Raw genomic sequence first — 72089 nt, 5'->3', positions numbered from 1 at the left:
TTTTTTTATTTTTTGGCCTTTTTTATTACTGCACCTTTTTTTTGCGTGCGCCCTGCGGCTACTGAGTGCTGAGTCTAATAATCAGCCTCAGTGGTAATTTGTTTACGCAGGTTTTTTTTTGGCCTTTTTTTCTTCATTTTATAAAACTGTAAAAAAAAAAGACTAGCATTAGAGTAGCGGACGTTTACTGACGTCCGTTTTGTAAAAAAAGATATATAGCAGAAGTTCTAGCTATATATTTTTTTATACAGTTTGAATAAATTGACTTCTTATAGTTAGCGTCCATTTAGTGACGGACATTTAGTTCGTTCACTAAATTTTTGATAGCGTAGCGACAGTTAGTATAAATTTATAGCGTTATAGTCAGCGTCCGTTTAGTGACGGACATTCAGTTTTTTTTAACTGAAGTTCGTTCACTAAATTTTTGATAGCGTAGCGACAGTTAGTATAAATTTACATCTTATAGTCAGCATCCGTTTAGTGACGGACATTCAGTTTTTTTTTAACTGAAGTTCGTTCACTAAATTTTTGATAGCGTAGCGACAGTTAGTATAAATTTATAGCGTTATAGTCAGTGTCCGTTTAGTGACGAACATTCAGTTTTTTTTAACTGAAGTTCGTTCACTAAATTTTTGATAGCGTAGCGACAGTTAGTATAAATTTATAGCGTTATAGTCAGTGTCCGTTTAGTGACGAACATTCAGTTTTTTTTAACTGAAGTTCGTTCACTAAATTTTTGATAGCGTAGCGACAGTTAGTATAAATTTATAGCGTTATAGTCAGCGTCCGTTTAGTGACGGACATTCAGTTTTTTTAACTGAAGTTTGTTCACTAAATTTTTGATAGCGTAGCGACAGTTTTAGTATAAATTTACATCTTATAGTCAGCGTCCATTTAGTGACGGACATTCAGTTTTTTTTTAACTGAAGTTCGTTCACTAAATTTTTGATAGCGTAGCGACAGTTAGTATAAATTTATAGCGTTATAGTCAGCGTCCGTTTAGTGACGAACATTCAGTTTTTTTTAACTGAAGTTTGTTCACTAAATTTTTGATAGCGTAGCGACAGTTTTAGTATAAATTTACATCTTATAGTCAGCGTCCATTTAGTGACATACATTCAGTTTTTTTTAACTGAAATTTGTTCACTAAATTTCTGATAGCGTAGCGACACAGTTGTAGCTCAGTTTTTTTTACAGTTCTATATTGAACGTTCAATAAATTTCTTTCTCCTAAATTTTTCTTATTCTTCTCTTCTTTTTCTTTTTTTTTTCCTATAAATTTCATATTACACGTGTAAAAGCACAACATACAAAACCACCTCTATAAAGAGTATTACACGTGTTGAAGCACTACATACCCCCCTAATAAAAATGGCCCAATCATCTCAAAGGCTCTACTCCGCTGAGGAGGCATACGCCATCCTGGCCTCTGACACTGAATCGGCCAGCGAGGGAGAAGAGGAAATTGCCCCATTCATCTTGACCTCATCATCCTCATCCAGTGATGAGGAACCCCCGCAAAGACGCCCCAGGACATCAGCTGAGGCAACCCCCCAAATGAGCGATACCCTGTGGAACCCACCCCCTGATAATTATGAGCCTCACATTCCAGATTTCACAGGGAGCTCTGGAATTCTATTTGAGACTGTAGGCCTCGCAGAAATTCACTATTTCAATCTGTTTTTCACTGAGGATTTTGTTAATGTAATGGCGGCCCAAACAAATTTATATGCCCAACAATTTTTAGCCCAAAACCCCACGTCATCATTTGCTAGGTGGACCCCCATAGAGGCAGCGGAGATGATGAAATTTTGGGGCCTTGTCCTACATATGGGCCTAGTAAAAAAACCAGAGATTAGGCAATACTGGAGTGCGGACATTTTATACAGCACCCCATTATACCACATGGCAATGACCCGGGCACGATTTGAAATTATTCTGAAATTTTTGCATTATAATGATAATGCACAGTGCCCGCCCCGTGATGACCCCACATACGACCGCCTATTCAAAATCAGGCCAATGATTGATTATTTCTGCACCAAATTTCAGGAAGTGTACACCCCCGAAAAGAACATAGCAATAGACGAGTCCCTTGTACATTTTAAGGGGAGACTAAAATTCCGCCAATACCTGCCAAGCAAGAGGGCGAGGTATGGAATTAAAATGTACAAGCTGTGCGAGAGCAGCTCAGGGTACACCTACAGGTTTCGGGTTTATGAAGGGAAGGACACCAGGATAGAACCTCCAGAATGCCCCCCTGTCCTGGGAGTTAGTGGAAAAATAGTGTGGGACTTGATGCACCCACTGCTGGACCAGGGTTATCACCTTTACGTGGATAACTTCTATACCAGCATCCCACTATTTAAATGCCTCTCCACCAGAAGTACTGTAGCATGCGGCACCGTGCGCAAAAATCAGAGAGGCCTCTCTAAAAATCTGATTGGGCAACCCCTAAGAAAAGGAGAAAGCAGGGCACTACACAGCGATAACTTGTTGCTGGTCAAGTATAAGGACAAGAGGGACGTCCTTATGTTGACCACAATACACGGTAGTGGCATCACCCCTGTCCCTGTCCGAGGTAGCACCACAATGACCCCCAAGCCAGACTGCATCCTCGGCTACAATAAGTACATGGGAGGTGTTGATCTCTCTGATCAAGTACTGAAGCCGTACAGTGCCATGCGTAAAACAAAGACGTGGTACAAAAAGCTGGCCGTGCACGTGGTACAGATGGCATTGTATAACGCTTACGTGCTATACCGATGTGCAGGCCGGACAGGGACATTCCTTCAGTTTCAAGAAGCGGTTATCAAGGCCCTTGTATTTGGGGACAAGGAAGGGGAGAGCCCCAGTACTTCTAGAAGCGATGGTCCACGTATTGTACCAGGGCAACACTTTCCTGGCGAAATCCCCCCCACTGGTAAAAAGGGAAGGAGCCAAAAAAGGTGTAAAGTGTGTTACAACAGAGGGAGAAGACGAGACACAACTTATCATTGTGAAACCTGTCCCGACAAACCTGGCCTGTGCATAAAAGAGTGCTTCAAAGTTTATCACACATCCATGGATTTTAATTGAAACATTTTTTTAAATGCTCACTATACCCCTAGATAATTTACTCAAGGGGTGTAGTTTCCAAAATGGGGTCACTTGTGGGGGGTTTCCACTGTTTTGACCCCTCAGGGGCTTTGCAAATGCGACATGGCCACCGCAAACCATTCCAGTTACATTTGAACTCCAAATGGTGTTCTTTCCCTTCTGAGCCCTGCCGTGTGTCCAAACAGCCGTTTATGACCACATGTGGGGTACTGTTTTACTCAGGATAAACTGCTCTACAAATGTTGTGGTGCTTTTTCTCCTTTAGTCCTTGTGGGAATGAAAAAAAATTTTGCTAAACCTACGTTTTATTGGTTAAAATTTACATTTTCATTTTCACGGCCTACTTCCAATAAATTCTGCAAAAAGCCTGTGGGGTCAAAATGCTCACTATACCCCTAGATAATTTACTCAAGGGGTGTAGTTTCCAAAATGGGGTCACTTGTGGGGGGGTTCTACTGTTTTGACCCCTCAGGGGCTTTGCAAATGCGACATGGCCACCGCAAACCATTCCAGTTACATTTGAACTCCAAATGGTGTTCTTTCCCTTCTGAGCCCTGCCGTGTGTCCAAACAGCCGTTTATGACCACATGTGGGGTACTGTTTTACTCAGGATAAACTGCTCTACAAATGTTGTGGTGCTTTTTCTCCTTTAGTCCTTGTGGGAATGAAAAAAAATTTTGCTAAACCTACGTTTTATTGGTTAAAATTTACATTTTCATTTTCACGGCCTACTTCCAATAAATTCTGCAAAAAGCCTGTGGGGTCAAAATGCTCACTATACCCCTAGATAATTTACTCAAGGGGTGTAGTTTCCAAAATGGGGTCACTTGTGGGGGGGTTCTACTGTTTTGACCCCTCAGGGGCTTTGCAAATGCGACATGGCCACCGCAAACCATTCCAGTTACATTTGAACTCCAAATGGTGTTCTTTCCCTTCTGAGCCCTGCCGTGTGTCCAAACAGCCGTTTATGACCACATGTGGGGTACTGTTTTACTCAGGATAAACTGCTCTACAAATGTTGTGGTGCTTTTTCTCCTTTAGTCCTTGTGGGAATGAAAAAAAATTTTGCTAAACCTACGTTTTATTGGTTAAAATTTACATTTTCATTTTCACGGCCTACTTCCAATAAATTCTGCAAAAAGCCTGTGGGGTCAAAATGCTCACTATACCCCTAGATAATTTACTCAAGGGGTGTAGTTTCCAAAATGGGGTCACTTGTGGGGGGGTTCCACTGTTTTGACCCCTCAGGGGCTTTGCAAATGCGACATGGCCACCGCAAACCATTCCAGTTACATTTGAACTCCAAATGGTGTTCTTTCCCTTCTGAGCCCTGCCGTGTGTCCAAACAGCCGTTTATGACCACATGTGGGGTACTGTTTTACTCAGGATAAACTGCTCTACAAATGTTGTGGTGCTTTTTCTCCTTTAGTCCTTGTGGGAATGAAAAAAAATTTTGCTAAACCTACGTTTTATTGGTTAAAATTTACATTTTCATTTTCACGGCCTACTTCCAATAAATTCTGCAAAAAGCCTGTGGGGTCAAAATGCTCACTATACCCCTAGATAATTTCCTCAAGGGGTGTAGTTTCCAAAATGGGGTCACTTGTGGGGGGTTTCCACTGTTTTGTGCCCTCAGGGGCTTTGCAAATGCGACATGGCCTCCGCAAACCATTCCTGCTAAATTTGAGCTCCAAAAGCCAAATGGGGTTCCTTCCCTTCTAAGCCCTGCCGTGTGTCCAAACAGCAGTCTATGATCAAATGTGGGGTACTGTTTTACTCGGGACAAACTGCTCTACAAATGTTGTGGTGCTTTTTCTCTTTTAGTCCTTGTGGAAATGAAAAAAAATGAGCTAAACCTACGTTTTATTGGGAAAAATGTAGATTTTCATTTTCACATCCTACTTCCAATAATTTCTGCAAAAAATTTGTGGGGTCAAAATGCTCACTATACCCCTAGATAATTTCCTCAAGGGGTGTAGTTTCCAAAATGGGGTCACTTGTGGGGGGTTTCCACTGTTTTGTGCCCTCAGGGGCTTTGCAAATGCGACATGGCATCCGCAAACCATTCCTGCTAAATTTGAGCTCCAAAAGCCAAATGGGGTTCCTTCCCTTCTAAGCCCTGCCGTGTGTCCAAACAGCAGTCTATGATCAAATGTGGGGTACTGTTTTACTCGGGACAAACTGCTCTACAAATGTTGTGGTGCTTTTTCTCTTTTAGTCCTTGTGGAAATGAAAAAAAATGAGCTAAACCTACGTTTTATTGGGAAAAATGTAGATTTTCATTTTCACATCCTACTTCCAATAATTTCTGCAAAAAATTTGTGGGGTCAAAATGCTCACTATACCCCTAGATAATTTCCTCAAGGGGTGTAGTTTCCAAAATGGGGTCACTTGTGGGGGTTTCCACTGTTTTGTGCCCTCAGGGGCTTTGCAAATGCGACATGGCATCCGCAAACCATTCCTGCTAAATTTGAGCTCCAAAAGCCAAATGGGGTTCCTTCCCTTCTAAGCCCTGCCGTGTGTCCAAACAGCAGTCTATGATCAAATGTGGGGTACTGTTTTACTCGGGACAAACTGCTCTACAAATGTTGTGGTGCTTTTTCTCTTTTAGTCCTTGTGGAAATGAAAAAAAATGAGCTAAACCTACGTTTTATTGGGAAAAATGTAGATTTTCATTTTCATATCCTACTTCCAATAATTTCTGCAAAAAATTTGTGGGGTCAAAATGCTCACTATACCCCTAGATAATTTCCTCAAGGGGTGTAGTTTCCAAAATGGGGTCACTTGTGGGGGGTTTCCACTGTTTTGTGCCCTCAGGGGCTTTGCAAATGCGACATGGCATCCGCAAACCATTCCTGCTAAATTTGAGCTCCAAAAGCCAAATGGGGTTCCTTCACTTCTAAGCCCTGCCGTGTGTCCAAACAGCAGTCTATGATCAAATGTGGGGTACTGTTTTACTCGGGACAAACTGCTCTACAAATGTTGTGGTGCTTTTTCTCTTTTAGACCTTGTGAAAATGAAAAAAAATTAGCTAAACCTACGTTTTATTGGGAAAAATGTAGATTTTCATTTTTCACATCCTACTTCCAATAATTTCTGCAAAAAATCTGTGGGGTCAAAATGCTCACTATACCCCTAGATAATTTCCTCAAGGGGTGTAGTTTCCAAAATGGGGTCACTTGTGGGGGGTTTCCACTGTTTTGTGCCCTCAGGGGCTTTGCAAATGTGACATGGCCTCCGCAAACCATTCCTGCTAAATTTGAGCTCCAAAAGCCAAATGGGGTTCCTTCCCTTCTAAGCCCTGCCATGTGTCCAAACAGCAGTCTATGATCAAATGTGGGGTACTGTTTTACTCGGGACAAACTGCTCTACAAATGTTGTGGTGCTTTTTCTCTTTTAGTCCTTGTGGAAATGAAAAAAAAATGAGCTAAACCTACGTTTTATTGTGAAAAATGTAGATTTTCATTTTCACATCCTACTTCCAATAATTTCTGCAAAAAACCTGTGGGGTCAAAATGCTCACTATACCCCTAGATAATTTCCTCAAGGGGTGTAGTTTCCAAAATGGGGTCACTTGTGGGCGGTTTCCACTGTTTTGGCACCGCAAGAGTCCTTCAAACCGGATATGGTGCCTAAAATATATTGTAATAAAAACAAGGCCCCAAAATCCTCAAGGTGCTCCTTTGCTTCGGAGGCCTGTGTTTCAGTCCATAAGCACGCTAGGGCGACATGTGGGATATTTCTAAAAACTGCAGAATCTGGGCAATAAATATTGAGTTGCATTTTTCTGGTGAAACTTTCTGTGTTACACAAAAAATGGATTCAAAATGAATTTCTGCAAAAAAAAACGAAATTTATAAATTTCCCCTCTATATTGCTTTCATTCCTGTGAAACGTCTAAAGGGTTAAAACACTTTCTGAATGCTGTTTTGAATACTTTGAGGGGTGCAGTTTTTAAAATGGGGTGACTTTTTGGGGGTTTCTAATATATAAGGCCCTCAAAGCCACTTCAGAACTGAACTGGCCCCTGTAAAAATAGCCTTTTGAAATTTTCTTGAAAATGTGAGAAATTGCTGCTAAAGTTCTAAGCCTTGTAACGTCCTAGAAAAATAAAAGGATGTTCAAAAAACGATGCCAAACTAAAGTAGACACATGGGGGATGTTAATTAGCAACAATTTTGTGTGTTATAACTGCCTGTCTTACAAGCAGATACATTTAAATTGATAAAAATGCTATTTTTTGCAATTTTTCACTATATTTTGGTGTTTTTCACAATTAAATACTGAATGTATCGGGCAAATTTTGCCAGTAACATAAAGTCCAATGTGTCACGAGAAAACAATCTCAGAATCGCTTGGATAGGTACAAGCATTCCGACGTTATTACCACATAAAGTGAAACATGTCAGATTTGAAAAATGAGGCTTGGTCAGGAAGGTCAAAAGTGGCTAAAGAGGGAAGGGGTTAAACCTTTCCATCCTTTCTTAACCCCTTGCAGTCCCTGACACTCTCCCTAGGCGCTTCAGTGTCTGCAAGACTGCAAGGACCCATTATCCACTTTACCTGCCCAGGACCTTAACCATCCTTCTTTGAATTAACACACCAACACCTTCTTTATGGAAATGTGGAAGTGGCCACAGCTTTATTCTTATTTACAAACATCGGCATGAAGACATATATATATATTTATTTTCCTCTCCTTCTCCTGAAATGCCGATGCTCCCTGTCTCCATCAGGCATGTAGGGTGCTACCTCCGTCTTCATCTGCCGTACTTTCCGCCAAGAAGGGGAACTGAGAAACCTACTCAGTCCCCCGACCACCCCCACCAAGCAACGCCAACCCTCTCTCGGCACCATCCAAGAGGTCCAATAAAAAGATATCGAGCCCGATATCATTCAGATGCACTCCATCCGGCGCCAGCAAATCTGCATTATCCCCCTCCAGGGATTGGTGTCGCAACCCGATCCCCCCTATAGAGCAAATGAACCGCGACACCCGCACATTAATTAGCTTGCGCACTCTCTCCAACGCTGCCATGTTCCTCGCTCCTCGCCACACCGTGCGCGCCACTATCTCAGACCAAACTACCACGCAACGGGCGAACAGGTCCTGAAAACGCGCCAAATCAGTCCGTATAAATGACAATAACTCGGCCATTTTTACTTGGCCGATATAATTTCCACCAGCATGTATTATCAGGACAACAGGTCCGTACGTGTGCCTTGTAACTGCCACTACTTCTGGCAGTAACTGCACCCACCGTAATCCCCGGACACCTCTCCAATGGACGTCGGCCTGTGAGAGGCCCAAATTCGGACCTAACGGCCTCTGTCCCGCTCGAACCGCTGCCCAATGCACATACGAATGCCCCAAGATCCACACTTGGGGGCGCCGCGACCCTAACAAAGAAAATCAAGCTACATTCCGGTCAAATGAAGATACAGGCAGGATTAACATAACACTCCATATAAAACAAGGAAGGAAAAACAGGGGTGGGGGCGACATTTTTACTATGAAAAACTCCCAGCTTACACACTCTTTAAAACCAAATCAGGTCGCACATATGACTTATAGCTATTAGAACGCCATCTACCCAGACTCATGATAGCCGCTGAATCCAAGCCCAAGGCATCCGCCTCAGTTGCCGCCCCTATCCTAAACGAATGTGTACCAAACTCGCCTGGTGGCAAACCCAGGTACTTCAAACCGGCCTTAAAAATCGCCTCAAATTGAAAACGCGACATTGCGGATCCATCCTGATGGATCAAGAATTGAGCCCCGGGCACTCGGACCAACACGAATTCCTGGACCCATTTTACCGGGCAATACTGCCCCCCAATCCTCCCAATCGACAGCCAAGCCCCCTCCCTACCATGTCAGTCTTTGACCTCCGCACACAGACCCTGAGAGAATGTCCCAACGTCACTACATCCGATCCGAGAAGACCACCGCTTGCACCCACGCTGTGCGGAACCAGCTCACTAACCCGTAATGCGGCAAAGAAAGCCAAAGAAAACGCCGCGCCGAACAAGGACACTTCATATTCATCCCGACACACAAAACATAAAACGGCTAGAAGCCGACCCAGAAGCGAAAAAAGATACTGGCCGCCTCGTGTCCCTGGAACACGCCTCTTTTTTCCACCCTTTTAAAGACTGCCGAACTACAAAATCTTTTGTAACATCTCTGCATCCCCACAATTTTAACATAAAGGCCACCCCTGCTAAAAACTTGCTCGCCGTGGCCGCACTACCCCCTTCCTGACGTAATTGTACCAAACTTGCTAACGTGACGTCCAGGTGACACCCATCCTGTGATGGGAAGTTATTCCCCGCAATCTCCAACCACCGATCCCACGCTCTGCAATGACTCTTCCAAGTCGCCAGTACCACCGAACCCCTCAACAGCCTTATAAGTTGTCCTCGACCAGGGCCCATAAGTGAAGGGGGGGGGGACTCCCCTTCTGCCATAGCTGCCGGGTGCAATTCCCGAAACCGGGACATCTGTGAACGAGACAAAGCATCAGCCATCACATTACGGACTCCCGGAACATGTTTTGCACGAAACCACACATTCAAACGCAAACACTTCAAAACCAACCGTCTTAATAAAGCTAATACCGGCAATGAACTAGACGACAACCCGTTCACCGCATGCACCACCGCCATGTTGTCTGTCCAAAATACAATCCTCTTATTCACCATCACGCTACCCCACAACTCTATTGCAACTATAATAGGAAACAATTCCAATAGCGTCAAATTACGTAAAACTCCCAAATCACTCCAATGCAAGGGCCAAGGGGACCTACACCAACTTCGGCCCAAAATTGCTCCAAAACCATCACTTCCGGCTGCATCCGTAAACAATTCCAAGTCTACATTAGACAACTCCGCGTCCTGACACACCGACCTCCCATTAAACGAACTCAAAAACGAATGCCAGACAAACAAATCCTTCTTCATCCAAGAGGTTACCCGGATAAAATGATTTGGCTTCGAGATACCTCTAGTGGCTAAGGACAAACGCCTAGAGAAAACACGACCCATTGGAATTATACGACAAGCAAGCACCAGCAATCCCATTAACGACTGTAACTGTTTTAACGTCACTTTTTTCGACCCCATGACCTGGTCAACTTGCGTCACTAGCCTTGCCAATTTTTCATCGGGCAAGCGAAAAATCATCCGCTCGCTATCTATTTCGATACCCAAAAATGACAAAACAGTTAACGGACCTTCCGTCTTATCCTCGGAAATAGGTACACCAAAACGCGACATCACCTGTCGAAACACTCTCAGCAACGTGCTGTACAACCCAGAGCCCCCCGGGCCTACAAAAAGAAAATCATCCAGATAATGAATGACCGAGTCACAACCAGACTCCAAACGAACTACCCATTCTAGAAATGACGCAAACATCTCAAAGTAACTGCATGATATTGAACAACCCATGGGAAGGCACATATCCACGTAAAACCCTTTATCTAAACAACAACCCAGCAGGTGAAAACACTCCGGATGAACCGGCAGCAAACGAAAGGCCGCTTCAATATCAGATTTAGCTAACAACGCCCCCTGTCCAGCCGCCTGTACCAGCCTTACTGCAACATCGAAAGACGTATACGAAACCGCCGCCTCCGCCCTAGAAATACCGTCGTTAACAGAACCACCGCGAGGAAAGGAAAGGTGATGAATCAGCCTAAACTTTCCTCGTTCCTTCTTTGGAACTAAACCAAGGGGGGAAACTCGCAGATTCGTATACGGCGGCTCGCTGAATGGACCTGCCATTCTCCCTAATTCCACTTCTTTCGCCAATTTTAGCCGCGCAATGCCCACATTCTCATTGATCGACTTCAAATTGTCAGCCAATGACAATGTCGCAGAATATTCAAAAGGAATCTCAAAACCAAACGAAAACCCGCTAGTGAGCACCTCTGCTTCCCATCTCCTGTGGTACCGCTCTAACCATGGGCCCATCTCGAGAACGTTCACCGGCGTTCTCCGCTGCGCCGGAAGGAGGTGCCTTAACCGGCTGCTTACCTCTCCGGAAACAGCGGAGCGCCGCATGAGCGCCCCCACAGATGGAGCATTCATGTCGGAATTTGCACGTGGCAAAGAAACGACAGTGGCCCTCGTAGAGCCAACAGGCACCCGTGGGCCTAGCGGCTGCAACTCCAGAGGCGGGGCCCGGCGCTGCGGCCGCACTGGGAAAGGGGCGTTGTTGCCTGCTCCCTTGCGCTAAGATAAGCTGCAACCACACGTCCGTTTCCTTCGTCGCCCAACTAATATCAGGCGACAAAGCCAAACGACGCCGAAATTCTTCATCATATCGCCACCAGGCCGCACACCGTGCAGCCTGTGGGCGCTGAAAATTGTGTCAAAATAGACAAACAACTCGGCCCCTTTCCCAGGATAGCGTTGGCAAATAACATGAGCCAGTGTAGCGTAACACTGTACCCAGTTGCCAAATGTTTTCGCGACTTTCGCTTTCCTATCTGAACCTCTCTCAAAACCCTGCTCCTTGTCGACAGTCACCTGCTCCACCGAGACCAAGGACCAAATATCCACAAATTCATTCCTCCAAATCTTGTCCTTGATCTCAGCTGACAAATGAGTCCCGAGAGGAGCGACTCCACAAAACAATGAATCTCTAAACGTCAAACTAGCTAAAGCATTCTCTTTCTCAGACGGGGGCATAGCTCCCTCTGGTGGCACCGAGGGACACGACGTTCCCTCATTCACTTTTAACCCAGCCACCACGGCTTTTAAAACAGAAATCAAATCCGCACCCGATGCATTATATTTATTAAGCCATGCGTCACCGCAGGCCGACTCACCGCTCCCAGAGGTCCCACCGACTCCAGAGGGTCCTTCAGCCACTTGCCGCGGCACTGGAACCACGGCCTGCACCTCCTCCACCGGCCCGGCGGGAGGGACAACCTGGGACAGCTGCTCCTGATCCACCGACAAGCGCTGCAACTCCCGGCGTCGACTGCGTCTCTGCGGCCGTGATGATCTCCGCGACGACCTCCTCCACGATCCTGACAATGCAGACGTCGTCGCCGACGAGGAGGAGAATCCATCGCTGGAAGACGAGGAATACCGCCGACCACGCCTCTTCACGTCACCCGATCTGCGACGTCTATGATGGCCGTGCCGGCGATGTCCTCCAGCCCTGCGTTTCCTCCCTCGCCTGGAACGCTCCCTTCTTGGACCTGCAGGAGAAAAAGATGACAAGGCAGGAGAAGGGCAAATCGAGTCCAAAACACCCTCGACCCTATCTTTCCTAGCACACTCCCCCCCTGGCCTTGACCCATGCTGACAGGGGCCCGGGGGGGGACCAGGGTGGAGAAGCGACAGGCACCGCAGAAGCCCCCGCCCCCTGGCTGGGCTGCTTGCTCACCGCCCGCTTCCCCGAACCCGCCGCCATCTTCTTTTTATGTGAGCCGCCATCTTGTTTCCTGGCCGCACTGCGCCTGCCAGGACGTCCCGCCCCTGTTCTCCCCGCCGCCAATTCTGGCTGCGCAGAGAACAGCACGGGGAAAGATGGCGCCGACCCCGGCTGCACACAGGCACCGGAAGCAAGTCCCAGCTCCTGTGAACATGCCGCATGGTAAGCAACCATGTCGGACCAATCACCTGTGTCCGCCATATTCACCCCACTGTCACGAAAATCGACCGCTGCCTCCGCGCCCGCATCAGCAGCTCGAGGCGGGTTGTACCGAGCCCGTGCCGGTTTAACAGCCGCCCTCTTACCGCCATGGGGAAGGACGCCAGCGCGACGAGTGGGCGGGGGGGAGGGGGGCACTATGTCGACCGACGAAGCACCCGTCGACATAGGCCTAGGGGACCTGCTGGGACCACCGCATGACTGTGCAGCAGTCACAGCACCCCTCATAGCAACGGGGCTAGGGCTCAGTCGAACCGGAGGGCGTGTAACGTGCTGCGGCCTACCTTGAGTAGCTGCTCCCGACTGTTCCGTGCCGCGCTCTGCTCCTCGCTTCTCTCCTTCCTCCAACAGGGATTCCAGCCAGGCAGGTCCCTCCGACGCTACCCGCTGTGCCACCTTCCGCAACAGTTCTTCTGCCATCTTCTTGAAAGAACACGCTCTGAATCTCCACAGCAGCAGCAAAGGTGTTTCTTCCACTGCAGCTTGAAGGTAAGAGGGCTTTCTGCTCCAAACCCCTGCCTTATATCTTCTTAACCACGCCCCTCTTACCCCTTGTTAACCAATCCTGGTCCTGGGCATTATTTTAAACCGTTCCATCCTTTCTTAACTCTCCCTAGGCGCTTCAGTGTCTGCAAAGACTGTAACTACTAAGCTTTGAGCCTGAGGCCCAAGTAACTTTGAAGAGGGCCTGAACTGAGTCTAAGAGGGCCTTCAGAGACTGTCGGAAGAAGGCCCAATTTGTGTGAAAGGAATCTGTGTTTTTGTTCAGTTATTTTAGTTGCTTATTTTTCCTGGTGCCGGGAATGACACCAAATAAGGCAAGGGGGCAATGAAAGGTATTGAAGGGAGTCTCCCCTATTCACGAGAGGAGCCGTATGGAGTAATGTAGAGATAGATTTTTCTGTCTCTTTCAATGCTTTTGTGTTATGCATTTTAACACTGTATTTCCTTTATAGGTCCAGGACTAGAGGAGATGAGCGGTCACTATATGCATATATACTTCCATTGCGATGCTGCCACCTAGTGGCCAGGAAGCATTTTTATGTGTTGTTTTAGTCACAGGACCTGTGCTTACATGTTCTGAGCTGTGCAGATGCTCACGTCAGCAAAGCTCACTGCTATGTAACACTGTTCAGACAATGGTGGCTGACCCTGTTTATTGCAGGCACCGGGAAAACCGGCTCGGGCACTGTCTTTAATATTTACTTTAGTGTGCAAAAACAGTGTAGTATGGGCATGTAATCAGTGTCGGAACATTGAATAACTCACAAAGGGGCTGTTTTTAAATTTGATAAAAGGCGACTGTTCCCACCTAATGGGTTCAGGTGCAAGGGCTGCGACCCATAAATCAGCAACTATTGTGCCAACAGGGCTGAGTAGGCCCTGAAGCCAGAGAGGGCCCATTGCTGTGGCGGTGGAGTGCAGGAACCTCCCCACAGATGATTGCTGTGAAAGAGGCAGCATTGGATGTAACAAGTGGAAGTTGCGTGAAGCCTCCCTGTTATTTAGTTGCTGAGACGATGGGTTACCCCTGTATCAGGGAAGAGTCCGAGCTCTGTCCCAAGGAAACCAAGCTGGTAAAACCCCATTTCCTGCATTGCCTGAAATTGCCGCCATTTTGTGTCATATTTTAAGTGACTGTGCCTCTCTGCTAAGAACAGTTTTTGTATTTCCTTTTGGTCGTTTTGCAAACATTACCGGCCTACTAAAAGAAACCTGCATCAAACCTGGGTTTCTTGTCATCATACTGCCAGTAACAATGCAAGGTCAAATACATTACTCGTCCTCACCAGCCTCCCCTCATGCCAAATTTTATGGCCAAAAGGACCATAACAATTATATTCTATTGGAAATAAAAGGTGGATTTCTGACTTTAGAGAACAGAGGGTAAAATAATAGACATGTGCCTCACCTCTGTACCTGAGATATGGTTGTGTTATACTAGATATTGTCTATAGAAGATATACATGTTAAAAACACATATATTCTGATGTACCAGGAAGATACTATCACACCTCTGCGGGTCTAGAACTCATATCTAGCCTGAGTGTTATCAGTAATTAATATAAATATTAATTACCTGTCGTGTGATTCCTTTCTTGCTGCTGACAGGGTTATATGTCACGTTCCTTCTTCTCACTGGGATCCGTCATCTGTAAAGAATCAAAGGTGTGATAATATGTTCCTGATACATGTTCTAGACACTTATATGTATAACACACTAGGGCCATAATTATTTATCTCAGGTATAATGTACAAATAGAAAATAAAGAAAAAGACGACACTAAGGACCTGTTCACATCACCGCTGCCCTTCCGTTGAGGGATTCCGTCGGAGGTTTCCGTCGGGTTAACTCCTCAAAAATGAAACAAAATAACATGCCCCCCCTTTCCTGTACTGTATGGCAAAACCCCATTTTATGGTCAAAAGTAGCATAACAAGTGTATTCTATTGTAAGGCCCCTTGGGTGCCTAGAATTATGGAGCTTATGGGTATATTGTTTATATAGTTTAACTTAATGGTAATTATCAATGTAATCTTAAATTGTTAACACAATTATTTTTTCTGAGTCGTTATAAAGGGTTACCTGTGAACAGTTTTGGGGACGGATTAAGGATTCCGTTCTCCCCGGGGATGGGTGTTTTGATGGCTAATAATCTGTGTTCGGTGCGGGATCATCCAGAAGTGGTACAAGACAAGTTGTGGAAGGAAGTTTTGTTGGGTAGAATGTTAGGCCCCTTTTCTGATGTTCCTATTTCCAATTTGCGTGTCTCCCAGCTGGGGGTTGTCCCCAAGAAGGAGGCGGGCAAATTTCGGCTTATACATCATTTATCCTATCCGAAGGGTTCTTCGGTAAATGATGATATTGATGAGTTTTTGACGCGGCTTTCCTATACGTCATTTGATGAGGCGGTTAGTTTGGTTAGGACGGAGGGGCAAGGGGCGCTTATGGCTAAGGTGGATGTGGAGTCTGCATTTCGCCTTTTGCCGGTGCACCCAGAATCCATGCACTTGCTGGGGTCCTCGTTTGATGGCCTTTTTTATATTCATAGGTGCCTTCCTATGGGGTGCTCTATTTCTTGTGCCTATTTCGAAGCCTTCAGCACGTTTTTGGAGTGGGTGGTCCGTGAACGAGCCGGCTCTAAAGCAGTTATTCATTATTTGGATGACTTCTTTTGTGTGGGCCCTGCGGCTCGGCCGTCGTGTGCAATATTGTTATGGGCAGTGATAGATGTTTTTGTTGACTTTGGGGTTCCGTTGGCGTTTGAAAAAACAGAAGGACCAACCACAACGATCTGTTTTTAGGGAATTGAAATTGATTCCCAGGCAATGGAATGTAGGTTGCCAGAGGCAAAACTTATTGATCTGCGGGCAACGGTGCAGGAGGCTCTGGTGAGAATAAAAATCACCCTGCGGCTCCTGCAATCATTATTGGGGAAACTCAATTTTGCCTGTAGAATTATGCCCATGGGCCGTGTTTTTTGTAGGCGCTTAGCACAAGCAACTGCTGGGGTTAGATGTCCCCACCATTTTATTCGCCTTGGCAAGGTGCATAAGGCGGATTTGAGGGTTTGGGATTCCTTTTTGGTAGAATATAACGGCAGGTCAGTATGGATTGCAGAGGGAGTTTCGAATGTGGAGATGCAATTGTCTACTGATGCTTCCAGTTATATCGGTTTCGGGACGTATTTTCAGGGAAAATGGTGTGTTGGTACTTGGCCAGTAGAGTGGAGGGATTGTGGTTTGACGGGTAATCTTTGTTTTCTGGAGTTGTTTCCCATTCTTGTTGCGGTGGAAATTTGGGGACAGCTTTAGTCCAATCGGTCAGTGGTTTTTCACTATGATAACATGGCGGTCGTGTGCGCTATTAATAGTTTGTCCGCCAATTCCCCCCCGGTGATCACAGTGCTACGCCAGTTGGTCCTGCTGTGTTTGAGATGGAACATTCTATTTAGGGCTCATCATGTTCCTGGAGTTTCCAATGACATTACAAATGCTTTATCTCGATTGCAGTGGGATCGTTTCCGTTGGCTAGCTCCAGAGGCAGAGAGGGATCCAGTTTCTTGCCCCGAGCACCATTGGAGGGTGGTGTGGCTCGTCTGATATGGTGGGTGAAGCGTTCGCTGGCCCCTGCTACGTGGGATGCTTATACCAAGATCTGGGTGAGATGGTTCCAGCTGGAGGATTCGTGGTGTAGTCAAAGGAGTCATTTTAGTGCCTTAGAGGGGATGTTCTGTTTTTTGTTATCTCTTATGGAGAGTGGATGTTCAGCTTCCTCTGTTGTTAAGTCGGTAGCGGCACTTTCCTTTTTCTTTAAGTTAATTGGTTGTACGGATGTTACTAAGCATTTTTTGATACGGCGGGCTCTGCAGAATTTTCAAAAAGGGCATGTCGGGCAGGATAAGCGTGGGCTGGTGTCTTTTGCAATGTTGGAGGGACATTTTCTCAGTTGCACAGGATATCCCATTCAGATTATGAGAGGTTGTTGTTTCAATTGGCTTTCTCTTGGGCTTTCTATGGGGCTTTTAGGGTTGGCGAATTGGTTAGTCCCTCAAAACGGGTGCAGGGCGGTAATCAAGTAACCGATGTGTTTTTTTCAGGATAGTGTGTTGAGAATAATGTTGTATCATTCAAAAACTGACAGGAAGGGAAAAGGTTTTGAGATTTGTTTGACTAAAATTCATGAGGGGGAATCGTGCCCAGTGTGTTGTTTTCTGCGTTTTATTGCTGTGCGTCCTCAGGGTTCTTCCTCTTTGCTGGTGCATGCGGATGGTTCAGCGTTGTCCAGATATCAATTTATTGCTGTCTTTAAGAAATGCGTACAAGGGTTGGGCCTTTCACATCTGGATTACAGCTCTCATTCTTTTAGTATTGGAGCTGCTTACTGAGGCTTCTCGTTTTGGGCTCGACACTGCTTCATAGAACCAGGGATGGTCGTTTTGCAAACATTACCGGCCTACTAAAAGAAACCTGCATCAAACCTGGGTTTCTTTTCATCATACTGCCAGTAACAATGCAAGGTCAAATACATTACTCGCCCTCACTAGCCTCCCCTCATGCCAAATTTTATGGTCAAAAGGACCATAACAATTATATTCTATTGGAAATAAAAGGTGGATTTCTGACTTTAGAGAACAGAGGGTAAAATAATAGATATGTTCCTCACCTCTGTACCTGAGATATGGTAACATTTGTCCTTTAAAAATTAAGCCCGCATATGGCTGTGTCAACGAAAAAATAAAAGAGTTATGACTTTTGGAAGGCGGGAAGTAAAAAAACAAAAGCATAAAAATTAAACTTAGCCTGGTCCTGAAAGGGTTAATCGAAGACTGAATAGCTATTAAAAATGATATTAAAAATAAAAGGGGAGTCCTGACTACAAAACAGCGGGTAAAGAACAGAGATGTTCCTCCCCTCTGTACCTGAGATATGGTTGTGTTATACTAGATATTGTCTATAGAAGATATACATGTTAACCCTTTCAAGACCGAGCTCATTTTGGCCTTCAGGACCAGCCCCATTTTTTCAAATCTGACATTGATTCTGAGATTGTTTTCTTGTGATATATTGTACTTTATATTAGTGGAAAATTTGGTCAATAAATTCATTGCTTATTTGTGAAAAACATCAAAATTTAGAGAAAATTTGCAAAAATTATGATTTTTCTAATTTTAAATGTATCTGCTTGTAAAACAGATAGTAATACCACACAAAATAGTTACTATTTCACATATTCCATATGTCTACTTTATACTTGCATAGTTTTTTGAACATTATTTTATTTTTCTAGGACGTTACAAGGCTTAGTACTTTACCAGCAATTTCTCACATTTTCAACAAAATTTCAAAAGGCGATTTTTACAGGGACCAGTTCCGTTCTAAAACGGCTTTGAGGGCCTTATGTACTAGATAGACCCCATAACCCATATTAAAAACTACACCCCTCAAAGTATTGAAAACAGCATTCAGAAAGTTTCTTAACCCTTTAGGCATTTCACAGGAATTAAAGCAATGTAGAGGGGAAATTGACAAATTGTTTTTTTTTTGCTGCAAATTATTTGTAATACATTTTTTTCTGTAACACAGAAGGTTTTACCAGAGAAACGCAACACAATATTTATTGCCCAGATTCTGCAGTTTTTAGATATATCCCACATGTGGCCCTAGTGTGAAAAGGGACTGAAATACCGGCCTCAGAAGCAAAGGAGCACCTAGTGTATTTTGGGGCCTCCTTTTTTTAGAATATATTTTAGGCACCATGTCAGGTTTGAAGAGGTCTTGTAGTGCCAAAACAGTGGAAATCCCCCAAAAGTAACACGGTTTTGGAAACTGCACCCCTCAAGGAATTTATCTAGGGGTATAGTTAGCATCTTGACACATGTCTTCTGCTATGTTTATTGGAGTTTGCCTGTGAAAGGGAAAATCTACTTTTTTTCTGAAAAAATATTTAAAAAAAAGATATTTGCAAGGAATAAAGAATAAAAAGCACCCCAAAATTTGTAAAGCTACTTCTCCCGATTACAGCAATACCCCATATGTGGTACTAAACTGCTGTTTGGACCCACGGCAGAGCTCAGAAGGGAGGGAGCGCCATTTGGATTTTGAAGCGCAGATTTTGCTGGATTGGTTTTCAGTGCCATGTCGCGTTTGAGGGAGCAAAACGGTGTAAACCCCCCAAAAGTGACCCCATTTTGTAGACTACACCCCTCAAGGAATGTTTCTAGGGGTATAGTTAGCATTTTGACCCCACAGTTTTTTTGCTGAGTTTAGTCTAATTAGGCCGTGAAAATGAAAATCGACTTTTTTCTGAAAAAACATAGAAATGTTAAATTTTTACAATGAATAAAGGAGAAAAATCACCCCAAAATTTGTAAAGCAATTTGTCCTGATTACAGCAATACGCCATATGTGGTATTAAACTGCTGTTTGGACCCACGGCAAGACTCAGAAGGGAAGGAACAATATTTGGCTTTTGGAGCTCAAATTTAGCTGGAATGGTTTTCGGGTGTCATGTCGCATTTGCAAAGCCCCTGAGGTACCAAAACAGTGGAAACTTCCCAAAAGTCCCTTTAGGGGACTGGAACGAGCGATCATTAGGTCGCTGGTACAATACACTGCAGTACTAATGTATTGCAGTATAATATCATTTTTACAAGCTCCTGTAACAGTGCGATCGCTGTTCCTGTCCATTAGTCCCGGGTGTCAGCTGTAATACACAGCGGACACCTGCAGAATATGGAGCGGGCGCAGCACGTGAGCCCGCTCCATATATAACCCCACGACATGCTATTAACGGGGTATAGAGAAAAGACCACGGCGCCACATAGCGTAACTCAGTAGGGTAAACTGATGGAGGAAAACAATATCATGCTCACCAAATAGCTTTAGGATAAAAGCGGGTAAACCACGAGTGCTGCTGCCAGATCCAAACCGGTTGCCGAGGGAAACCGCTGATTTGATAGTAGGTTGGTAGAGAGAAAAAAGCGGATCTATCACGGCGCTGCTAGGTGGTGCAAGACGATGGAGAAACAAGTAGTCTCTGGTAATATTTGCTGAAGGTTTTATTGCAGTAGCAACGCGTTTCGACACCGGACTGGCGTCTTCATCAGGCATAAAATTGTTTAAAACAGGACAGTATATATACACACCACTGAGTGGTGATTGGCCCAATTCAGATGAGGCAGAGGTTGACATAAAAAAAACCGCCAAAACACATTGGGGGTCAAAGTTCAAAAAAAATAAGAATACAAATAAAATTGAGCAAATAACAAAGAAAACAATATGCACTGAGGTTTAGGTGATAAACATAAAGGATACTGGAAAAACAAATATTTAAAATATATAACAGAGGATAAATCGAAAAGGAAAGCGTGTCACATCTGGATTATGGGACTAATGGGAGATCGGTTTTTTATTAAAAAATAATAAATAAATATGAGAAAGTATCTAAAACAGTGGTAGGACGCCAGGGATGGTTGTTTATTTTTATTTTTTACTTTTTACTTTTTTACTCCTCTCGTGATAGTTTGTCAGTTTCAGTTTTTTATTGTTTAAAACGTTGTCAAGGAGACCATGTAAACTACGGTGGCCGGTGGGGACCAAAGTTGGAACGCATGAGGTGGAACGCATGGGGTGGAACGCACGATGGCCCGCACAATGACCCGCATAATCCGGCTGGTTCGTGTGGACGACATAGGAGAAAAACGAAAGGCTTCTGCTGGGGGTAACTAGGTAAGGAGATTGAATCATACTGTAGTAAGACATTAATATGTATGTACATGGGGGATGTTATTTTGTCCGGGTTTTGTATATCGGGACATGGTTACTAGTAGTATTTCAGGCAAGTAAGCTATAGGAACGTAGGGGCTAGAGGCTATTGGTATGGTTAATCCAAGCTTGATTCCGAAATGTCATTTAAACCCCTTGGATGTAGTGTGTCCATTTTGAAAATCCAATAATTTTCCCGTTGTTTTAATTTATTGAACCTATTTGGGACATCTGGATGGATATGTTCTATAGGAGTGATGCTGATTAAGTTAAATTGGCATTTATGTATCTGGGCAAAATGCCGAGACACACTATGTTTTATGAAACCTGTGTTAACGTTGAACCGGTGGTTATTAACCCGGGTTCTCAGGCATTGGGTGGTTCTACCAATATATTGTAGTTGGCATGGGCATTCGATAAGATAAATCACGTATGAACTCCCACAATTAAGGAATGTTCTGATAGGAAAAGATTCATTGGTTACCGTGGATATATATGTGTGTTTTTTATTACAGATGATGTTGCAACATAGGCAACGGGAATGACCGCATTTATAGGATCCTTTCAGACCGGACAGAAAATGTGTGTTGGATGACAATTGTTTTTTGATTCTACTGGGGGCTAGAATATTTTTTAGGTTTAGAGACCGCCTAAAGGTGATGTTAGGTTTAACTGGGATCAGGTCTTTTAGAAAGGGGTCGCTCCTGATAATGTGCCAATGTTTGCCCAAAATTGCCCTAATAATTCTGTTTCCTTTATTAAACGTGGTAATGAAATTGTTTTTGAAATTATTAACAGGTATTGTTTTTTTGAGGGACGGATTTAGGCAGGAGTATTGTGTTAATTCAGTGGCTTTTGTTCTTGCGCCTTCTATTAATTTTGGGGGAAAGTGTTTGTCGATAAACCGTTTTTCTAGAACATTACATTCCTTTTGATAAATTTTCTCTGTACTGCAGTTTTTCCTGATCCTCCTAAACTGTCCAAAAGGTATGTTTAGGAGCCACGGGCGATAATGGGCGCTTCTGAAATCAATGTAGCTGTTAACATCAACCTGTTTAAAATGGGTTTGTGTGATGAATTGGTTGTTAACTTTATCGTGGCTGAGGGTAAGATCAAGAAAGTCAATGGAAACAGGGGAAAATGTGTATGTGAAGGTTAGTTCGAAAATGTTACTGTTGAGGTTTTCAATGAATTGGGAAGCTTCTTCGTTGCTTCCTTTCCAGACTATGAACAAGTCGTCTATATACCGCCTGTAGAGTAATATGTTATTCTTGAACCGATGTGAGCTATGGATATATGTATTTTCGAAGGCACCCATGTAGAGGTTTGCATAAGCTGGTGCAAACCGGGTGCCCATGGCACATCCTTTTACTTGATTGTAAAATTTATTATTAAAACTGAACGTATTATGGTATAGAATGAATCTAATACAGTTGATAATAAATTGGACTTGTGATTCAGGGATTGTAGTGTTGGATGATAAGAAAGATTCTGTTATTTCAATGCCTTTATTATGTGGTATGTTGCTGTACAGTGAGGTGACGTCGGCTGTCAAAAAAACTGATTTGGGATGTGAGAGGATCAAAGTTGAGGTTATTCAGGTCTCTGATTAATTGCGCTGAGTCTTTGAGGTATGATGGTAGATTGAGTACTAGTGGTTGCAGGTGAAGGTCGACGAAATGGGACAAGTTACTGGTGAGAGAGCCAATTCCGGATATAATCGGGCGTCCTGGGGGGTTAGTAAGTGACTTATGAATTTTGGGTAAGTGATAAATGAAAGGCATGTTCGGAAAAGGGACGGACAGAAAAGCTTTCTCTTTTTTAGTGAGGAGACCATCAGTGTCGGCATTATCTATGAGGTTTTTGTATTCAGATATGTGCGTGGATAATGGATTAGAGGTAAGTGTATGATAGAAGGACGTGTCACTTAGAATTCTTGTAGTTTCGTGGAGATATTTTGTTTTATCTTGGATTACTATGCCTCCTCCCTTATCTGCCGGACGGATGACAATGTCGGCATTTTTTTGGAGAGTTTTCAGTGCTTTCCTTTCATTTGGGGTTAAATTGTCAGGGTGGTGTGTTGGTGTTTCAATTGATCTAAAGTCATTATTGACAAGGGTGGAGAAAGTTTCCAAAAGGGGACCCTGGTGATGAGTTGGATAAAATGTTGACTTAGGGTGAACGTCTACTGGGATAGCGTTGGTAACGGAATTATTTAGGGGTTGTTCAGGAACAACAACAGGAGTGGAAATATGTTTAGCCATAGCAAAATGTCTTGTCAATGTTAATTTACGTATGAATCTGTTGAGGTCCATGAATAGTTCAAAGGAATCGATTGATGATGTTGGGCAAAATGAAAGGCCTTTACTTAGTAAACTGTGTTCATGAGAATTCAAAGTATAAGAAGATATGTTGAATATTTTTGTTATTCCTGGTGGGGGACAAGGTTCCTCTTTTTCCTGAGGGAAGGTTTGTTTATTTCTGTTTCTATTTTTTCCTCCTCTCCGTCCTCTAGGTCTGTAGCCAACTTTCTTTTGGTGGAGATTTTGTGTAGCATGGAGAATAGGTTGGTGATAGTTTGTGCTTTCGGGCTTCTGATGAATGGCATTAGTGATTCCTCGCTCATGATTGTGGGAGTAAGAGGGGGGCCGACTAGCTGTGAGGGAAGACCTAAAAAAGATGTTGCAGTATATGTGTAGTCAAGGGCAGAGGTGGCTAGGTCTGTCTCAGTAAACGTGGTGGTATGCCTATGAGCGGGATCTGAATTACCTGGAGGCTGATGAAACAAGACGGCGGGTGAACCTGGATTAGGGGACTGGGGAGAATTGTGAGTGGATAATTGTAATAGGGATGAATTACTGTCGTCAATTGTACCATTGAGGGAGAATGTAGGGGAGTTGCTGGTGGGGGGCAATTCCATTGGTTCAGTGGTGGAAATGAGTCTGGAGAGATGAAGGTCTAGATCAGAGGATTTAAATGCGTTAATGGGTATCTGCGTTATGACACCTTTTGGACGGGAAATATTAGCTACAGTGTTGGGAATAGTACTCTTGGTCAAATTGTTGGGGACGTCAATCAAAGGATGTTTACATTCCCCACCGGTATCACGAATATTCAATTGGGGGGTTGTCCCAATGTTGGTTGATCTAGTTTTGGAACTATTCCTAAAGGATCTGCTATAGGTGAAACTTTTCTCTCGAGGGGTAATAGAATTGGTCTGAATGAATTTATTCCCTTTCGGAAAATTGTTAGACTCGGGCATGGTGGGGTTTGTCTGAACGCTAGAGAGGGAAGCAGGTCTCCATTCACCGGATGGGTTACGACTGTAGTCGGTACGGTCCCTCAGTAATTTTTTCGCTTTCTTAGAAATGAGTTCTTTCTCAAATGTAGTTAGCCTATTAATAGTGGATTTCTCTAGTTTGTAGAAATCGCAATGGTCTTCAAAGCATAGTAGTTGTTCTTTGATCGACGTAATTTCGGAGCTATATTTAATGCTGAGTGAGGTCCGTTTGTTATGTAGCCTTTCTAAATAGCCTGAATGGCATGAGACAGTGAAATTATTCCAGTCAGTGCTGAAAATAGTGTCGTCAGGATAAGGGTTAGAAGTCAGGATCCTCAGACCTCTAGGTGCAATGTTTTCAGAAATATACAACAATAAAAATCGGCAGTCAATGCTCTGTAGAGCTTCTTTTTTCAAGACATCTTCTAGGGATAGATAGAGGTCAATCATTCTCTGGGTTTCTACCGCAGAAGGGTTCGTACTCACTATGTGAGAAGGTCCAGGAAGAGCATCGTTTCCAATGGATTCCAAAATAAGCCGTTCACGTAGTGAATTCCTGTTGGTGACGAAATCCAGCATAGTTCTTGGAGGAATCAGGTGTTTAGATGAGTAAACGAGTAGTAGTAAAGATGATACTATAGATGAAGTCCTGGTCGCTCTCAAAAGTTTATGCGGCTGCCAGTGCAGGAGGGAAATCCAACAACCAGTGGGAGGGATGGTGATCTCGCCCAGGTAGAGGTGCTCCTGTAATCGGGATGTCAGCTACGGAGGGAGCCGATAGAAACCGATCTAAGTGCGGGGTATAGAGAAAAGACCACGGCGCCACATAGCGTAACTCAGTAGGGTAAACTGATGGAGGAAAACAATATCATGCTCACCAAATAGCTTTAGGATAAAAGCGGGTAAACCACGAGTGCTGCTGCCAGATCCAAACCGGTTGCCGAGGGAAACCGCTGATTTGATAGTAGGTTGGTAGAGAGAAAAAAGCGGATCTATCACGGCGCTGCTAGGTGGTGCAAGACGATGGAGAAACAAGTAGTCTCTGGTAATATTTGCTGAAGGTTTTATTGCAGTAGCAACGCGTTTCGACACCGGACTGGCGTCTTCATCAGGCATAAAATTGTTTAAAACAGGACAGTATATATACACACCACTGAGTGGTGATTGGCCCAATTCAGATGAGGCAGAGGTTGACATAAAAAAAACCGCCAAAACACATTGGGGGTCAAAGTTCAAAAAAAATAAGAATACAAATAAAATTGAGCAAATAACAAAGAAAACAATATGCACTGAGGTTTAGGTGATAAACATAAAGGATACTGGAAAAACAAATATTTAAAATATATAACAGAGGATAAATTGAAAAGGAAAGCGTGTCACATCTGGATTATGGGACTAATGGGAGATCGGTTTTTTATTAAAAAATAATAAATAAATATGAGAAAGTATCTAAAACAGTGGTAGGACGCCAGGGATGGTTGTTTATTTTTATTTTTTACTTTTTACTTTTTTACTCCTCTCGTGATAGTTTGTCAGTTTCAGTTTTTTATTGTTTAAAACGTTGTCAAGGAGACCATGTAAACTACGGTGGCGCAAGAACAAAAGCCACTGAATTAACACAATACTCCTGCCTAAATCCGTCCCTCAAAAAAACAATACCTGTTAATAATTTCAAAAACAATTTCATTACCACGTTTAATAAAGGAAACAGAATTATTAGGGCAATTTTGGGCAAACATTGGCACATTATCAGGAGCGACCCCTTTCTAAAAGACCTGATCCCAGTTAAACCTAACATCACCTTTAGGCGGTCTCTAAACCTAAAAAATATTCTAGCCCCCAGTAGAATCAAAAAACAATTGTCATCCAACACACATTTTCTGTCCGGTCTGAAAGGATCCTATAAATGCGGTCATTCCCGTTGCCTATGTTGCAACATCATCTGTAATAAAAAACACACATATACATCCACGGTAACCAATGAATCTTTTCCTATCAGAACATTCCTTAATTGTGGGAGTTCATACGTGATTTATCTTATCGAATGCCCATGCCAACTACAATATATTGGTAGAACCACCCAATGCCTGAGAACCCGGGTTAATAACCACCGGTTCAACGTTAACACAGGTTTCATAAAACATAGTGTGTCTCGGCATTTTGCCCAGATACATAAATGCCAATTTAACTTAATCAGCATCACTCCTATAGAACATATCCATCCAGATGTCCCAAATAGGTTCAATAAATTAAAACAACGGGAAAATTATTGGATTTTCAAAATGGACACACTACATCCAAGGGGTTTAAATGACATTTCGGAATCAAGCTTGGATTAACCATACCAATAGCCTCTAGCCCCTACGTTCCTATAGCTTACTTGCCTGAAATACTACTAGTAACCATGTCCCGATATACAAAACCCGGACAAAATAACATCCCCCATGTACATACATATTAATGTCTTACTACAGTATGATTCAATCTCCTTACCTAGTTACCCCCAGCAGAAGCCTTTCGTTTTTCTCCTATGTCGTCCACACGAACCAGCCGGATTATGCGGGTCATTGTGCGGGCCATCGTGCGTTCCACCCCATGCGTTCCACCTCATGCGTTCCAACTTTGGTCCCCACCGGCCACCGTAGTTTACATGGTCTCCTTGACAACGTTTTAAACAATAAAAAACTGAAACTGACAAACTATCACGAGAGGAGTAAAAAAGTAAAAAGTAAAAAATAAAAATAAACAACCATCCCTGGCGTCCTACCACTGTTTTAGATACTTTCTCATATTTATTTATTATTTTTTAATAAAAAACCGATCTCCCATTAGTCCCATAATCCAGATGTGACACGCTTTCCTTTTCGATTTATCCTCTGTTATATATTTTAAATATTTGTTTTTCCAGTATCCTTTATGTTTATCACCTAAACCTCAGTGCATATTGTTTTCTTTGTTATTTGCTCAATTTTATTTGTATTCTTATTTTTTTTGAACTTTGACCCCCAATGTGTTTTGGCGGTTTTTTTTATGTCAACCTCTGCCTCATCTGAATTGGGCCAATCACCACTCAGTGGTGTGTATATATACTGTCCTGTTTTAAACAATTTTATGCCTGATGAAGACGCCAGTCCGGTGTCGAAACGCGTTGCTACTGCAATAAAACCTTCAGCAAATATTACCAGAGACTACTTGTTTCTCCATCGTCTTGCACCACCTAGCAGCGCCGTGATAGATCCGCTTTTTTCTCTCTACCAACCTACTAATAGACATGCTATTAAGTCATGGTGCGCGAAGGCGTTAATGCGCAGCGGATGGTGCAAAGTGAAAATTAAAATTTTCCACTGATATGCCATTTTAAGGCACAATATGTTGTGCCCAGTTTGTGCCACTGAAGACAAATACCTCATACAATGTTGAGCGGGTTCTCCCAGATATAAAATATCATATATGTGGACGTAAGCTGGTGCTTGGGCACGCTGTGGGGCTTAGAAGGGAGGGAGCGCCATTTGGCTTTTGGAGCGCAGAGTTTGCTTGGTAACTGTTCTGTTTGGGGTTTTGCTTTTATTTCAGTTTATGATGTGGGGGTATGTGTGAATTGGGCAGAGTACATCAGGACATAATAAGAGGGTATAATAATTCGGTAAATAAATAATAATCCGCAGATATGTGGCCAATGTCGCACTGATAAATGGCGCCTGATCTTATCAGCTTTTGGACACTATATAATTTCTGTCGCTATATTCTGAGAGCCAGAACTTTTTTTCTTTTTTCTTCACCGGAGCCGTGCGAGGACTTATTTGTTGCGGGACAATCTGTAGTTTTCATTGGTACCATTTTAGGGTACATGTGATTTTTTTATCACTTTTTATTAGATTTTTTTTGGCAAGCAAAGTGACAAATAAAACAATTCTGACAATGTTTTTTGTCTTTTTTTTTTTACACTTTTCACCGTGCGCTATAAATGACATTTTACTTTATTCTGCAGGTCGATACGATTACCGCGATACCAGATGTATATAGTTTTTTTATGTTTTGTGGCATTTGCGCAATAAAATCACTCTTCGATTAAATTATTTATTTTTTGTGTCACCATATTCTGAGAGGCATAACTTTTTTATTTTTCAGTCAAAAAAGCTGTGTAAGGGCTGGTTTTTTGCGGGACGGGTTGTCGTTTTTATTGGTACTATTTTAGGGTACATGCGACTTTTTGATCACTTTTTATTCTATATTTTTGGAGGGTTGATGACCAAAAAAAATAGTGATTCTGACATTGTTTTTTAATTATTTTTTTTTGCGCTGTTCACCGTGCAGGAAAAATAATGTTATAGTTTTATAGTTTTGGTCGTTATGAACGCGGTGATAGCAAATATGTGTACTTTTTTTAACATTTTCATTTTTTCCCTATAATAAAAGACTTATTATAGGGAAAAAAAGCATTTTTTGTTTTTGTAACTTTTATAACTTGTTTTTACACTTTTATAAATTTTTTTATTACTTTTACCTTTTACTTGAAGACTGGCAGCACTGATCGCTGCTATAATACTTTACACTACCTATGTAGTGTAACGTATTATAAACTGTCAGTGTGACGCTGAGAGTCACACTGACAGGAAGCTTATGAGGACCGGCCTCCGGCTGGTTCTCATAGGCTGCTGTGCATGGCAGACCCGGGGGCCGTTGTATGGCCTCCGGTTCTGCCTTATAACCGACTGCAGCACCCGCAATCGGTCCCCGGGAAAGTTTGTTGTAGCAACAAACTTTCCAGTTTGTTGTAGTAACAAACTTTCCAGTTCGTTGCTACAACAAGCTTTCCCTGCGATCACATGACCGGGACCTGAACCAATTAGGTCCCGGTCATGACTCCGGGACCAGAGGCAAGGGTTAACAGCGCGATCCGGGTGTCAGCGCTACTCTGAGACACCCGCATCGCGCTTTTAACACCCACCGTGAATTCACGTCGGCACTGCACAGAGCCCAGCAAATGCCGACGTGAATATACAGTGGGCGGTCGGGAAGCGGTTAAAAACACATATATTCTTATGTATCAGGAAGATACTATCACACCTCTGCGGGTCTAGAACTCATGTCTAGCCTGAGTGTTATCAGTAATTAATATAAATATTAATTACCTGTCTTGTGATTCCTTTCTTGCTGCTGACAGGATTATATGTCACGTTCCTTCTTCTCACTGGGATCAGTCATCTGTAAAGAATCAAAGGTGTGATAATATGCTCCTGATACATGTTATAGACACTTATATGTATAACACACTAGGGCCATAATTATTTATCTCAGGTATAATGTACAAATAGAAAATAAAGAAAAAGACGACACTAAGGACCTGTTCACATCACCGCTGCTCTTCCGTTGAAGGATTCCGTCGGAGGTTTCCATCGGGTTAACACCTCAAAAATGAAACAAAATAACTTGCCCCCCCTTTCCTGTGCTGTATGGCAAAACCCCATTTTATGGTCAAAAGTAGCATAGCAAGTGTATTCTATTGTAAGGCCCCTTGGGTGCCTAGAATTATGGAGCTTATGGGTATATTGCTTATATAGTTTAAATTAATTGTTATTATCAATGTAATCTTAAATGGTTAACACAATTCTTTTTTCTGAGTTGTTATAAAGGCTTACCTGTGCCTAGTAGGCAACAGTTCTCCAAAAAAATTCAGGATTGTTACCACACAGGGTCCTCAGTGGTGGAGTGGATGCAACGGCGTGGAAATCCACTTATTAAGGGATGGCTGGAGTCTGGCAGCTGGTGTCCATTTTCCCAAAGCAAAGGAGCTGAAGAGCCCTTTCCAAAAACTTATGGACTGTTATTGTTGTCCCATGCTTTTTAGAGGGATGTGTTATCCTCTAAAAATAGTTCCTCCACAACCCCTTCCCTGCATGTGGCATGGCCGGAAGTTCCCGGCTTGCAGTAAAGTGGTCTGGGGATGTGGGACAGCGCTGGTGTAGAGGAAGGAGGAGTCAGTCCTTACATTGCACCCTCATCTAACTGGTCCATGAGGCAGGGTTCTGCTCTGCCCAAATCGGAAGCAGTAGGGGCATGGATGGCTCGAGGTGTGGTGGGAGGAGCAGTCCTGTGATTATAATGTACAGGCAGACTATGGAGGGCAGTCGGTAGCATCAGTGGTGAGACAGGTGTAGACTCCAAAGAGTGTTTATTGCCCCCTCCTTGTTGCTGGTGGGAGAGACCGTTGTCATAGGATACGGACGAAGACTGCCTCCTATTGCATCATTGGGATCTGCAGCTGACCACGGTCAAGAGACTGGGTGATGCCGGGATTCCTGTGAGTGGTGAGTCACCTTCATGTTTGGCTGCGTAGTCAAGCACAAATGTGTTGACGGATGAGCATTTGCTCTCTGTTTTAAAGGACAACTTGGGCTTGTTTGGATGGCAAAGGGTGGAGTATAAGCTCTGCCAGTAAAGCCAGTAGGTTAATACCCTGCCTGACTAGATGGTTTGTACAGATTAACCTTTTGTGTCTTATTATTCTGTGGTGTGGGTCCTCTGGGAATTTACCTGTCCACCAATATAGGGGACAAGATCCACAGACGAGAATTTGTGATATTGGTTTCAGTGGATCACGTAATGGTGGACAAAGAGCGTATTGTGGACAAGAAACTCCAAAGTGGTAAAGACCTGTACGATGCAACCTGTCATTTAAAACGAGATTACGCTTGCCTTGCTGTAAATATCACAGAGACGCTACATAAGTGTCAGGATTGTGAATAGACATGACGTCCTGGCTGGAGGTAATGTATATTGTTATAAGGTAATGTTATAGTGTGTTTATGTGGCTGCACATAGCGATATAGCTATATCGCTATGTGCTGTGTAAATGAATGGGGAGAAGTGTATAACGCTGATTGGTCACTGATTGGTCAGCGTCATACACTTCTCTCCACAACGCCCACTTGGTCAAAAAGTAAAACACACCAGTTGTCCATTAAGAAACTCATTAGCATGAAGCTAATAAAGGTCATAACTCTGTCAAAAATGATAGTTTTTCTAAATAAAAAACACTGCTGTAATCTACATTACAGCGCCGATCATATTATGTAGAAGATAGGCCACTTATAATGTGAGCCCAGAGCTAAGCAGAGCTGGGCAGAGGGCGGTCATGACGGGTCTGGGCCTGCAAGGGGTCATTTAGAGGGGTATTTTGGTTATAGGTTGGTGGGTGGGTTTGAATCAGGAATTGTGCTAGGGGGTTGTCAGCATTGGGGGTGGAGTTAATGGGATGTATATATTGTGGCATAAGCAGGGAAGCCATGTAATGGCTTGAAAAATGTTGTCAAGAATAGAGGTGTGCAGCCAGTGTCAGGGTAGCTGTTTCCTGGTCAGTTTTAGGGCCTAGAGTTATGGAGGGTTTAGAGCAGTTAATTGCTAGGGTTAGGGAGCAGGCAGCTGATAAGGGGCTGGAGTTGGTCCAGGAGCAGCTAGGGGTTGTAGCAGGCTCCCCGGCGGGGCGTCCCCCCAGGGCCCGGCGTTCACGGCCTCCTGAACGCTTGAGCCCCTCTGCTTCCCCGCCCCCCGGCGCAGACGGAGGAGTGTGACTCCCCCCTTACCTGTTTCCACGGTAGTGGTCCCTGGTGTGACAGATCCGGTGGCTGGCGACGGTGGCGTTGTTCCGGTGTCGGGGACTGGAACCATGGCGTTGTCGGGAGCGGCGGCAGCAGTGGAGACGCCTGGAGTGAGAGGCCGAGGTGCGGTTCGCCGGGTGTCCAGTCGGGGTCAGCACAGCACAGTCCGTGTGCCTGAGGAGCGAAGTGGAGATGGACGTCAAGGGAAGCGGTGGTGCAGCGGCGGGGAGCAGTCTCCCTCCTTTCCAGTGCAGTGGGCTCGTTCAGAGAGCCAGTCAGGAGTTTTTCTGTGGGGCCGGAGGCAAGCCAGGACTCTGCAGCTGTCATGATGAGTGCCTTCTGTGCTGCTAGAGCGCCATCTGCTGGGTCAGGGGCCAGTGTGCATAGTACACCCGTTAGCATGGGTGATTTGGCGCCAACTAGTGGCCGTTCGGAACATTGCAGTGTCGGTGGTAGGCTGGCGCCACCTGCTGTTCAGGAAAATTATTACATCGGTGGTGGCAGGTCTGCGCCACCTCCTGGCCATTTTCGTTATAGTAGCAGTAGTGGTAGGTCTGCACTGACTGCTGAATATGTACAAAATTTGCATCATCCAGCGCCTCCTGAGAGGGTGACGTTGGCCAGGTGGCAGGTGTTTTGTCTGTTTATTTGCCGTTCCAGGTGTCGTCAGGACGGGAGTCCGGTGTAGAAGCGGCCGATGCTTTTCAGCAGGCACTCGGGGTGCCTAGGATGCTCGGTCAGGAGACGGCTTCGGTGCGGCCCCGTTAGTGTCTGGCGACGGGCAGCCTTCTGGTGAGTCACAGCGTTTACACACCATACACGTGGGCAGTAATTTTAGTAATGAGAGTAGTCTAGTAGTCTAGTAGTCTAAAGACTCCACGGACGTATTGAAGCGTCTCGATGGCGTGACCATTGAGCAGGATATGTATTTAGTATCCTGCGATGTGGAATCACTATATACGTGTATCGATCATGAACTAGGGTTACGTGCTATCCAATATTTTTTGGATTCATGTGACCTTGATCATGAACTGGTTCGGTTTCTCATCATTCTAATGCGTTATGTCCTGGAGCACAATTACTTTGTGTTCAGAGACAAACACTATCTACAACTCCGTGGGACAGCAATGGGTGCCACGTGTGCACCTTCTTATGCTAATTTATTCTTAGGCTTCTGGGAACAAGAAACTGTACGAGAGGCCATGGATATGGTGTCTGGATGTGTTGTTGGCTGGATGCGCTTTATCGATGATATCCTTTTTATCTGGCAGGGCACACGAACAGAATTGGACATTTTCATATCCATCTTTAACAACAACACACAGAACATCAAACTAACGAACATAATTAGTCAAACAACCATGGACTTTCTAGACATCAAAATGACAGTACTTGATACAGGTAAGCTCAGCACTACCATTTTTCGGAAAGCAACCTCCGTTAATTCTCTTTTACATGCGTCATCTTTCCATCCCTCACATGTCATACGTGCAATCCCTACGGGCCAATTTTTGAGGGCAAGACGAGTATGTGACTCAGACTTCAATTTTGAGAGTGAATCACAATGTCTGAGGACTCGTTTTACACAACGTGGCTACCGAAAAAAACGATATAGATAAGGGTTATCAAAGGGCCTGCCATACTAACCAAAACAATTTACTCATTCAGCAAAAATGTAAGAATGAGGATAATGTAGTACGATTGATTACTCCATATAATACGCAATGGATGGAGATACGAAAAATTGTGACTCGTTTTTGGCCCATTTTGCTCACTGATCCTGATCTAAAGAAGCATTTACCGTTGAAGCCTCAACTTACAGCTAAAAAATGTAAAACTTTAGGAGATCATCTAGTCCGGAGCCATTACAGTGCCCCTAGTCCGAAGTCTTATTTATTTGGTTCCAAAGGACCAGCTTGGGGATCTTTTTCTTTTGGCCACTGCTCCATCTGCAATTTGATTGTCAAGACTGACACCTTTGCAGATTCAGAAAATAAAAAATGCTTTAAAATCGTACATTTTATAAATTGCAGTACCACTGGTGTGGTCTACATGGCTACATGTCCATGTGGTCTGTCGTATGTAGGCATGACCACAAGAGAATTGAAAATGAGAATTCAGGAACATGTGAGGGACATTAAAAAAACTGGAAGAATCGAGAGCAATAATTGGGATGAAATTGCGAAACTTAAATCTATCCCAAGACATTTCCGGGATTTTCATAACAATAGGTGGCAGGATTTAAGGGTACAGGGCATTGATAAGATTATCATCGGATCACGTGGAGGCGATACTTTCCGTAAATTGGAACGTATCGAATGCAAATGGATCACAAAACTTAAGACTAGTTCACCTTTGGGGCTTAATGAAAAAATGTCCTTTGCTTCCTTTCTATAAATTTCCTTTGGGTCTTATGGCATCATTAGTTTTTAACTTTATGTATAATCATTATGTCTGACGGGTTCGGTTCACCGGGGTTTTGCTGAGTACATTGCAACAATCCTTTAGTCTACGCAATTTTGTGTAATTGTTGTTATAAAAGTCTTTTTTGTAGTTGATGGCTTGTATTGACATAATTGTCTTATTGTGTCTTCTTATCCTCCTTTAGGGGTCTTGTTATATTGGCTTCACTATGCATGGGCTGAATAGAATATCAAGCGTCACACAACATGTGTCTTAGTATTCAAAATAATTTTTGCCAAATTCATTTATTTTTAGAATTATTCCGGTTTTGTCCATCACGGTTTGAGGATTTTTCAAGGGGTATTCACGTTATAAACATGACAAATATGTATGATATGCGTAGTACATATTATAGTAATTGTATTGATAAAGATTTGTCGTTTGACATATTATCTCTATATTTGTCTGGTATAATACATATATTTGCACATACATATTGTATTTATATATATATTTTTTTATCCATTTTAGTATAATATGTATTTATTCATGACAATTCATTTTCACATTCTATGGTATGTACACACTTATTTATATTTAAATATTATTTGACATCACATTTATATTTTTTTATTCAAAGTCTATTAAATTTATATAATTTTTTTTTTTTTTTTAATTTTTTTTTATTATTCACATTTATTTATCTACACTTATGTTTTTTTACATTGTGTTCACTACACTATATTACATTATAATATTTCATAATGATATTAAATTACTGTTGTAATATTGTATGCTTTTTTGATACCAATATAATAAAATGAATCGATTGTTCCCTTGGTGCATCTTATCACGTGTGTTTCACTTTATTTATAGTCCTTTTTCTTTCTTCACATCACTGAGCACGTTTGTTCACTTATTGCACTCATCTTATTTTGGTTTTTAGTATTACTAATGTATTTCCCCTTTTGAAATTGGTTTCATATCTAATATCATTTCATTTTATGTATTTAGATGTGTTCTCGTATTTATATATATATATTCTCTTATGAAATTATATCATGCTAAAATGCTAATCTATATCTATCTAATGACATGTTGTTATATGTGTAATAGCATAGGTATTACTATCGTTCCTAAACATCTGGGTCCATATTCAGTGACTACTTAATATACCAGTTCATTTCTGCTCACATTTCAAACGTTATTTGTATTAGATGGGTTTGTGGGATCGCTTTTGCCCACATCCAAAATGGCCACTTTAGCACGATTTGTCATAACGACATCTATAGCAAACATGACAAACGTCATGTATGACAGATGGGCTTGTGGGATCGTTTTTGCCCACATCCAAAATGGCCACTCTAGGACGATACGTCATAAGAGTGTGACCATACACTCTCTTCCCGGCGCTTATGCATTGATGCGCATGCGCAGTGGCGTCCGTGCGATCCATGGATAGGGAAATGATGGCGGTGAGCGTGACTGAGTGTCCAATGTCCAGGTATTTACATATGTATTTTATTGCTGATACTTTACACCTGGCCCAGCTGCCCACAATTAGGTATCTCCAATATTAGGGACTCCTCCTATTGCTTAGCATAAATAGAACATCAACTACTCTACCCGTTAGTACCCCTTGAAAAAGCTACTTGGATTCTATTTGGGAGGCTTATAGAACATATGGGGGAACTGCTTGGCTTAAATATGACGAGCAGTTTTGTCAGCGTATGGCGGTTCAGTCATCCCTGCGGTGGGATCATAAGGACATAAGCCTTTGGATGCGCCTTATGACTACACCAAAGGGGGCTGGTCAGGGGGGTCATGTTGAAGTCGCGGGTTTGCATAATCCCTTTCAGTCCTCACCCGGCGGGTCTAGATCAGCGGGTTCGTCTGGGAGTTTTTAAAAAAAAAAGGGGTCTGCTGACTCTACAACGAGAGCACCTGTAAATGGGGAACTAATTGTGTCTATAGACACGAATGTGCCGTATTCAAGTGTTTGAAGCGGGCACGAGGAGGCACGACGAAGCCAGGGGATGGTTCTGCTAAAGAGATTGAGTCCAGTGAACCTCGACGCTATGACGCCTTGGCTAAAGAGGTACCCCGACAATGAGAGAGCGCAGCTGTTATTGAACGGTTTTGGGGACGGATTTAGGATTCCGTTCTCCCCGGGGGTGGGTGTTTTGATGGCTAATAATCTGCGTTCGGTGCGGGATCATCCAGAAGTGGTACGAGACAAGTTGCGGAAGGAAGTTTTGTTGGATAGAATGTTAGGCCCCTTTTCTGATGTTCCTATTTCCAATTTGCGTGTCTCCCCGCTGGGGGTTGTCCCCAAGAAGGAGGCGGGCAAATTTCGGCTTATACATAATTTATCTTATCCGAAGGGTTCTTCGGTAAATAATGATATTGATGAGTCTTTGAGGCGGGTTTCCTATACGTCATTTGATGAGGCGGTTTGTTTAGTTAGGACGGCAGGGCAAGTGGCGCTTATGGCTAAGGTGGATGTGGAGTCTGCATTTCGCCTTTTGCCGGTGCACCCAGAATCCATGCACTTGCTGGGGTACTCGTTTGATGGCCTTTTTTATATTGATAGGTGCCTTCCTATGGGGTGCTCTATTTCTTGTGCCTATTTCGAAGTCTTCAGCACGTTTTTGGAGTGGGTGGTCCGTGAACGAGCCGGCTCTAAAGCAGTTATTCATTATTTGGATGACTTATTTTGTGTGGGCCCTGCGGCTCGGCCGTCGTGTGCAATATTGCTATGGGCAGTGATGGATGTTTTTGTTGACTTTGGGGTTCCGTTGGCGTTTAAAAAAACAGAAGGACCAACCACAACGATCTGTTTTTTGGGAATTGAAATTGATTCCCAGGCAATGGAATGTAGGTTGCCAGAGGCAAAACTTATTCATCTGCGGGCAACGGTGCAGGAGGCTCTGGTGAGAACAAAAATCACCCTGCGGCTCCTGCAATCTCTATTGGGGAAACTCAATTTTGCCTGTAGAATTATGCCCATGGGCCATGTTTTTTGTAGGCGCTTAGCACAAGCAACTGCTGGTGTTAGATGTCTCCACCATTTTATTCGCCTTGGCAAGGAGCATAAGGCGGATTTGAGGGTTTTGGATTCCTTTTTGTAGAATATAACGGCAGATCATTATGGATTGCAGAGGGAGTTTCGAATGTGGAGATGCAATTGTGTACTGATGCTTACGGTTCTATCGGTTTCGGGGCGTATTTTCAGGGAAAATGATGTGTTGGTACTTGGCCACTAGAGTGGAGGGAGTGTGGTTTGACGGGTAATCTTTGTTTTCTGGAGTTGTTTCCCATTCTTGTTGCGGTGGAAATTTGGAGACAGCTTTTGTCCAATCGGTCAGTGGTTTTTCACTACGATAACATGGCGGTCGTGTGCGCTATTAATAGTTTGTCCGCCAATTCCCCCCCGGTGATCACAGTGCTACGCCAGTTGGTCCTGCTGTGTTTGAGATGGAACATTCTATTTAGGGCTCATCATGTTCCTGGAGTTTCCAATGACATTGCAGATGCTTTATCTCGAATGCAGTGGGATAGTTTCCGTTGGCTAGCTCCAGAGGCAGAGAGGGATCCGGTTTCTTGCCCCGAGCACCTTTGGAGGGTGGTGTCGCTCGTCTGATATGGTGGGCGAAGCGTTCGCTGACCCCTGCTACGTGGGATGCTTATACCAAGATCTGGGTGAGATGGTTCCAGCTGGAGGATTCGTGGTGTAGTCAAGGGAGTCCTTTTAGTGCCTTAGAGGGGATGTTTTGTTTTTTGTTATCTCTTATGGAGAGTGGATCTTCAGCTTCCTCTGTTGTTAAGTCGGTAGCGGCAGTTTCCTTTTTCTATAAGTTAATTGGTTGTACGGATGTTACTAAGCATTTTTTGATACGGCGGGCTCTGCAGGGTTTTCAAAAAGGCCATGTCGGGTAGGATAAGCGTGGGCCCGTGTCTTTTGCAATGTTGGAGGGACTTTATTCTCAGTTGCACAAGATATCCCATTCAGATTATGAGAGGTTGTTGTTTCAATTGGCTTTCTCTTGGGCTTTCTATGGGGCTTTTAAGGTTGGCAAATTGGTTAGTCCCTCAAAACGGGTGCAGGGCGGTATTCAAGTAACCGATGTGTTTTTTTCGGGATAGTGTGTTGAGAATAATGTTGTATCATTCAAAAACTGACAGGAATGGAAAAGGTTTTGAGATTTGTTTGACTAAAATTCATGAGGGGGAATCGTGCCCAGTGTGGTGTTTTCTGCGTTTCATTGCTGTGTGTCCTCAGGATTTTTCCTCTTTGCTGGTGCATGTGGATGGTTCAGCGTTGTCCAGATATCAATTTATTGCTGTCTTTAAGAAATGCGTACAAGGGTTGGGCCTTTCACATCTGGATTACAGCTCTCATTCTTTTAGGATTGGAGCTGCTTACTGAGGCTTCTCGTTTTGGGCTCGACACTGCTTCAGTTAAGAGGATTGGCCGCTGGGAGTCCAGCCGCTTTCGTTCCTATATTAGGCTGCATTTGCTGGAATGTTGATTTCTTTATCTTGGGTTTATTTTGGGGGGGGGGGATGTCATTCTTGTTCTGTGTGACTAATTTTCTGTTGCTTTCAGGGTCTGCAAAATGTGTGGTTTGGCTTCTTGGCCATTCCTATATTTACTGGGCTGAAAGGCGTGCCCGTGTGCGTCCGAATGGTAGGTATTTGGGTATAGATCCGGATGACGTGGAGGTACACTGGTTCGGAGTTCGAGGCCTGACCAGGGATCAGGTAAGGACTTTGTTTCAGGATGCGGTTAGGTCCTGGGGTCTACCTGATATCTTGATAATTCATGCAGGGGGTAATGACATCGGGAGTTATCCCATGCGGAACAACATTAAGAGTGACTTCTTATGTTTTGTAGACACCCATCCTGGGCTTTTGATTATCTGGTCCAAAATTCTACAGCGGGTAAAATGGCACAATGCACAGTCAGTGTCAGCGCTGAATAGGACCAGAGTTAAGATTAATAAGACAGTGGCCAAGTTTGTTCGCCTAAATGGTGGGTTGGTAGTACGTCACCGACTATTGGAGGATCGGGGCGCGTACATTGGAAAGGATGGGGTTCACTTAACGGATGTGGGCCTGGATGTTTTTAATTTTGGCCTCCATGAAGGCCTGGAGTTGGGTTTTCAAGTGTGGCGGAGCATGAAAATTTAAGGAGTCAAGTTTTCATGCTGTGGCGGGTCCTTGGCAACACTATTTATGTTTTTATATATTGCTGTCTTTGACACAATATATTGGTTTTATTTTAAAGTTATGGATTTGGGCTTCTCTAAGGGGCGGACCCTGGGAAGCGTGGTGCTTTAGCATACCCGTGGTGACGCCACTGTAGCTTATATGGTCACGGCTAGTAGTTTAAGGGTATTGCTTTATTTATGTTTTGGAGGTTGTCAAGGACTTAGCCACATAATGTTAATATGTTAGTTATGTTTATGATATGTTTATACTTGTTTTTTATATATTCTCAGGTTCTGTAAAAGAAATCATCTAATAAAGCTGTGACATGCACCTTCCAATTTTAATTGTGTTGTTGTATATTTATTAGATAGGAGGGTGTTTGTGTGGCCCCTTGTCGCCCTTGTACCGTCATGTGGTGACAGAGCCTCTTTAAGGGTTCACGGTTATGGCTCATTTTTTTTGTCAGCGCTTCCTTGAAAAGGGCTCTGTACTCTTTGCATGCTTAGATAATATAGCATATTTAGTGCACACAAGCTGCATGGAGGTGCAGCTTGGTGGTGCTATGATGAGAAATTCAGGCGTTGTTTGTCATTATGTCCAGAGATTGGCTGGGCATCCAAGGCAATCAGTGTTTGGAATCAGCTCATCCTGTATTAGCGACATCCTCAATCCTCTCTAGAAGGAGTCATTTCCTCTGGATCGTATCCTTGGGCAGTGGCTAGAGTGCCCAAACAGGAGTCTCCACGCAGATGATTGCTGTGATAGAGACAGCATTGAATATAACAGGTGGAAGTTGCCTGGGGCCTCCCTACGATTGAGTTGCTGAGGCGGTGGGTGGAAGTTGCCTGGACCTCCCCATAAAAGCGATAAGGGATGTTGAAGGGTAAGAAAGAGGAAAATCCCCCATTTGACGTGGATCTTAGTACTGTATCAGTGAGGAGCCCAAGCTCCGTCCAAAGGTAGGCAAGCTGGTGAGCCACCATTGCCTGCATTGCCTGAAATTGTGGCCATTTTGTACAGATTTTAGCCTACTAAAAGGATTTGCATCAAATCTGGTATTCTTGTCATCATTTCATGACTAACCCTGCGAGCACTTAACTGATACCCGCTCCTAAACTTTTTGGCATAGTTGGCAGGATAGTCACAGCCCAGGAAAGATGGCATGCCATATGGAGTGCCCAAGGAGTGAGCAGAGGGCTCGGCAGGAAGGTTTACATGATGAATTTCACAGAGAGTATAGTCGTAGTTCCATTGGAGGGTAAGCTAGTGCCGGAGTTGCAGTCATGAGTACGCTCTTGCCAAGTGCACCTTTCCCTCAAGAAAGATGACTAGATCCAGCAAGAGGCTGTGGAGCCAGGAAAGGCTGCATTTCAGTAGCTGTAATGCGCCACAAGGAAGCGTTCAAGCGGGTAGAGAGGAGTCTCCCAGCAAGAGAAAGACAAGAGGCTGTGCATGAGACCAAGAAGGGAGTCCTGGGACCTTGAGTATGAGACTGCAATTGTTAAGTATGTGCCTCACCTGTGAGAGACTGTAACTACTAAGCTTTGAGCCTGAGGCCCAAGAAACTTTGAAGAGGGCCTGAACTGAGTCTAAGAGAGCCTTCAGAGACTGTCGGAGGAAGGCCCAATTTGTGTGAAAGGAATCTGTGTTTTTGTTTAAGTTATTTTAGTTGCTTATTTGTACTGGTGCCGGGAATGGCACCAAATAAGGCAAGGGGGCAATGAAAGGTATGGAAGGGAGTCTCCCCTATTCACGAGAAGAGCCGTATGGAGTAATGTAATGTGCTTACATGTTCTGAGCTGTGCAGATGCTCACGTCAGCAAAGCTCACTGCTATGTAACACTGTTCAGACAATGGTGGCTGACCCTGTTTATTGCAGGCACCGGGAAAACCGGCTCGGGCACTGTCTTTAATATTTACTTTAGTGTGCAAAAACAGTGTAGTAAGGGCAAGTAATCAGTGTCGGAACATTGAATAACTCACAAAGGGGCTGTTTTTAAATTTGATAAAAGGCGACTGTTCTCACCTAATAGGTTCAGGTGCAAGGGCTGCGACCCATAAATCAGCAACTATTGTGCCAGCAGGGCTGAGTAGGCCCTGAAGCCAGAGAGGGCCCATTGCTGTGGCGGTGGAGTGCAGGAACCTCCCCACAGATGATTGTTGTGAAAGAGGCAGTATTGGATGTAACAAGTGGAAGTTGCGTGAAGCCTCCCTGTTATTTAGTTGCTGAGACGATGGGTTACCCCTGTATCAGGGAAGAGTCCGAGCTCTGTCCCAAGGAAACCAAGCTGGTAAAACCCCATTTCTTGCATTGCCTGAAATTGCCGCCATTTTGTGTAATATTTTAAGTGACTGTGCCTCTCTGCTAAGAACAGTTTTTTGTATTTCCTTTTGGTCGTTTTGCAAACATTACCGGCCTACTAAAAGAAACCTGCATCAAACCTGGTTTCTTGTCATCATACTGCCAGTAACAATGCAAGGTCAAATACGTTACTCGCCCTCACTAGCCTCCCCTCATGCCAAATTTTATGGCCAAAAGGACCATAACAATTTTATTCTATTGGAAATAAAAGGTGGATTTCTGACTTTAGGGAACAGAGGATAAAATAATAGACATGTGCCTCACCTCTGTACCTGAGATATGGTACAATTTGTCCCGTAAAAATTAAGCCCTCCTATGGCTTTGTCAAGGAAAAAATAAAAGAGTTATGACTTTTGGAAAGCGGGGAAGAAAAAAACAAAAGCGTAAAAGTGAAACTTAGTCTGGTCCTAAAAGGGTTAATCTAAGACTGAATAGCTATTAAAAATTATATTAAAAATAAAAGGGGAGTCCTGACTACAAAACAGCGGGTAAAGAACAGAGATGTTCCTCACCTCTGTACCTGAGATATGGTTGTGTTATACTAGATATTGTCTATAGAAGATATACATGTTAAAAACACATATATTCTGATGTACCAGGAAGATACTATCACACCTCTGCGGGTGTAGAACTCATATCTAGCCCCAGTGTTATCAGTAATTAATATAAATATTAATTACCTGTCTTGTGATTCCTTTCTTGCTGCTGACAGGGTTATATGTCACGTTCCTTCTTCTCACTGGGATCAGTCATCTGTAAAGAATCAAAGGTGTGATAATATGTTCCTGATACATGTTATAGACACTTATATGTATAACACACTAGGGCCATAATTATTTATCTCAGGTATAATGTACAAATAGAAAATAAAGAAAAAGACGACACTAAGGACCTGTTTACATCACCGCTGCCCTTCCGTTGAGGGATTCCGTCTGAGGTTTCCGTCGGGTTAACCCCTCAAAAATGAAACAAAATAACATGTCCCCCCTTGCCTGTGCTGTATGGCAAAACCCCATTTTATGGTCAAAAGTAGCATAACAAGTGTATTCTATTGTAAGGCCCCTTGGGTGCCTGGAATTATGGAGCTTATGGGTATATTGTTTATATAGTTTAAATTAATGGTTATTATCAATGTAATCTTAAATGGTTAACACAATTATTTTGTCTGAGTCGTAATAAAGGGTTACCAGTGCCTAGTAGGCAACAGTTCTCAAAAAAGATTCAGGATTGTTACCACACAGGGTCCTCAGTGGTGGAGTGGATGCAACGGCGTGGAAATCCACTTTTTAAGGGATGGCTGAAGTCTGGCAGCTGGTGTCCATTTTCCCAAAGCAAAGGAGCTGAAAAGCCCTTTCCAAAAGCTTATGGACTGTTATTGTTGTCCCATGCTTTTTAGAGAGATGTGTTATCCTCTAAAAATAGTTCTTCCACCCCCCCTTCCCTGCATGTGGCATGGCCAGAAGTTCCCAGCTTGCAGTAAAGTGGTCCGGGGATGTGGGACAGCGCTGGTGTAGAGGAAGGAGGAGTCAGTCCTTACATTGCACCCTCATCTAACAGGTCCATGAGGCAGGGTTCTGCTCTGCCCAAATCGGAAGCAGTAGGGGCATGGATGGCTCGAGGTGTGGTGGGAGGAGCAGTCCTGTGATTATAATGTACAGGCAGACTATGGAGGGCAGTCGGTAGCATCAGTGGTGAGACAGGTGTAGACTCCAAAGGGAATTTATTGCCCCCTCCTTGCTGCTGGTGGGAGAGACCGTTGTCATAGAATACGGACGAAGACTGCCTCCTATTGCATCATTGGGATCTGCAGCTGACCACGGTCAAGAGACTCGTCGTCCAGCTGCTGGAACAATCTTGAAGGCACCCTTGGGTGATGCCGGGTTTCCTGTGAGTGGTGAGTCACCTTCATGTTTGGCTGCGTAGTCAAGCACAAATGTGTTGACGGATGAGGATTTGTTCTCTGTTTTAAAGGACAACTTGGGCTTGTTTGGGTGGCAAAGGGTGGAGTATAAGCTCTGACAGTAAAGCCAGTAGGTTAATACCCCGCCTGACTAGATGGTTTGTACAGATTAACCTTTTGTGGCTTATTACTCTGTGGAGTGGCTCCTCTGGGAATTTACCTGTCCACCAATATAGGGGACAAGATCCACAGACGAGAATTTGTGATATTTGGTTTCAGTGGATCACGTAATGGTGGACAAAGAGCGTATTGTGGACAAGAAGCTTAGTTTTGACAGAGGGTCTGAGAAAAATTCCAAAGTGGCACAGACCTGTACGATGTAACCTGTCATTTAAAATGAGATTACGCTTGCCTTGCTGTAAATATCACAGAGACGCTACATAAGTGTCAGGACTGTGAATAGACATGACATCGTGGCTGGAGGTAATGTATATTCACTGTCAGGACACTTGAGTAACGTTATAGTGTGTTTATGTGGCTGCACATCGCTATGTGCTGTGTAAATGAATGGGGAGAAGCGTCATACACTTCTCTCCACAATGCCCACTTGGTCAAAAAGTAAAACACGCCCAGTTGTCCATTAAGAAACTCATTAACATGAAGCTAAAATAGGTCATAACTCTGTCAAAAATGATTGTTTTTCTAAATAAAAAAACACTGCTGTAATCTACATTACAGCACCGATCATATTATGTAGACTATAGGCCACTTATAATGTGAGCCCAGAGCTAAGCAGAGCTGGGCAGAGGGCGGTCATGACGGGTCTGGGACTGCAAGGGGTCATTTAGAGGGGTATTTTGGTTATAGGTTTGTGGGTGGGTTTGAGTCAGGAATTGTGCTAGGGGGTTGTGAGCATTGGGGGTGGAGTTAATGGGATGTACATACAGTGAAGGAAATAAGTATTTGATCCCTTGCTGATTTTGTAAGTTTGCCCACTGTCAAAGACATGAACTGTCTAGAATTTTTAGGCTAGGTTAATTTTACCAGTGAGTGATAGATTATATAAAAAAACAAAACAGAAAATCACATAGTCAAAATTATATATATTTATTTGCATTGTGCACAGAGAAATAAGTATTTGATCCCCTACCAACCATTAAGAGTTCAGCCTCCTCCAGACCAGTTACACGCTCCAAATCAACTTGGTGCCTGCATTAAAGACTGCTGTCTTAAATGGTCACCTGTATAAAAGACTCCTGTCCACAGACTCAATTATTCAGTCTGACTCTAACCTCTACAACATGGGCAAGACCAAATAGCTTTCTAAGGATGTCAGGGACAAGATCATAGACCTGTACAAGGCTGGAATGGGCTACAAAACCATAAGTAAGACGCTGGGTGAGAAGGAGACAACTGTTGGTGCAATAGTAAGAAAATGGAAGACATACAAAATGACTGTCAATCGACATCGATCTGGGGCTCCATGCAAAATCTCACCTCGTGGGGTATCCTTGATCCTGAGGAAGGTGAGAGCTCAGCCGAAAACTACACAGGTGGAACTTGTTAATGATCTCAAGGCAGCTGGGACCACAGTCACCAAGAAAACCATTGGTAACACATAACGCCGTAATCGATTAAAATCCTCCAGTGCCCGCAAGGTCCCCCTGCTCAAGAAGGCACATGTACAGGCCCATCTGAAGTTTGCAAATGAACATCTGGATGATTCTGAGAGTGATTGGGAGAAGGTGCTGTGGTCAGATGAGACTAAAATTGAGCTCTTTGGCATTAACTCAACTCGCCATGTTTAGAGGAAGAGAAATGCTGCCTATGACCCAAAGAACACCGTCCCCACTGTCAAGCATGGAGGTGTAAACATTATGATTTGGGGGTGTTTCTCTGCTAAGGGCACAGGACTACTTCACAGCATCAATGGGAGAATGGATGGAGCCATGTACCATCAAATCCTGAGTGACATCCTCCTTCCCTCCACCAGGACATTAAAAATAGCTCGTGGCTGGGTCTTCCAGCACGACAATGACCCGAAACATACAGCTAAGGCAACAAAGGAGTGGCTCAAAAAGAAGCACATTAACGTCATGGAGTGGCCTAGCCAGTCTCCAGACCTTAATCCCATCGAAAACTTATGGAGGGAGCTGAAGATCCGAGTTGCCAAGCGACAACCTCAAAATCGTAATCATTTACAGATGATCTGCAAAGAGGAGTGGGCCCAAATTTCATCTAACATGTGTGCAAACCTCATCATCAACTACAAAAAACGTCTGACTGCTGTGCTTGCCAACAAGGGTTTTGCCGCCAAGTATTAAGTCTTGTTTGCCAAAGGGATCAAATACTTATTTCTCTGTGCACAATGCAAATAAATATATATAATTTTGACAATGTGATTTTCTGTTTTTTTTTTTAATATAATCTATCTCTCACTGGGAAAATTAACCTAGCCTAAAAATTCTAGACTGTTCATGTCTTTGACAGTGGGCAAACTTACAAAATCAGCAAGAGATCAAATACTTATTTCCTTCACTGTATAGTGGGATAAGTAGGGAAGCCATGTTATGGCTTGAAAAATTTTGTCAAGAATAGAGGTGTGCAGCCCGTGTCAGGGTAGCTGTTTTCTGGTCAGTTTTAGGGCCTAGAGTTATGGAGGGTTTAGAGCAGTTAATTGTTAGGTTTAGGGAGGAGGCAGCTGATAAGGGGCTGGAGTGGGTCCAGGAGCAGATAGAGGCTTTAGCAGATAGGGCCCGGCGTTCACAGCCTCCTGAACGCTTGAGCCCCTCTGCTTCCCCAGCCCCCCGGCGCAGACGGAGGAGTGTGACTCCCGCCTTACTTGTTTCCGCGGTAGTGGTCCCTGGTGTGACAGATCCGGTGGCTGGCGACGGTGGCGTTGTGCCGGTGTCGGGGACTGGAGCTATGGCGGTGTTGGGAGCGGTGGCAGCAGTGGAGACGCCTGGAGTGAGAGGTCGAGGTGCGGTTCGCCGGGTGACCAGTCGGGGTCAGCGCAGCACAGTCCGTGTGCCTGAAGAGCGACGTGGAGATGGACGTTGAATGAAACGGTGGTGCAGCGGCGGGGAGCAGTCCCCCTCCTTTCCAGTGTGGTGGGCTCGATCAGCGAGCCTGTCAGGAGTTCTTCTGTGGGGCCGGAGGCAAGCCAGGACTCTGCGGCTGTCACAGTGAGTGTCTTCAGCGCTGCTAGAGCGCCATCTGCTGGGTCAGGGGCCAGTGTGCATAGTACACCCGTTAGCATGGGTGATTTGGCGCCATCTAGTGGCCGTTCGGAACATTGCAGTGTCGGTGGTAGGCCGGCGCCACCTGCTGTTCAGGAAAATTGCTACATCGGTGGTGGCAGGCCTGCGCCACCTCCTGGCCATTTTCGTTATAGCAGCAGTAGTGGTAGGTCTGCACTGACTGCTGAATATGTACAAAATTTGCATCATCCAGCGCCTCCTGAGGGTGACGTTGGCCAGGTGGCAGGTGTTTCGTATGTTTATTTGCCGTTCCAGGTGTTGTCGGGACGGGAGTCCGGTGTAGAAGCGGCCGATGCTTTGCGGCGGGCACTCGGGGTGCCTAGGATGCTCGGTCAGGAGACGGCTTCGGTGGATTCAGGACGGACGGCCCCGTTAGTGTCTGGCGACGGGCAGCCTTCTGGTGAGTCACAGCGTTTACACACCATACACGTGGGCAGTAATTTTAGTAATGAGAGTAGTCTAGTGGGGCAATTACCTGTAGGTTGCGGTTCAACGGGGGATTTGTCAGTCACGAGTGGAGTTTTGGGAAATTTGTTAGATGGGTTACATCAGTTGTTAGCTTCAGTTGATACTTCTCGTGGGTCACAGCTAGCAGGTCCCGTTGGAGCTTGGTCAGCGCAGGGATAGTTAGAGGAGGGTTCTCGTAGGGAGAGTACTGTGAGTGCTGAGGCAGGCTCTTCGTCATTTAACGCCTTAGATGCCGGGGTCCAGACGGAGAAGGTAGATGGGGCTAATAAGCCCTTGCCAGTTTTGGATACTGCAAAGGGGAGCATGTACATTTGCTTTGAAGGTCCATTAGGGGCCCACTTAAAGCCAGAGATCCGTGAAAAGATTTGGAAAAGGGAGAATTTGGATATTTTTACTTTATTGCCGTTGGAGCGATTTAGTGTGGAACGGTGGGAAAAGGGCAAGGAACATCGTAAGGAGGAGGATGAGGAGAGAAGACGGTATAGGCTGATTCCACACACATTTGGGAATTGGCTACATGCTTTTTCCATCATGGCTAGCGTTATAGGGGAGAAATGCCCAGAACATTGTTCCGGTTTATTTTGTTACTTGGATTCTATTTGGGAGGCTTATAGAACGTATGAGGGAACTGCTTAGCTTAAATATGACGAGCAGTTTCGTCAGCGTATGGCGGTTCAGTCATCCCTGCGGTGGGATCATAAGGACATAAGCCTTTGGATGCACCTTATGACTACACCAAAGGGGGCTGGTCAGGGGGGTCATGTTGAAGTCGCGGGTTTGCATAACCCCTTTCAGTCCTCACCCGGCGGGTCTAGATCAGCGGGTTCGTCCGGGAGTTTTAAAAAAGGGGTCTGCTGACTCTGCAACGAGAGCACCTGTAAATGGGGAACTAATTGTGTCTATAGACACTAATGTGCCGGGTGTAGGGGTGGTAACGTCCGTCTTCAAGAGTTTTAAGCGGGCACGAGGAGGCACGACGAAGCCAGGGGATGGTTCTGCTAAAGGGGGTGAGTCCAGTGAACCTCGACGCCATGACGCCTTGGCTAAAGAGGTACCCCGACAATGAGAGGGCGCAGCTGTTATTGAACGGTTTTGGGGACGGATTTAGGGTTCCGTTCTCCCCGGGGATGGGTGTTTTGATGGCTAATAATATGCGTTCAGTGCGGGATCATCCAGAAGTGGTACGAGACAAGTTGCTGAAGGAAGTTTTGTTGGGTAGAATGTTAGGCCCTTTTTCTGATGTTCCTATTTCCAATTTGCGTGTCTACCCACTGGGGGTTGTCCCCAAGAAGGAGGCGGGCAAATTTCGGCTTATACATCATTTATCTTATCCAAAGGGTTCTTCGGTAAATGATGATATTGATGAGTCTTTGACGCGGCTTTCCTATACGTCATTTGATGAGGCGGTTCATTTGGTTAGGACGGCGGGGCAAGGGGCGCTTATGGCTAAGGTGGATGTGGAGTCTGCATTTTGCCTTTTGCCGGTGCACACAGAATCCATGCACTTGCTGGGGTGCTCGTTTGATGGCCTTTTTTATATTGATAGGTGCCTTCCTATGGGGTGCTCTATTTCTTGTGCCTATTTCGAATCCTTCAGCACGTTTTTGGAGTGGGTGGTCCGTGAACGAGCCGGCTCTAAAGAAGTTATTCATTATTTGGATGACTTCTTTTGTGTGGGCCCTGCGGCTCGGCCGTCGTGTGCAATATTGTTTGGGGTTCCGTTGGCATTTGAAACAACAGAAGGACCAACCACAACGATCTGTTTTTAGGGAATTGAAATTGATTCCCAGGCAATGGAATGTAGGTTGCCAGAGGCAAAACTTATTGATCTGCGGGCAATGGTGCAGGAGGCTCTGGTGAGAACAAAAATCACCCTGCGGCTCCTTCAATCTTTATTGGGGAAACTCAATTTTGCCTGTAGAATTATGTCCATGGGCCGTGTTTTTTGTAGGCGCTTAGCACAAGCAACTGCTGGTGTTAGATGTCCCCACCATTTTATTCGCCTTGGCAAGGAGCATAAGGCGGATTTGAGGGTTTGGGATTCCTTTTTGGTAGAATATAACGGCAGATCATTATGGATTGCAGAGGGAGTTTCGAATGTGGAGATACAATTGTGTACTGATGCTTAAGGTTCTATCGGTTTCGGGGCGTATTGTCAGGGAAAATGGTGTGTTGGTACTTGGCCCCTGGTGTGGAGGGAGTGTGGTTTGACGGGTAATCTTTGTTTTCTGGAATTGTTTCCCATTCTTGTTGCGGTGGAAATTTGGGGACCGCTTTTGTCCAATCGGTCAGTGGTTTTTCACTGTGATAACAAGGATATTTAGGGCTCATCATGTTCCTGGAGTTTCCAATGACATTGCGTATGCTTTATCTCGATTGAGGTGGGATCGTTTCCGTTGGCTACCTCCAGAGGCGGAGAGGGATCCGGTTTCTTGCCCCGAGCACCTTTGGAGGGTGGTGTCGCTCGTCTGATATGGTGGGCGAAGCGTTCGCTGGCCCCTGCTACGTGGGATGCTTATACCAAGATCTGGGTGAGATGGTTCCAGCTGGAGGATTCGTGGTGTAGTCAAGGGAGTCCTTTTAGTGCCTTAGAGGGGATGTTTTGTTTTTTGTTATCTCTTATGGAGAGTGGATGTTCAGCTTCCTCTGTTGTTAAGTCGGTAGCGGCACTTTCCTTTTTCTTTAAGTTAATTGGTTGTACGGATGTTACTAAGCATTTTTTGATACGGCAGGCTCTGCAGGGTTTTCAAAAAGGGCATGTCGGGCAGGATAAGCGTGGGCCGGAGTCTTTTGCAATGTTGGAGGGACATTTTCTCAGTTGCACAGGATATCCCATTCAGATTATGAGAGGTTGTTGTTTCAATTGGCTTTCTCTTGGGCTTTCTATGGGGCTTTTAGGGTTGGCGAATTGGTTAGTCCCTCAAAACGGGTGCAGGGCGGTATTCAAGTAACCGATGTGTTTTTTTTCGGGATGGTGTGTTGAGAATAATGTTGTATCATTCAAAAACTGACAGGAATGGAAAAGGTTTTGAGATTTGTTTGACTAAAATTCATGAGGGGGAATCGTGCCCAGTGGGGTGTTTTCTGCGTTGCATGGCTGTGTGTCCTCAGGGATTTTCCTCTTTGCTGGTACATGCGGATGGTTCAGCGTTGTTTGCAGACACTGAAGCACCTAGGGAGAGTGTCAGGGACTGCAAGGGGTTAAGAAAGGATGGAACGGTTTAAAATAATGCCCAGGACCAGGATTGGTTAACAAGGGGTAAGAGGGGCGTGGTTAAGAAGATATAAGGCAGAGGTTTGGAGCAGAAAGCCCTCTTACCTTCAAGCTGCAGTGGAAGAAACACCTTTGCTGCTGCTGTGGAGATTCAGAGCGTGTTCTTTCAAGAAGATGGCAGAAGAATTGTTGCGGAAGGTGGCACAGCGGGTAGCGTCGGAGGGACCTGCCTGGCTGGAATCCCTGTTGGAGGATGGAGAGAAGCGAGGAGCAGAGCGCGGCACGGAACAGTCGGGAGCGGCTACTCGAGGTAGGCCGCAGCGCGTTACACGCCCTCCGGTTCGACTGAGCCCTAGCCCCGTTGCTATGAGGGGTGCTGTGACTGCTGCACAGTCATGCGGTGGTCTCAGCAGGTCCCCTAGGCCTATGTCGACGGGTGCTTCGTCGGTCGACATAGTGCCCCCCTCCCCCCGCCCACTCGTCGCGCTGGCGTCCTTCCCCATGGCGGTAAGAGGGCGGCTGTTAAACCGGCACGGGCTCGGTACAACCAGCCTCGAGCTGCTGATGCGGGCGCAGAGGCAGCGGTCGATTTTCGTGACAGTGGGGTGAATATGGCGGACACAGGTGATTGGTCCGACATGGTTGCTTACCATGCGGCATGTTCACAGGAGCTGGGACTTGCTTCCGGTGCCTGTGTGCAGCCGGGGTTGGCGCCATCTTTCCCCGTGCTGTTCTCTGCGCAGCCAGAATTGGCGGCGGGGAGAACAGGGGCGGGACGTCCTGGCAGGCGCAGTGCGGCCAGGAAACAAGATGGCGGCTCACATAAAAAGAAGATGGCGGCGGGTTCGGGGAAGCGGGCGGTGAGCAAGCAGCCCAGCCAGGGGGCGGGGGCTTCTGCGGTGCCTGTCGCTTCTCCACCCCGGTCCCCCCCGGGCCCCTGTTAGCATGGGTCAAGGCCAGGGGGGGAGTGTGCTAGGAAAGATAGGGTCGAGGGTGTTTTGGTCTCGATTTGCCCTTCTCCTGCCTTGTCATCTTTTTCTCCGGCAGGTCCAAGAAGGGAGCGTTCCAGGCGAGGGAGGAAACGCCGGGCTGGAGGACATCGCCGGCACGGCCATCATAGACGTCGCAGATCAGGTGACGTGAAGAGGCGTGGTCGGCGGTATTCCTCGTCTTCCAGCGATGGATGCTCCTCCTCGTCGGCGACGACGTCTGCATCGTCAGGATCGTGGAGGAGGTCGTCGTGGAGATCATCACGGCCGCAGAGACGCAGTCGACGCCGGGAGGTGCAGCGCTTGTCGGTGGATCAGGAGCAGCTGTCCCAGGTTGTCCCTCCCGCCGGGCCGGTGGAGGAGGTGCAGGCCGTGGTTCCAGTGCCGCGGCAAGTGGCTGAAGGATCCTCTGGAGTCGGTGGGACCTCTGGGAGCGGTGAGTCAGCCTGCGGTGATGCATGGCTTAATAAATCTAATGCATCGGGTGCGGATTTGATTTCTGTTTTAAAAGCCGTGGTGGCTGGGTTAAAAGTGAATGAGGGAACGTTGTGTCCCTCGGTGCCACCAGAGGGAGCTATGCCCCCGTCTGAGAAAGAGAATGCTTTAGCTAGTTTGACGTTTAGAGATTCATTGTTTTGTGGAGTCGCTCCTCTTGGGACTCATTTGTCAGCTGAGATCAAGGACAGGATTTGGAGGAATGAATTTGTGGATATTTGGTCCTTGGTCTCGGTGGAGCAGGTGACTGTCGACAAGGAGCGGGGTTTTGAGAGAGGTTCAGATAGGAAAGCGAAAGTCGCGAAAACATTTGGCAACTGGGTACAGTGTTACGCTACACTGGCTCATGTTATTTGCCAACGCTATCCTGGGAAAGGGGCCGAGTTGTTTGTCTATTTTGACACAATTTTCAGCGCCCACAGGCTGCACGGTGGTGCGGCCTGGTGGCGATATGATGAAGAATTTCGGCGTCGTTTGGCTTTGTCGCCTGATATTAGTTGGGCGACGAAGGCAACGGACGTGTGGTTGCAGCTTATCTTAGCGCAAGGGAGCAGGCAACAACGCCCCTTTCCCAGTGCGGCCGCAGCTCCGGGCCCCGCCCCTGGAGTTGCGGCCGCTAGGCCCACGGGTGCCTGTTGGCTCTACAACGAGGGCCACTGTTGTTTCTTTGCCACGTGTAAATTCCGACATGAATGCTCCATCTGTGGGGGCGGAGAGTTAAGCAGCCGGTTAAGGCACCTCCTTCCGGCGCAGCGGAGAACGCCGGTGAACGTTCTCGAGATGGGCCCATGGTTAGAGCGGTACCACAGGAGGCGGGAAGCAGAGGTGCTCACTAGCGGGTTTTCGTTTGGTTTTGAGATTCCTTTTGAATATTCTGCGACATTGTCATTGGCTGACAATTTAAAGTCGATCAATGAGAATGTGGGCATTGCGCGGCTAAAATTGGCGAAAGAAGTGGAATTAGGGAGAATGGCAGGTCCATTCAGCGAGCCGCCGTATACGAATCTGCGATTTTCCCCCCTTGGTTTAGTTCCAAAGAAGGAACGAGGAAAGTTTAGGCTGATTCATCACCTTTCCTTTCCTCGCAGTGGTTCTGTTAACGACGGTATTTCTAGGGCGGAGGCGGCGGTTTCGTATACGTCTTTCGATGCTGCAGTAAGGCTGGTACAGGCGGCTGGACAGGGGGCGTTGTTAGCTAAATCTGATATTGAAGCGGCCTTTCGTTTGCTGCCGGTTCATCCGGAGTGTTTTCACCTGCTGGGTTGTTGTTTAGATAAAGGGTTTTACGTGGATATGTGCCTTCCAATGGGTTGTTCAATATCATGCAGTTACTTTGAGATGTTTGCGTCATTTTTAGAATGGGTAGTTCGTTTGGAGTCTGGTTGTGACTCGGTCATTCATTATCTGGATGATTTTCTTTTTGTAGGCCCGGGGGGCTCTGGGTTGTGCAGCACGTTGCTGAGAGTGTTTCGACAGGTGATGTCGCGTTTCGGTGTACCTATTTCCGAAGATAAGACGAAAGGTCCTTTAACTGTTTTGTCATTTTTGGGTATCGAAATAGATAGCGAGCGGATGATTTTTCGCTTGCCCGATGATAAATTGGCAAGGCTAGTGACGCAAGTTGACCAGGTCATGGGGTCGAAAAAAGTGACGTTAAAACAGTTACAGTCGTTAATGGGATTGCTGGTGCTTGCTTGTCGTATAATTCCAATGGGTCGTGTTTTCTCTAGGCGTTTGTCCTTAGCCACTAGAGGTATCTCGAAGCCAAATCATTTTATCCGGGTAACCTCTTGGATGAAGAAGGATTTGTTTGTCTGGCATTCGTTTTTGAGTTCGTTTAATGGGAGGTCGGTGTGTCAGGACGCGGAGTTGTCTAATGTAGACTTGGAATTGTTTACGGATGCAGCCGGAAGTGATGGTTTTGGAGCAATTTTGGGCCGAAGTTGGTGTAGGTCCCCTTGGCCCTTGCATTGGAGTGATTTGGGAGTTTTACGTAATTTGACGCTATTGGAATTGTTTCCTATTATAGTTGCAATAGAGTTGTGGGGTAGCGTGATGGTGAATAAGAGGATTGTATTTTGGACAGACAACATGGCGGTGGTGCATGCGGTGAACGGGTTGTCGTCTAGTTCATTGCCGGTATTAGCTTTATTAAGACGGTTGGTTTTGAAGTGTTTGCGTTTGAATGTGTGGTTTCGTGCGAAACATGTTCCGGGAGTCCGTAATGTGATGGCTGATGCTTTGTCTCGTTCACAGATGTCCCGGTTTCGGGAATTGCACCCGGCAGCTTTGGCAGAAGGGGTGTCCCCCCCCTTCACTTATGGGCCCTGGTCGAGGACAACTTATGAGGCTGTTGAGGGGTTCGGTGGTACCGGCGACTTGGAAGAGTCATTCCAGAGCGTGGGATCGGTGGTTGGAGATTGCGGGGAATAACTTCCCATCACAGGATGGGTGTCACCTGGACGTCACGTTAGCAAGTTTGGTACAAATACGTCAGGAAGGGGGTAGTGCGGCCACGGCGAGCAAGTTTTTAGCAGGGGTGGCCTTTATGTTAAAATTGTGGGGATGCAGAGATGTTACAAAAGAATTTGTAGTTCGGCAGTCTTTAAAAGGGTGGAAAAAAGAGGCGTGTTCCAGGGACACGAGGCGGCCAGTATCTTTTTCGCTTTTGGGTCGGCTTCTAGCCGTTTTATGTTTTGTGTGTCGGGATGAATATGAAGTGTCCTTGTTCGGCGCGGCGTTTTCTTTGGCTTTCTTTGCCGCATTACGGGTTAGTGAGCTGGTTCCGCACATCGTGGGGGCAAGCGGTGGTCTTCTCGGATCGGATGTAGTGACGTTGGGAGATTCTCTCAGGGTCTGTGTGCGGAGGTCAAAGACGGACATGGTAGGGAGGGGGTTTTGGCTGTCGATTGGGAGGATTGGGGGGCAGTATTGCCCTGTAAAATGGGTCCAGGAATTCGTGTTGGTCCGAGTGCCCGGGGCTCAATTCTTGATCCATCAGGATGGATCCGCAATGTCGCGTTTTCAATTTGAGGCGATTTTTAAGGCCGGTTTGAAGTACCTGTGTTTGCCACCGGGCGAGTTTGGTACACATTCGTTTAGGATAGGGGCGGCAACTGAGGCGGATGCCTTGGGCTTGGATTCGGCGGCTATCATGAGTCTGGGTAGATGGCGGACTAATAGCTATAAGTCATATGTGCGACCTGATTTGGTTTTAAAGAGTGTGTAAGCTGGAAATTTTTTATAGTAAAAATGTCGCCCCCCACCCCTGTGTCCTTCCTTGTTTTATATGGAGTGTTATGTTAATCCTGCCTGTATCTTCATTTGACCGGAAGGTGGCTTAATTTCTTTGTTAGGGTCGCGGCGCCCCCAAGTGTGGATCTTGGGGCATTCGTACGTGCATTGGGCAGCGGTTCGAGCGGGACGGAGGCCGTTAGGTCCGAATTTGGGCCTCTCACAGGCCGACGTCCATTGGAGAGGTGTCCGGGGATTACGGTGGGTGCAGTTACTGCCAAAAGTAGTGGCAGTTACAAGGCACACGTACGGACGGACCTGTTGTCCTGATAATACATGCTGGTGGAAATGATATCAGCCAAGTAAAAATGGCCGAGTTATTGTCATTTATACGGACTGATTTGGTGCGTTTTCAGGACCTGTTCGCCCGTTGCGTGGTAGTTTGGTCTGAGATAGTGGTGCGCACGGTGTGGCGAGGAACATGGCAGCGTTGGAGAGAGTGCGCAAGCTAATTAATGTGCGGGTGTCGCGCTTCATTCGTTCTATAGGGGGGATCGGGTTGCGACACCAGTCCCTGGAGGGGGATAATGCAGATTTGCTGGCGCCGGATGGAGTGCATCTGAATGATATCGGGCTCGATATCTTTTTATTGGATCTCTTGGATGGTGCCGAGAGAGGGTTGGCGTTGCTTGGTGGGGGTGGTCGGGGGACTGAGTAGGTTTCTCAGTTCCCCCTTCTTGGCGGAAAGTACGGCAGATGAAGACGGAGGTAACACCCTACATGCCTGATGGAGACAGGGAGCATCGGCATTTCAGGAGGAGAGAGAAATAAATATATATATATGTCTTCATGCCGATGTTTGTAAATAAGAATAAAGCTGTGGCCACTTCCACATTTCCATAAAGAAGGTGTTGGTGTGTTGATTCAAAGGAGGATGGTTAAGGTCCTGGGCAGGTAAAGTGGATAATGGGTCCTTGCAGTCTTGCAGACACTGAAGCGCCTAGGGAGAGTGTCAGGGACTGCAAGGGGTTAAGAAAGGATGGAACGGTTTAAAAAAATGCCCAGGACCAGGATTGGTTAACAAGGGGTAAGAGGGGCGTGGTTAAGAAGATATAAGGCAGAGGTTTGGAGCAGAAAGCCCTCTTACCTTCAAGCTGCAGTGGAAGAAACACCCGCCCTCCCTCCCCTGGTGGTTTTGGTTTTGTTTTTAAAAAAAAAATAAAAAATAAATTTCTACGGTGATATTCTTGTTCTGGTGTTTTTCTGTTTTTTTCGTAGATGTCACAGCTGGCGGAAAGTACGGCAGATGAAGACGGAGGTAGCACCCTACATGCCTGATGGAGACAGGGAGCATCGGCATTTCAGGAGGAGAGAGAAATAAATATATATATATGTCTTCATGCCGATGTTTGTAAATAAGAATAAAGCTGTGGCCACTTCCACATTTCCATAAAGAAGGTGTTGGTGTGTTGATTCAAAGGAGGATGGTTAAGGTCCTGGGCAGGTAAAGTGGATAATGGGTCCTTGCAGTCCCAGATATCAATTTATTGCTGTCTTTAAGAAATGCGTACAAGGGTTGGGCCTTTCACATCTGGATTACAGCTCTCATTCTTTTAGGATTGGAGCTGCTACTGAGGTTTCTCGTTTTGGGCTCGACACTGCTTCAGTTAAGAGGATTGGCCGCTGGGAGTCCAGCCGCTTTCGTTCCTATGTTAGACTGCATTTGCTGGAATGTTGATTTCTTTATCTTGGGTTTATTTTGGGTGGGGATGTCATTCTTGTTCTGTGTGACTAATTTTCTGTTGCTTTCAGGGTCTGCAAAATGTGTGGTTTGGCTTCTTGGCCATTCCTATATTTACTGGGCTGAAAGGTGTGCCCGTGTGCCTCCGAATGGTAGGTATTTGGGTATAGATCCGGTTGAGGTGGAGGTACACTGGTTCGGAGTTCGTGGCCTGACCTGGGATCAGGTAAGGCCTTTGTTTCAGGATGCGGTTAGGTCCTGGGGTCTACCTGATATCTTGATAATTCATGCAGGGGGTAATGACATCGGGAGTTACCCCATGCAGAACAACATTAAGAGGGACTTCTTATGTTTTGTAGACACCCATTCTGGGCTTTTGATTATCTGGTCCGAAATTGTACAGCGGTTAAAATGGCGCAATGCACAGTCAGTGTCGGCGCTGAATGGGACCAGAGTTAAGATTAATAAGACAGTGGGCAAGTTTGTTCGCCTAAATGGTGGGTTGGTAGTTCATCACCGACTATTGGAGGATCGGGGCGCGTACATTGGAAAGTATGGGGTTCACTTAACGGATGTGGGCCTGGATGTTTTTAATTTTGGCCTCCAAGAAGGCCTGGAGTTGGGTTTTCAAGTGTGGCGGCGCATGAAAATTTAAGGAGTCAAGTTTTCATGCTGTCTCGGGTTCTTGGCAACGCTATTTATGTTTTTATATATTGCTGTCTTTGACACAATATATTGGTTTTATTTTAAAGCTATGGATTTGGGCTTCTCTATAGGGGCGGACCCTGGGAAGCGTGGTGCTTTAGCATACCCGTGGTGACGCCACTGTAGCTTATATGGTCACGGCTAGTGATTTAAGGGTATTGCTTTATTTATGTTTTGGAGGTTGTCAAGGCCTTAGCCACATAATGTTAATATGTTAATTATGTTTATGATATGTTTATACTTGTTTTTTATATATTCTCAGGTTCTGTAAAATAAATCATCTAATAAAGCTGTGACAAGCACCTTCCAATTTTAATTGTGTTGTTGTATATTTATTAGATAGGAGGGTGTTTGTGTGGCCCCTTGTCGCCCTTGTACCGTCATGTGGTGACAGAGCCTCTTTAAGGGTCATGGCTCATTTTTTTTGTCATTGCTTCCCTGAAAAGGGCGCTGTACTCTTTGCATGCTTAGATACTGTAGCATATTTAGTGCACACAAGCTGCATGGAGGTGCAGCTTAGTGGCGATATGATGAGAAATTCAGGTGTCGTTTGTCATTATGTCTGGAGATTGGCTGGGCATCCAAGGCAATCAGTGTTTGGAATCAGCTCATCCTGTATCAGCGACATCCTCAATCCTCTCTAGAAGGAGTCATTTCCTCTGGATCATATATCCTTGGGCATTGGCTAGAGTGCCCAAACAGGAGTCTCCATGCAGATGATTGCTGTGATAGATACAGCGTTGAATATAACAGGTGGAAGTTGCCTGGGGCCACCCTACGATTGAGTTGCTGAGGCGGTGGGTGGAAGTTGCCTGGACCTCCCCATAAAAGCGATAAGGGATGTTGAAGGGTAAGAAAGAGGAAAAGCCCCGATTTGAAGTGGATGTTAGTACTGTATCAGTGAGGAGCCCAAGCTCTGTCCAAAGGTAGGCAACCTGGTGAGCCTGCATTGCCTGAAATTGTGGCCATTTTGTATAGATTCTAGCCTACTAAAAGGATTTGCATCAAATCTGGTATTCTTGTCATCATTTCATGACTAACCCTGCGAGCACTTAACTGATACCCGCTCCTAAACTTTTTGGCATAGTTGGCAGGATAGTCACAGCCCAGGAAAGATGGCATGCCGTGCAGTGCCCAAGGAGTGAGCAGAGGGCACGGCAGGAAGGTTTACATGATGAATTTCACAGAGAGTATAGTCGGAGTTCCATTGGAGGGTAAGCTAGTGCCGGAGTTGCAGTCATGAGTACGCTCTTGCCAAGTGCACCTTTCCCTCAAGAAAGATGACTAGATCCAGCAAGAGGCTGTGGAGCCAGGAAAGGCTGCATTTCAGTAGCTGTAATGCGCCACAAGGAAGCGTTCAAGAGGCGGGTAGAGAGGAGTCTCCCAGCAAGAGAAAGACAAGAGGCTGTGCATAAGACTGAGACAAAGAAGGGAGTCCTAGGACCTTGAGAATGAGACTGCAATTGTTAAGTATGTGCCTCGCCTGTGAGAGACTGTAACCACTAAGCTTTGAACCTGAGGCCCAAGTAATTTTGAAGAGGGCCTGAACTGAGTCTAACAGGGCCTTCAGAGACTGTCGGAAGAAGGCCCAATTTGTGTGAAAGGAATCTGTGTTTTAGTTTCAGTTATTTTAGTTGCTTATTTTTCCTGGTGCCGGGAATGGCACCAAATAAGGCAAGGGGGCAATGAAAGGTATGGAAGGGAGTCTCCCCTATTCACGAGAAGAGCCGTATGGAGTAATGTAGAGATAGATTTTGCTGTCTCTTTAAATGCTTTTGTGTTATGCATGTTTAACACTGTATTTCCTTTATAGGTCCAGGACTAGAGGAGATGAGCGGTCACTATATGCATATATACTTCCATTGTGATGCTGCCACCTAGTGGCCAGGAAGCATTTTTATGTGTTGTTTTAGACACAGGACCTGTGCTTACATGTTCTGAGCTGTGCAGATGCTCACGTCAGCAAAGCTCACTGCTATGTAACACTGTTCAGACAATGGTGGCTGACCCTGTTTATTGCAGGCACCGGGAATACCGGCTCGGGCACTGTCTTTAACATTTACTTTAGTGTGCAAAAACAGTGTAGTATGGGCATGTAATCAGTGTCGGGACATTGAATAACTCACAAAAGGCTGTTTTTAAATTTGATAAAGGGCGACTGTTCCCACCTAATGGGTTCAGGTGCAAGGGCTGCGACCCATAAATCAGCAACTATTGTGCCAACAGGGCTGAGTAGGCCCTGAAGCCAGAGAAGGGCCCATTGCTGTGGCGGTGGAGTGCAGGAACCTCCCCACAGATGATTGCTGTGAAAGAGGCAGCATTGGATGTAACAAGTGGAAGTTGCGTGAAGCCTCCCTGTTATTTAGTTGCTGAGACGATGGGTTACCCCTGTATCAGGGAAGAGTCCGAGCTCTGTCCCAAGGAAACCAAGCTGGTAAAACCCCATTTCCTGCATTAGAAAATTGGACAAAAGTAGATTGTCCAGCGCAGTCAAGTTTAAAACAGAGCGTAGTTCCAAAGTGCCTACGCGTTTCAGACGTACCACGTCCTTCCTAAAAGCTATGCAGCACAGTGAACTGGAAAAAAGGGAATTATATACTGGTCTTTAAGGGTAATTGGTGTTGAAAAAAATCTTTGTATATTAAACCGCCATTTGATTAATAAGGAATGTGATGGGGGAGGGACCCCTTGGTACGGACAGTTAGGTGTCATCTGTAAAGGCCGTGAACATTGACAGGTAATATTAATTATTAGACCATATTAAATTCTGCCGATAATTTCATAGATTCTTTTACTAATAATTGAACAATAATTCTGGTCCTGAAAGGGTTAATCTAAGACTGAATAGCTATTAAAAATTATATTAAAAATAAAAGGGGAGTCCTGACTACAAAACAGAGGGTAAATAACAGAGATGTTCCTCACCTCTGTACCTGAGATATGGTTGTGTTATACTAGATATTGTCTATAGAAGATATACATGTTAAAAACACATATATTCTGATGTACCAGGAAGATACTATCACACCTCTGCGGGTCTAGAACTCATATCTAGCCTGAGTGTTATCAGTAATTAATATAAATATTAATTACCTGTCTTGTGATTCCTTTCTTGCTGCTGACAGTGTTATATGTCACGTTCCTTCTTCTCACTGGGATCCGTCATCTGTAAAGAATCAAAGGTGTGATAATATGTTCCTGATACATGTTATAGACACTTATATGTATAACACACTAGGGCCATAATTATTTATCTCAGGTATAATGTACAAATAGAAAATAATAAAAGCCCCTCCTCCTCCGCTTTTATTCATTCTCAATATTTTCTATGTTTTTTTTGAACGGAAGCAAAAGTGCAGACTGCAGAACTTTTGTTTCCGTTCAAAAAAACAGAAACCTATTGAACGGGGACAAACGGAAAGCAACTGATACAAAAGAATTACCATTGAAATCATTGGTAATTCTAATGGAACCGTTGCATTTCGTTTAATGTATCGATCTTCTCTTACTCTGACGGAAGAGAGTAAACTCATAGTAACGCCATTGTGAAAAAAGCCTTAGCCGTGGAGCGTTTTTTAAAATTGATATATATACACGAATTGTACTGGGTGGATTGCTGAGATAGACTAGATGTTCTAACCTTATCTGGCTTCATGTATCATAAATGCCTAGAAGTACAAGGGCTGTTGTTGCCCAAAGTAGCCATTCCGTATCCACATTTTGCTTTTTCCGATTTAGAAAATTAAAGTTGAACTTTGGTTGCTTGGGCCGCATAGAATCTTGTCCCTTTTCCCCATGTCCTGCAAGCTTATTGTCTGTTCTTCCTCTGATGACAACTGCCTAACTATACTAGAGGCTGGTAGACAAAGCACCAATTTCTAACCAATTATGATTTCACACCTGTATGACATCATAAGAAACAATTAGCAAAGGAAGCTGGGACTGATCTGTGTTATGATTACATAAAGCATGTTGGTACATGAACTACAAGTTAATATTGTAACCCCCTAGATTGTGATTTACAATAGAATAAAATGTTTTACTTGAAGCAGAACTCCCTGAAAAATGTCTCCCAATGGTGAATTTGCTCTACTGTGAGCCGGCATTTCAGCGTTATTAGAGGAATGTTGGGCCTTAAAACAATAAATCAAAATCCTGTTTTTATTTTTCTAGCAATGGTCAGAAAAAAAGATATCTGATTGGTGGCTATGGGGCCCAGGGTTCCTATGATAACACTGTATTGCCAGAGCAACAGGTAGTGTTGTCACAGGTACACAGGCAAAGGATCACATCTCAGGTGAGACTAGTAACCTAGGTCACTCATAACAGCGAAAGAAATATATATATATATATATACATTTAACATAAAAAAATGTAAATATATTACACAGCCTTTTCCTATGGAACTATAGAGTCAGCCATGGAGTGTTATTTAAAATTCACATACTGTATTGTACTAGGTGGATTGCTGAAATAGACTACATGTTCTAACCTAACCTGGCTTCATGTATCATAGATGTTTAGAAGAACTAGGGTTGTTGCCCAAAGTAGCCAATCAGTATCCACATTTTGCTTTTTCCAGTTTAGGAAATGAAAGCTGAACTTTGGTTGCCTTGGGCAACATAGAATTAGTATAATAATAATAATAATAATAATAATAATAATAATAATAATAATAATAATAATAATAATAATAATAATAATAATTACCTGTTCTGTCTCTTATTCCATATCTTCATGCTTCACCACAAAGGCCTCAACTGTATGAGACACAGAGCATCCAGTTCTAAGCAATTATGACATCATAAGAGAGGATGATGAAAGGATGCTGGGTAGGACACTATGTGATTACAAACAGTATATTATATTAGTACAGTATGATCATGTGGAATGATCTGCCTGTACCATAATGCTTTGATACATTTTGTCCCTTATTGTGCAAATTACAAATGAAGAATTATAGTTTTGAAGGAATTGAATGTGTGGGGCAGTTTGCTATAATCTACACTTTTAAGTAAAATGCAGAAATTCATCATGTACTACTTTCATACGTTGGTCCTACCCTAGTCATGCTCTTGAACTAGCCACCTAGGTATATACACACACACATGCACCTGCCCACACTGCCAAACGTACCAATACCTGGTGTAATAACCACAGTATCACTGTGCTTGATTGGCCAGCAAACTCGCCTGACCTAAACCCCATAGAGAATCTATTAGGTATGGTCAAGCGGAAGATGAGACACCCAGACCCAACAATACAGACGAGATTAAGGCCGCTATCACAGCAACCTGGGCTTCCATAACACCTCAGCAGCGCCACAGGCTGATCGCCTCCATGCCACGCCGCATTGATAACACCTCAGCAGTGCCACAGGCTGATCGCCCCCATGCCACGCCGCATTGATGCAGTAATTCATGCAAAAGGAGCCCGACCAAGTATTGAGGGCATATACTGTACATACTTTTCATAGGCCAATATTTCGGTATTTTAAAATCATTCTTAAAATTTGGCTTATATAATATTATAATTTTCTGAGACACGAAATTTTGGGTTTTCAGTAACTTGTTAGCCATAAGATAATCAACAACATTAAAAGAAAAAAATGCTGGATAAAGATCCCTCTCTGTGTAATGAATCTATATAATATATGAGTTTCACTTTTTGAATTGAATTACTGAAATAAATTAAGTTTTTGATGATATTCTAATTCACTGAGGAGGACTAGTATATATATATATATATATATATATATATATATATATATATATAGCAATACAATAATCCACGTATGAGGCAGCACTCTTTGGTTGCTAATACTTAAGGCACTTGTCGTGTGTCTGGTGAGGATTTGCACCCTATACTATACAGGATAGTGCGGCTGTTCTACCTATTTTTGTATATATAAAATTATATATTATTCACAGAGTAAGAAAACAAAGGGAATTTAAAACCTCCTTTTCACAGGGAGAACTATGCAATTTTTCAGTGAAATATACATTAAAAAAAATGTGTTCTACAGTGCATATATAACATTGTCAAATAGTACTAAATACTACTATACAATAGTACTAAAATGACCAAATGATAAAATACTGCAATAATAGTGCTACACAACGCATTCATAATGATGCTGTATGGTTTCAAATAAAAATGCTATAAAGCACTCAAGTAACAGTGCCGAAATAGCGGTGAGATATGTGCCAAAATAATAGTCTAATACAGTGCCAACATAATGGTACTATACAGTGGTCAGTTAACAGTGCTATCCACTGCCACGCACTGCCCAGATAACAGTGTTCATATAATAGTATCAGCAATAATACTACCCTTAGTGTGCACATATAAAAATGGCAGTCATAGTGCACATTGCAAATGACTTCCCGTTGTTATTTGCTCTTAGCTGGAAGACCATATTTAACTGTCAAAAGCCAATTACTATTTCATTGTTTCTAATTAACAGATTCATATATTATAATGCTAGAACCCTACCGATCTAGCATTTTTTACCTATCCAGTGAATTGTTGAAAAATGCTGGAGGCTGGAATATCCCTTTAAAGGGGTTGTCCAGGATTAGGAAAGAATGGCTATTTTTTTCCAAAAACAGCACCACACCTGTCCACAGGTTGTATGTGGTATTGCAGCTTGGCCCCATTTACTTCAATGAGCGCTTATTTTTTGTGGGGCAAGCTGTTGTTTCTATTGGTACCATTTTGGGCTACATGAGACGTTTTGATCAATTTTTTATGGCGTTCACCGTGCGGGTTAAATAATGGTATATTGTAATACTTCGGACTTTTAAGGCTGCGGCAATACCAATTTTGTTTATTTCTTACATTACTTTATAGGAAAAATGGGTAAAGGTTTTTTTTTTTGTAAATGTAAATTTGTATTTTTTGACACTACTAAAAATTTGTGAAACTTTTTTTTTTACATATTTCATTAGTCCCCCTAGGGGACTTGATCTAATGATCGCTGGTACAATAACCAGCAATACTAATGTTTTGCATTTTGTTTTGTCATTTTTACAGTCTCCTGTTAGGCAGGGCTTAAGAGACAGTGGCGGATCCTCTTACTGGCGGTTCAGGCGCCCGCCCAGGGCCCAAAGCTTCCAAGGGGGCCCATGGCCACCCGAACCGCACATAACTTAAAAAAACTATGCAGGGCTGCTGTCGGCCCCATTCTCGCGGTCGTCGGTCCCACCTGGTGATGAAGAGATTGGGGGGGATGTGCACAGGGTGTCAATTGCAGGGGCGAGCTAGGCCGGGAAAAGGGGGCATGTGGCCTTAAGGGTGCGCGACTGCACAGTGGGCATCACTCGCCCACTGTGTAAGGGTCGGCACAGCACATCAGCTGTAGAGAGAAGACTGTCAGAGATAGTGATAGGCAGGTGCTGGAGTCAATCTCACTGACAGTCTGCTCCTCTGTGCTGCTGTGCACTGTCCCTGACTGCAACTAGGAGGTGTAGGACCTGTGGTGTCTACATAGTAAAGATAGTGTAAGTCTACATAGTGTGTGTATAGTGTTTATAGTGTGTATAATGTAAGTTTATATAGTGTGTGCATAGTGTATATAGTGTGTGTATAGTGTAAGTCTATATAGTGTGTGGTATGTGTGTGTATAGTGTTTATAGTGTGTATAATGTAAGTGTATATAGTGTAAGTCTATATAGTGTGTGGTGTGTGTATAGTGTGTATAGTACAAGTCTATATAGTGTGTTTTTAGTGTATATAGTGTAAGTCTATATAGTGTGTGCTGTGTGTATAATGTAACTCTAAAAAGTGTATATAGTGTAAGTGTGTGTATAATGCACATAGTATGTGTGTGTATAATGCACATAGTATGTGTGTGTATAATGTATTGTGTTTGTATAATGTAAGCATGTGTGTATATAGTGTGTGTGGTTTGAATATATAGCGCATGGTGTGAGTGTAAATTGTATATAGTGTGTGTGTGTGTGTGTGTGTGTATGGTGTATATAATGTAAATCTATATAGTGTTCATAGTGTGTATACTGTAATTCTATATAGTCTGTGGTGTGTGTATGGTGCATATACATACCTCCCAACTTTGAAGTATCACAAAGCCACAGCAATTTATTTTTTCTTTTAAGCCACACCTCTAATCCCACCCAATCCCCGCTTATACACACTCGGTTCATCCCACACAGTATCATGCTCCCATAGTGCCTCCCACACAGTATAATGCCAAATAGCTGCCACTATACAGTATAATGCCCCATAGATGCACCCATACAGTATAAAGCCAACACAGATGCCCCCATGAAGTATAATGCCCAAACAGATGCCCACATACAGTATAATTCCCACACAGATGCCTGTACACAGTATAACTCCCAAACAAATACCCCCAGACAGCATAATGCCCCATAGAGCATAGTGCTCCCATAGCTGTCCTACACAGTATAATGCCCCCATAAAGTATAATGCCCACACAGTTTATCCCATACAGTATAATGCCCTCATAGCTGCCCCCTATAGCTTAATGCCCACATACAGTATAATGCCCCAAAGCTGCCCCTAGTGCCAGTGCCCTTGTAGATAGTGCCACAGTGCCCATGTAAATAGTGCACCTATATAGTGCCACAGTGTCAATAGTGATAGTGTCACTCCCCCCTTGAAAATAGCGTTACTCCCCCCCTTGTAGAAAGCGCCATTGGGACTCCCTCTAGGAGCAGAATCCCCAGACAAAGCATATGCCGCGGATTCCGCTCCTAGAGGGAAGCCCTGATGTCACTGTCCATTTATGGACAGTGACGTCAGTAGCTACTCTTTGAGCGGAATCCCCGTTGCCAACTCTGGCCGGGGATTCTGCTCCAGGAAGAGCCCCTAACGTCAATGTCCATATATGGACAGTGACCTCAGGGGTTTCCTCTAGGACCGGAACCCCCAGCCAGATCATCGGCAACGTGGATTCCCTTCATTCAATAGCCACTGACATCACTGTCCATATGTGGACAGTGACGCCAAGGGCTTCCCCGAGCACAGCGCTTAAAGTAGTGTTGTGTCTGGGGAGTCTTCGGCGAGTGGAGGAGCTCCCTCTGCTCCTCCGCTCTGAACTAATTCTGAAGTAGGGAGCTGATGATTCCCTGCTTCAGTATTGGGTTCAACTGAATCTGCATTCTGAGGACGCAGAAAGAGTTGACAGTGGGACATCCCCAAGGCTGCCCGGGACAGTGGGACACCGCCCGGAATCCGGTTAGCAGATATGCCTATAGTGTAAGTTTGTTTATAGTGTGTGCGTGTAGTGTGTGGTTTGAATAAATAGTGTGTGGTGTTAATGTGATTTGTATATAGTGTGTGATGTGCAAACACAAAAGCATACATCACAAAAAGACCCTCATAACACAGTACAATGGGTACGGTGCCTCCGGATTAAATTGGAATAAAAGGGGAAGAATGGCCAGTAAAGAGGGAAAAAATGGCACTCGGTTAGAGGAATAAAGAATAAAAAATATTTTGATTAAATATAAATATTTCAGCTAAATTTGTAAGGTGATCCTGTATCAGAGAAAATGTCACACACAGGCAGGTAGGCACAATCCACAGCCACACATTTCATATATGTAAACACCAATACAATACATAAATGAACATCAATATTTCATAGAGTATTAAAAGGTAACTAAGATATGTACATCAGTATTATTTAGATGTTCAATTCATTAATAAATAGTATATATAGTGTGTGGTATATAGTGTGGTGTGTATAGTGTAAGTGTAGTCTATGGTGTGTGTGTGTGTGTGTGTGTGTGTGTACTGTGTATAGTACTAACAAATGAAAGATGGACCAGTGCTCAGTGGACTGGGAGTCCGCTGCTGATACAATAATCCCGGCTCACTACTGCTGTAGCAGCCAAGGCAGTGCGGTTACCAAAAGTGATGTGTAGTGTAGAGGTGTGTGTATGTAGTGTTTATAGGATAAGTGTAGTTGATGCAATGTATGTAGTGTGTGTATAGTGTATGTAGTGCGTTTAGTGTATACATTGTTTTGTGTGTGTGTGTGTGTGTGTGTGTACTGTGTATAGTACTAACAAATGAAAGATGGGCCAGTGCTCAGTGGACTGGGAGTCCGCTGCTGATACAATAATCCCGGCTCACTACTGCTGTAGCAGCCAAGGCAGTGCGGTTACTAAAAGTGATGTGTAGTGTAGAGGTGTGTGTATGTAGTGTTTATAGGATAAGTGTAGTTGATGCAATGTATGTAGTGTGTGTATAGTGTATGTAGTGCGTTTAGTGTATACATTGTTTTGTTTATGCATGTGTGTGTGTGTGTGTGTGTGTGTGTGTGTGTGTGTTTGTGTGTATACTAGCAAATACCAGATGGGCCAGTGGGCTGGGAATCCGCAGCTGACACAATTATACCTGCTCACTACCGCTGTATCAGCCACAGCAGTACCGATGCCAATAGTACCCGACACTGGCCACTATTAATTGGATTTGTGGATTTGATTTACAGAAATTATGTAAACCAATTTCAATAGATGACGGCCACCATCACTTACCTCTCTTCACACCTCTCCACCTTCGTGCGCCACCGCAGGAGGTCCTTACACATCCCGCTGCAAACACACGGTCCTTGTGCTGAACAGCATCAGGACTTAGTGCGGCAGTGTCTGTAGGTAAAGAGGAAACAGCGAGCAGCTGAAAGTAAAAGATGGGGTCTGAGGTCTGAATTAAAGGGGTTGGCCCATGAAAACCATTTATCACCTATCTGCAGGATAAGCAATAAATGTATGATCCCTTTGGGGGCCTCACTGAACACGAAAACAAGGGTTCCGTGTCCACTGTTTGAATCGAACGGCGGTCAAAATAGCTCTCTGACTTCACTATAGTATACTAGTCCTTCTCAATGAATTAGAATATCATCGTCTTAAAGTTAATTTATTTCAGTAATTCAATTCAAAAAGTAAAACTCATAAAATATAGATTCATTACACATAGAGTGATCTATTTACAGCATTTTTTCCTTTTAATGTTGATGATTATGGTAACAGTTAATGAAAACCCAAAATTTATTGTCTCAGAAAATTTGAATATTAAATAAGCCCAATTTCAAAAATTATTTTTAATACCGAAATGTTGGCCTACTGAAAATGTATATGCACTCAATACTTGGTCGGGGCTCCTTTTGCATGAATTACTGCATCAATGCGGCGTGGCATGGAGGCGATCAGCCTGTGGCACTGCTGAGGTATTATGGAAGCCCAGGTTGCTTTGATAGCGGCCTTCAGCTCATCTTCCTCTTGACAATACCCCATAGATTCTCTATGGGTTTTAGGCCAGGCGAGTTTCCTCTGGCCAATCAAGCACAGTGATACTGTGGTTATTAAACCAGGTATTGGTACTTTTGGCAGTCTGGGCAGGTGCCAAGTCCTGCTTGAAAAAGAAATCAGCATTGCCATAAAGCTTGTCAGCAGAGGGAAGCATGAAGTGCTCTAAAATTTCCTGGTAGATGGATGCGATGACTTTGGACAGCAGATGACATGGCTCCCCAAACCATCTCTGACAGTGGAAACTCCACACTGGACTGAGAGCAACTTGGATTGAGTGCCTCTCCACACTTCCTCCAAACTCTGGGACCAGGGGAGTAACTAGGAAAGGCTGGGCCCCATAGCAAACTTTTGACTGGGGCCCCCCCTCCCCCGGGTGTCACACAACCCTCCCCCCCTTGTAGATAGTGCCTTTTTTACAAACCCCCCTTTTGATAACGCCATACAGCCCCCCCGTAGATAACGCCATACAGCCCCCCGTAGATAACGCCATACAGCCCCCTGTAGATAACGCCATACAGCCCCCTTTGTAGATATCTACAGAGGGGGATGTATGGCGCTATCTACAGAGGGGGTTGTATGGTGTAATCTACGGGGGGGCTGTATGGCGTAATCTACGGGGGGGGGGTGTATGTCGTTCCCTACAGGGGGGTCTGTATGGCACTATCTACAGGGGGTGCTGTATGGCGTTATCTACAGGGGGGGCTGTATGGCGTTATCTACAGGGGGCTGTATGGCGCTATCTACAGGGGGGCTATATGGCACTATCTACAGGGGGGACTGTATGGCGCTATCTACAGGGGGGACTGTATGGCGCTATCTACAGGGGGGACTGTATGGCGCTATCTACAGGGGGACTGTATGGCGCTATCTACAGGGGGGACTGTATGGCGCTATCTACAGAGGGGGCTGTATGGCGTTATCCACAGGGGGCTGTCTAGCGTTATCTATGGGGGGACTGTATGGCGTTCCCTACAGGGGGGGTGTATGGCGTTCCCTACAGGGGGGGCTGTATGGCACTATCTACAGGGGGGGGCTGTATGGCGCTATCTACAGAGGGGGCTGTATGGCGTTATCTACGGGGGGCTGTATAGCGTTATCTACGGGGGGACTGTATGGCGTTCCCTACAGGGGGGAGTGTATGGCGTTCCCTACAGGGGGGGGCTGTATGGCACTATTTACAGGGGGGGGCTGTATGGCGCTATCTACAGGGGGGGCTGTATGGCGCTAGCTACGGGAGGCTGTATAGCGTTATCTACGGGGGGACTGTATGGCGTTCCCTACAGGGGGGTGTATGGCGTTCCCTACAGGGGGGGCTGTATGGCACTATCTACAGGGGGGGGCTGTATGGCGCTATCTACAGGAGGGGCTGTATGGCACTATCTACAGGGGGCTGTATGGTGCTATCTACAGAGGGGGCTGTATGGCGTTATTTACGGGGGGGGGGCTGTATGCCGTTCCCGACAGAGGGGGCTGTCTGGCGTTATCTACAGGGGGTCTGTATGGCGTTACCTACAGGGAGTCTGTATGGCGTTCCCTACAGGGGGGGTCTGTAGGGAACGCCATACAGCCCCCCCCCTGTAGGGAACTCCATACAGCGTCCCCCCTGTAGGGAACGCCATACAGCGCCCCCCGTAGGGAACGCCATACAGCGTCCCCCCCCCTGTAGGGAACGCCATACAGCCCCCCTGTAGGGAACGCCATACAGTCGTCCCCCCTCCCAAAAAAATGCGACCCACAGTGTATCCTAATAAAAGACATGTATCCCCTATCCACAGGATAGGGGATACATGTGTGATCGCTGGCAGCGATAGGGAGATCGGGGGACTGAAAGTCCCCCGGAGTTCTCCATCACTAACCTCTGACTTCCGGCGTCTGCGCAGCTCACTAAAAATGAAAGGAGCGCGGGTCACGCATGCGCACAAGCGGGACCGGCGCTCCATTCATTTCTCCGGAGCTGCCGACACAGACCCCGGATGTCCGAGGTTTGTGATGGAGAATGTCAGGGGGACTTTCAGTCCCCCATTCTCCCTATCAATGCCGGCGATCACACATGTATCCCCTGTCCTGTGGAGAGGGGATACATGTCTTTTGTTTACTGACAGAGCGGGGAGATACCTCCCTGCTCTGCCGTAGTGTTCAGTGGCGTCCCGCTGTAGTAGCCATAGCGGCTGCTAGCGGAGCCTCCGGCCATGGTGGGGGCCCGTGCCGGCGGGCGACACGGGCCCCCTCATGCCGCGGGCCCCGTAGCAGCCGCTACTGCTGCTACGGCGGTAGTTACGCCACTGTCTGGGACCTTGATTTACAAATGAAATGCAAATTTTACTTTTAATCTGAAAACAGGACTTTGGATCACTGGGCAACAGACCAGTCCTTTCTCTCCTTAGCCCAGGTAAGACGCTTCTGACATTGTCTCTGGGTCATGAGTGGCTTGACAAGGAATGACTCCAGCCACAGTCCACTCCTTGTGAATTTCCACCAGATTCTTGAATGGCCTTTTCTTGACAATCCCTTCAAGGCTGCTGATATCCCTGTTGCTTGTTAACCTTTTTGTACCACACTTTTCCCTTCCTCTCAACTTCCCGTTAATGTGATTGGATACAGCACTGTGAACAGCCAGCTTCTTGAGCAATGTCCTTTTGTGGCTTACCCTCCTTGTGGAGGGTGTCAATGACTGTGTTCTGGACAACTGTCAAGTCAGCAATCTTCCCCATGATTGTGTCGCCTACTGAACCAGACTGTTGGACCATTTAAAAGCTTAGGAAACCTTTGCAGGTGTTTTGTGTTGATTAGCTTATTAGAGTGTGACATCATGAGTCTACAATCTTCAACTTTTGCCCAATATTCCAATTTTCTGATAGACTAAATTTTGGGTTTTCATTAACTGTT

Source organism: Rhinoderma darwinii, unplaced genomic scaffold (assembly GCF_050947455.1).
Source record: "Rhinoderma darwinii isolate aRhiDar2 unplaced genomic scaffold, aRhiDar2.hap1 Scaffold_103, whole genome shotgun sequence".
Lineage (NCBI taxonomy): Eukaryota > Metazoa > Chordata > Amphibia > Anura > Rhinodermatidae > Rhinoderma > Rhinoderma darwinii.
This window is presented reverse-complemented; position numbering follows the sequence as displayed.